The sequence below is a fragment of the Tenrec ecaudatus genome, chromosome 14 (genome assembly GCF_050624435.1).
Source record: "Tenrec ecaudatus isolate mTenEca1 chromosome 14, mTenEca1.hap1, whole genome shotgun sequence".
In the NCBI taxonomy this organism is placed as follows: Eukaryota; Metazoa; Chordata; class Mammalia; order Afrosoricida; family Tenrecidae; genus Tenrec; species Tenrec ecaudatus.
The window spans coordinates 17,273,660-17,345,748 of NC_134543.1; positions in this window are offsets into that span (position 1 = coordinate 17,273,660).

Consider the following 72,089-nt stretch of genomic DNA (forward strand, 5'->3'; position numbering starts at 1 on the left):
CGAGGCTTGAGGCAGGAATATCGTCCTCAGTGGTTTGTGAGCCAGGATATGTTCCACTCTTTCTCCTTCCCCTTTTGTTTGTCCCCGTGTTCTCTAATCAGACATGCCCCTCTAGTCAACAAATGCTAGCTTCATTGTTCTAGGGAGCCCTGGTGGAGCAGTGGTTAAAGCAGTGGGCTGTGAACAACAGTTCAAACCTCTGTGCAAAATAAATATATTTCACTCTGCTTCCATAGAGATTTACAGCCCTGGAAACCACGCAGGTTTGTTATTCTCTGTCACTAGGTCACCATGATTTTTAATCCACTATACCTCCAAGGGCTTTGTGTAATTTTTATTGTTGCTATTGTTTCAGAAGTAGGCTGTACAAAGTGTTCAGCAGTTGAAGATGATATAGCTATTATGTCTTTGTGAGGAAATAGTAAACAATGTGAAGTGTAGTTAAAGTTGGTACACAATCCATCTTCTTACTAGAATTTTGCAACTGCAGAATACATAGTTTAAGGAGTTATTATTTTAAAATCAACTCCTTACTGGCTTTTGCATAATGGATTTCAGCAAAGGGAGTGATCCTCTTTAGTTAAGGCAAGGCTTCACTTAATTGTGGTATAAAATCACCATTAGGTGCAATTTCATTTATTTCTAACAAATTGAAATCCGATGTTAACTAATTTAGTATACTTATGTTACAAGAAAAGTACCTTACATATTTAATGTCTAAGAAATTAACAATAGAAATCCATGCACCAAATAAACACATTACCTGCACAGAATCTACCATGCACAGAATCAGCACATCCCCCCGTGCATCACTTTGCTGGCATTTCCCTGCAATTTAAGTTTGTATGCAGATCGGTCAAGTTGAAATGGGGCTCTCTCAGCCCAAAGTAGAGTGAGGAGGTATCCTAAACTATCAATACTCCAATCCCCAAAACTTCATCATGACAATTAGGATATGTCTAGTTCTTGTGTCTTTGTAATAATAATCCGTAACACTGTTTATGACTATGACAAACTCATTTCTTGAGAATCACTGTATTAATTCTCATTCCTTAATAAGAATTTTGGCTATCATTTTTATATTTAAGAATGGTGAAGGATAGAAAATTCTGCTGTAAGACTTTGAAGTCCTTCTTACAGACTATAAAATAAAATAATTAATGGAGCTATAGGATGTTGTAAGGGGGAATCAAGTCAATTCCAATCCATAACTACCTATGCACAACAAATCAAAACATCGTACAGCCCTGCTCCAACTTCATAATTGTACCTAAGCTTGAGCTCATGGTTACATGTCAATCCATGTCCTTGAAGGCCTTTCTATTTTTTCACTGTCCTTCTTCAGGAACAGATCTCTCCAGTCAACATGTCCACACAATATAAGACAAAGTCTCTGTCATTGCCTCTAAGGAGCACTCCACTGATACTTCTTCCAATACAGATAGGTTCATCATTCTGACCCTCTACAATAGTTCCAATATTCTTCTCAAGCACCCCGAGTCAAGTGCATTGGTTCTTTAGTCTTCTTTAAGCAACGGCCAACTTTCACATGCAAATGAGGCAATTGAAAACATCACTGCTAGTCCTCAAAGCAGTACCCTTGCTTTTCAACCCTCTAAAGAGGTCATGTGCAGTAGATTTACCCAATACAACTCTTGACTGCTGCTTCCATGAGCATTGCTTGTGGCTGCAAACAAGACAAAATCTATGACAAACTTCGACCTTTTCTCTATTTATCTGATGTTGCCTATTGGTCCACTTGTGAGAATTTTGATCTTATTTACATTAGGATGCAATTTACATGGAAGGTTACAATCCTTGGTCTTCATCAGCAAGGGTGTCAATTCCTCCTCACTTTCAGCCAGCAAGGTGTGACATTTGCATACCATTCGATTGCTACTAAGCTTTCTCCAAGACGGATGTATCACTCTTCTTCATATAGGTGAGCTTTTCTGATGATCAGCTCAGCATCTGGATGGAACAAGTAGAAGAGGATACACACTTTCTTGATTAGACCATGCAATATTCCCTTGTTATGTTCACACAGCTCTCCTTCGTGAGGAGATCCACATCTGCTCAATTCTGAAATGAATTCTGTGCAATATTCATGACACAAAATGCATACATCCTGCTTGAATCACAAAGTACAGATCAATAACTTGCACTTCACTGGCTGTAGAAAAGTTTGTCTCCACTCTAGTGTCTTTGAAACCCTGACTCTATTTGAGATATATTCATTCAATATGACTTTTTCTATATTCATAACTAGTCAATTTTTACTCTATGCTATCTGTAGGCCACCTATTAGTATTTAGATGATTTGGTTGGAGGGAATATCAATTCTCCATTTGTACTTTATTATGAATTTGGGTCCCTAAATTTTTGCATGACCGTGAGTGCCATGATATTTACTGAACACCACCACCAAACAACTCCTCTGCAGCCGAACCCTAGAAAGCCTCATAGTTTAAACATGCTATGGCGTATAGTGGAAGGTTGCCCTTAGTTTTACAATTGTGTCACACCCTTGAAACCCTTATATTTTACTTAGAGTAATAAATTCCCAATCAACTCACTAATGCAGGGAGTCCGGTGGTAATACTTTGCAAACACCCACACTTAAAGTTGGGTAAGTTTTGGAATACTGGCGGTAAGTTGGGCAGTTCCATCTCATTGGCTGGAGAAAGTTGAAGCTACCTTTTCCATAAGGCATTGAACCCTGTATAGGATCACGATGTGTTAGAATTGACCTGGTGGTCATGGGATTTAAAGTAATAAAACAGTAGATTGTTCTGGATTTTTGAGGAATAAGGAAAACCCCAGAAACCCTCTCTTAAAGATGCAAACCCAAACATTAGTTATATGGCATGTTCCCCCCTCATGCCCCAAAACAAGGATTCAGATTATTTCCTATCCAAATTTTATATAATTGCAAAAGGGATTTGACAGATAATCCAATGATTGGGTAAATGAATATTAAATTGGAAACCACAATCTCAAATCCTGGCTCATACAATTGGAGATGATACTATATATCATTCACCTTTTCTGAAGAGAACCAATTCCTTTCCCTTGCTGGACTGCTAGCGACAAATGTGGTGGTTCAAACACAGCAGCTACTCAAAGACAGAAAGATGAGGCTGTCTGCCTGGAACAAATCGATACTGGGTTGCAGTGAGTCAGAATTGACTCGATGACAGTGGGTGTTGAGTTTTATTTCTTCAACAGACTATCCAGGAATTTTCCATAAGGCCTGCCTTTGATAAACTCTGAATGACTAGAATTACCTTCTTGTAGACTGATTCCTAATCATGTGTTCTTGTTTTATTATAATTATCATTATTGCACTGGCTAGAGGGGTCTGCTTAGTTTCTCAGTTACAATCCCCCCTTGACTATGATTAAACTGCCTTTGGATTCATAGGCCTAAAAAATGCATGCTGTCCAACTTAATGAAAAGCAATCTTTGTAGCCATCTGGCAACGTTATGGATATTTCTAAAAAAATTAACTTTTTGCATATTAAACTTCTAAGAGAAATAATTAAATCAGCTTTTATAATAGCCCACGTGGAGTCTGCTCTGTACTTTCCTGCCAGCCCACTGATTTGTGTGTTTGTTGTACTTCCTCAGTAGTTTTGGAAAGAAACAGATCATTTATATAAATTATAATTGATGGGGGTATGAGTGTTTAGCATTTTGAAATAGCCTCTTGGGTAAGTTAGGTAGTTAGAGACTAAGAAATTAATCTTATCTGCTTGGATTCTTTCATCAAGGCAAAATTTAAATCAATTAATTATAATTTAGAAAAATTTCAAAGCTAGAAAACTGTGTTTGGGTAATTACAAAGTTCTTGTGATTTAAAAAGATAGCCTCAAAAAAATGCCACTGTGCAGGTTCACTAAGCATTTATCAACTTTCCCACTTTGCATTTAATTCCAGTCTCAAAAAATAGTACCACAGATTTTAAAGAAATTAACCACTTATTGATTGGAGCCTTTCAACGTTCTCAGAGTCATAACTCAATATCCTATCTGAGCAGAGTAGATAAACTGAGTATTGGGTTGACCCCTTCAGGGCGGAATATGGCTTAGACAGCTATTAAATACAGTGCGCACTTTCCTGGAGAAATTTGGAGAATAAACTAGAACATGCAGCTTATATTAAGCACAGAATGTGATTTTGATTTAAACTATTATGGGTGGTAGATGACAACTTCTGTTCCTTATATATTGATTGAACTTTCTAAAAAAGCCAGGACAAATAAAAATTCTCAACTACAATGACCCAAATGTTTTTGTTGGCCATCCATATTCAGAAAAGATGGCCAGGGAACAATGATATCTGTTTCATTGTCTAAACTTGATCTTATCTCCCCTTAGCTCTGCTGTTTGGAGTAGAATACTATATGTCATACCAGGCCTACTGTCACCACTTTCTTTTTAAGTAAAGTTTCCTAATAGGAATAAGAAAGATTTGTGGTCCAAGTAATATAATTACGTTTTATGTGGAAATAAAGATACAGATATGTGGTATTTCCTGTTGTGAATATCTTTCCATGAATTTAAGGCACTGATAGATATTTGATTCAAAAGAATATAGGGATTATGCAAACAAAAATATGTGCTTTATCATCCAATTCATGATAACTTTGGTGACTATAAGTATGTCATATGATGGTCAAATTTATTTTTCCACTGGCCAAAACTCAAAGATGTTTGCAAAACTAAATATTCACAGGTAGCCAATATCCACCATAATACTCATAAATCTAATTCAAAAGGCACATTTAGAATATTAATTTAAAGCAATAACCAAACAAAATGGTTTGCAGTTAGCTAAATGCAGTCTCAACAATCCTGTAGGACAGAGTTGAGCTCCCCCCCCCCTCCAGAGAGGTTTATGAGGCAGAAAATCTTCAGGGAAGCCCATTGCCACACGTGTCGCTGGTGGAGCAGCTGGTGTGTTCACACCAGTGAACTTCTGGTTTGCACGGAGCACTTTTAATGTCATCCTGGCTCATAGTCCTCAGCCTAATAAATTATTTGATTAAATTGACAAAACATTCACTGTAACAGTAAATAGATAAGTTATAATAATTAATATAAAATTAAAAACTCAAATGTCTCTCAAAAAAGGAAAAAAACCTACCAGTTTTATCTTATGTTACAATGTTCTAAAAGTGATTTTTTGTTTGTTACCAAACTAATAATCTTTGGGTGGAGACAGAGAGGGAGAAGAGAGAGTACAGGGGAGAGAGGGAGGGAGGGAGAGAGAGAGACTGTGTTCTATCCCTGCTGTTTATCATTCCCCCCAAATCATAATCCTCTCTTGTAAGTATAATTATCTCTGCAGGAATTAATTGTGATGTCACAGATGATTATGACATTAAGTGGGAAACAGGCAGCAGGAGCCTGAGATCTATTAAGAGCAAAGAGCTACGCTTTTATGAAAATATATGTTGCATGCATATCGTGCCTCTGTTTAATACTGGTGTAGTATTAAATAAGTGCATGCATAATAGAGACTCATATCTTCTTATGTCTAATGAAATGAATTTGATAATAAAAGCTTTCATGAATCCTTAGTTAACGTTGGATTGTTTATTAGGGGATGGAATCAGAAGGTTCAGCGATGTTTTCTTTGTTCTATAGTGTAGCGTTTAACTATCACATGTTAGCACCCAACATGGTCTATTCCTCAGTGATCCCAAACTGAGCTGCTTATTGGCATGATCTTGTTGTTGTTATTGTTATTTCATCATTTCCACTCATAACTGTCCTGTGTACAGCCGAATGAACCACCACCTGCTCCTTCTCTATCCCTATAATAGTATGTTCTAGCTCATTGTTGCAGCTGCTGTATCAATCCTTTTCATTGAGGGAATTGCTTAGGAAACTCTACAAAAGAGAAACATTGATGTCCTTATAAAATACACACCTCGAAAGATGCATTTTATTGACCTGAGCTGTGATTTGGGTGCTGAGAATTTGAAAACCCCCCAGGTGAGTCTCCTCTGTCATCAGGGTTGAGACCACTGTTCTGTGTTGCACTCACAGCAGATGGGCATCAAGGGAAATATTTATATTATCTGGCATAGGATTTTCGGACAGAATAGTAAAAAAATGGCATTTCCAAGTATAGCTTTATCATCTGAGCATATCTGGAGATTGTATCTCAGAATATCATTTAAAATTATCATTTGATGGAGAATGTAGTGTAAGAAGAAACTAATGTCTGTGACTCTGGTCCTGAAGAGTAAAAGCGTCTTAAGTCCCCCAGAAGAGTGTCACAGCAACAAAATGTAACGTGCTATGATACTCCTGAGCAGGAGGGCTTGCCCACTGCGTGGTTTTTAACTCAGAGCCGGTGACACCTGGCCAGCTTGTTTGCAAGCAGCTTTGTCACACTCTTCAGGAACTTCCAAGAATGTGTGGGATGCTGGAGGTTTCAGAGGAAGGGACTTATTAGGTGACAGCTAGGTTGATCCTTTGAGTCATTGCAGTTAGTGAAATCGTCTTTATTGTAAAAGGTATTAGAAAAATAAGGGACTGGGTAGAAGTAGACGGAATCTGTCTAATTTGTGTCATCCCTCAATTGGAAATTAATAGACATTAGAATTCCACACTATACATGTAGGCGCATCACAGAGAGTTCTTTCAGAGCTGACGATGAGCTGCACATCAGCTTAACTGATTAAAACAGAGCCTCCTTTAGTGCGTACAGGGCTCGTTGTCTGATGAATCTGGACATACTTTAGCCTAATGCACCTTAGCCAAGGATCCTTATGCAGTTCAGATACTGGATCACAAAGATGCAATCACCAACTGATGAGAAGAATGCATGATGGAATAAGATTGTATTGCCTTGTACAAAGGGTTGCCATAAGGAATGGACTCTGTGTCAAACTAGAATGAGACATTATGCAATAATTTCCACCCTTTCGGCCTACCACATAAGAACAATTGAAAAAATGGCTCATGATGGGAAGTGTATCATTCTGTTGTTCATAGGGTCACTCTAAATCACACCTGACTTGGTGGACCCTAAGCCAAACAACATCTGGCTTACAATTTCAAAACCACTAGTTCTGGAGTTCTGTGGGTCATTCTGTGGGGTGACCCAACAGAGCGCTCAAACTATACAATGATATCATGGATATTATACACAAGTGAACTTTTACGTGAGATCATCCAACAATGGTTGCAGTAGCATATTGACACGGAACTGCCTGAAGTACAAGGCAGATTTAGAAGAGGATTTAGAACAACGGACATCAATGAGAATGTCAGATGGATCTCGGCTCAAATCAGAGAATACCAGAAAGACATTTACTTGTGTTTCATTGATGATACAACGACCTTGGTCTGTGTGGACCATAATCAACCATGAATGACCTTCAGAAGCATGGGAATTCTGCAACATTTCATTGTGCTCATCCGTAAATTGTGCGTGGACCAATGGGCAGCTATGCAAACGGAGCAATGGAATACCTACCCCATGGTTTACATTCAGGAAAGGTATATGTCAGGGTTGCACCTTCTCACCATAATTTTTGAATCAATATTCTGAGCAAATCTCCAGAGAACCGGGATCATATGAATGAGTGTAACATCAGGATTGAAAGAAAAGTTATTAACCCTGAGGCATGCAGATGACACAACCTGCTTGCTGTGAATGAGGAGAAATTGAAGATCTTGGTGAAGATCAATGTTTGTAGCTTTCAGTATGGATTACAAGTCAATGTAAGGAAGACCAAAATTCTCATGAATGGACCAATGAAGATCATGATGAATGGGGGAAAAGATTTAGGTTGTCAATGATTTTGTCTTGTATCTACAATCAATGCTCATGGAAGCACAGTTAAAAGATCAAAGGATGTATTGCATTTGGGTAAATCAGCTGCACAAGATTTCTTTGGAATGTCGAAGACCATGGATGTTTATCTGAGTAGTAAGGAACACCTGATCCATGGTATTCTCCCTTGCATTGTATTCATGTGAATATTTGACTACGAATAAGGGACACGATAGGAGAATAGCTGCATTGTGGTGCTGGGGAAGAATATTGAGAGTATCATAGACTGCTAAAAGGACAAACCAATCTCTATTGAAGGAACTTAGCCAAGAGTGCTCCTTGAGGGCAAGAATGACTAGGCTTGGTCTTACATATTTTGGATATATTGTTAGGAGAAACCAGTCCCTGAAGTACTTCATGTTTGGTAAAGTGGAGGGGTGACAAAAAGGAGGAATGCCCTCAACAAGATGAATGGGCACATTTGCTGCATAAATAGGCACAGGCCGAGGAACAATTGTAAGGTTGGAGCAAGACCATGTAGTTTTTCATTTTATTCTGCATCATGTCCCTAGTGGTCGGGGCCAACAGGAAGGCACTGACAGCAACCTAACACGGGAAGGAGTTTCAGACCATGCCAGTGTCTACAACAAGTGAGTCAATTCTATCCACATTGATCATTCTATTATTGATTTACTTAGCTGTCTATGTATCTATACTCTTAGGCAATGTCTTTGGAACACCCAAATGACAGTGTTAACTTATTTCAACTTTACCCTCTTTACGTACACAGGGATGGAGATCAACCTGTCACTCAGGTCTTAGCCTGATGATGCCTCCTTGGGGCTGTGGCCATTTTATAGAGGAGAAACTGGAAACATCCCTCTTTCTGTTTCTTCACCTTCCTACTTCCTGAGCCTCTGCCTGCCCCCAGGGGTGGCCCCGTTGCTGCCTGACTCAGTGCTGGGAGTGCCCTGCCATATTTCCACTGACCTTGGATCCTGGGGATTCTGTACCCACTGGCCTGTGATTTCTTTACTTTCCACTTAACCTTTCAGCATCAGAGGCCTGAAGCTACTTGATTCTGAAAAGAGCCCCAGCTTGCATCACAGCTATAGACTGCAGTTGGACTGGGCTGCGTTTCTTTCTAGATATAAAATTACTTGGTGATATAAAGCTCTTGTATATATATGAGTGTCATGGGCTTTGTTTCTCCAGACAGCCCAGCCTAACACAACCCCTGATTAAAATGCCAAGAAACAATGGAGATAGAAGCAATTAAGCACACTCAGATATGGTAAAATACTTTGCAGTCCTTAGGAATTTGACACAAGTCTGTACCATTACCAGATAGACACGGATGTTAGAACAGCAAACCTGACTATTGCTCTCCTAGTCCATATTTACTGTTGATAGAGCTTTCTCAAGGGGATCAACTCTGTTAGGCTATTTACATGGAACTAGATTTCGTTTGCAACTGTTACTAACCAAGCTTCTTTTATCACTGCGTACTAGAATCATAATTAAGTGATTTATTTTGATTTTAATATATTTAGTTGTATTTGAATTTCTTAAAGGATATCAGTATATTTAAGAAAATAATGCCTAATATGGCAGGCCAGAGATACATGTATCTATAGACTGATAAAGACAGAGAACTGTTTGTTTGCATAAAATTATAAGGTTGTTAGTAGTTATGGACATACATCAAAATCAACAATACAAGAGTAGCTGAAATTCGACTGTGTAGAGATAATCAAAATGAAAAAAATATCAAGGAATCAAAACTATGAATCAATTTTGCTCAAAAAATATGATTGAGCAAAATTGGCTGAGAGGCATGTAAAAATGGAACTATTTAAAATTACATGTACAAAATTTACTGTAATGTATCTCTGATTTGCAATATAATCTCCATTATTATCTTCAAAATAAAAATAGCAGTTGATTGGAAATCGGTGCCTTTGTAAATAGAGTTCTGAGAAAACCAAAGAGGGGTGGGAAGTAGGTGCTATTGGAGCACTTGGATGATGGGAACAGATCAGAACAACACCCAAAATGAGGCAAACCATAAAATTGGAGCTGGCAGTGACCATAATAAAAGCTACATTATGTTTGAGACCATAGAAAAGCATCTCGCACTGTACTTTGCAATATAAAAAGTATGAGATAAATGATGACTATTATCATAATTCCTTCCACCTCTCTGCCAGTTTGTCTCAACTGTTATTTACTGTGATGTGAGAAACTATGCCTTATTAAGTTCAAAAACCACAGGATTACCCACGGTGGTCAGGTTTTGACTGAGCTTCCAGACTAAAACACACACACTAGAAAGACATAATCATTGACTTCATCGGCCAGGGGAAAGCTTATGCTACCTGACTCACTTGCTTTGGAAATGGGATCCGAGGGCTGGGTACCTGAGGAACACAACACTGTTAGTGGAGCAGAGGATCAACAGGGTGAGGGAACCCCGAGATAACATGCACAAGAACAAGAGCCACAAAAATGGACCACGTGGCCGAAACAATTGACTCAGCACAGCACCTGGTGACATTTTGTTCTTTCCCGCGTATGGTTGCAATGCGTTGGAACTCACTCAAGGACATTTACCTCCCAACCTGTCACCACTGCTATTCTAGTCGCTGGAGGACCAACAGTGTAGAGGCCTGGTTGGGCAGGACTGAAAGCACTTGACTGCTGACTGAAAGGTGGGAAGATGAAAACCGCCAGCTGCTTTGGTAATCTGCTTCCATACAGATTTCCGGCTGTGGGAAGGCTATGAATAGGGGCTACTCTGTTTTGTAGGCTCACTGTGAGCCGAAACCCACTGAACACCACGGGTTTGTCTTTGGGCTTTTCTTAACGATAAAGGCTGATTATTATTTTATAGTATAGAGAATTATTTTAAGTGACATGTTACATGATTTTATAAAGAATACATTTTGATGCTGAGCAAGTAATCAGGGAAGCTCAATTACATGAAGAGGAATGCAATATCAGGATTGAGGGAAGGTTTATTAACAACCTGTGATATGCAGATGAGGCAACTCTTCTTGAAAAGTGAGGAGGACGAGGCGCACTAGCTGATGAAAATCAAAGATTGATTCAGTAGGGGTTATTACTCAGTGTAAAGAAAACCAATTTCTCATCAATGGACCAATAGGAAAATCATAATAAACAAAGAAAAGATTGATGTTGTCAAAGAATTTAAATTGCTTGGATCCTCAATGAATGGTCACAGCAGCAACAGTCAAGAGATCAAAAGATAAATTGCATTAGGTAAATCTGCTACATAAGACCGCTGTAAAATACAGTAGAACTCTGGACCTCGATACTAATCTGTTCTAGAAGGAGCTTGACATGTGACACTGTCAACTTCCGTATCAATTTTTCCCATAAGGAATAACTGAAAACGGATCCATCTATTCTCAACTACCAAGTTTTTACCCTAACCTTGTATTTTTATACAAAACATTACACAGAAAATTCAAAGAAAATAAGTTCAGAGTTAAACAATATAATTTAAATAAGAAACACAACATTAAAAAAAAGTTTTTAACAACTACAGTATGACCTGTACCTTGAGATTGATGAGGACCTGGATCTGTGGACAATGATGTGGAGAGGAGGGATATGGAGAGAGAGAGAGAGAGAGAGAGAGAGAGAGAGAGAGAGAGAGAGAGAGAGAGAGAGAGAGAATCATTGTTTGGAAGGGGATATCAATTTCCATAAAATCAACTGGTAGCTGCTTTTCAGCAGTTTTATCCCCTTCTTTGCCTTTTTTCCTAGGACCAATCTGGCTTTCTCTAAAAAAAAAAAAAATCTGTCTAATGAGGTCTGTTGTTGGTGTTTCCTTAACTGTTTTCTAAAATGGTTTACTATACAGCCTCACAAGTTTTAAACAACACGTACTAACAATGCCAACTAACACCAAATGACCGACACACGCACTGCTTTGTTTCACAAGAATCACACGTGTTGGGTCAGATTCGGATGCTTCGTTTGAGCTCAGATGCAACGTTTTCTCATTGTTTCACGTTGAAATCCGATTATGTCGAGTAAAATGCGTGGAGTACCAGGGTCCTACTGTACTGACAAGCAAGAGGTGCCTGCCCCAGCTTTGCTATTTTCAACTGTCTCATGCACATGTGAAAGTAGCACATTAAATAAGGACAATCGCAGAAGACGCGATGCATTGGAATTGTGGTTCTGGAGAACATTTAAAGTGCCCTGGACTGCTAAAAGAAGTAAGGCTAGAGAGCTCCTTAGAGGCAAGGATGGCATATTGTCAGGAGAGAAAAGTCCTTGAAAAGGGACAGCACACTTGGCACAGTAGAGGGGCAGATAAATAGAGGAAGCCCCACAGCCGGATGGATTAAGACAACAACTACAAAAATAGACTCAGGCATAGGAACAATTGTGAGAATGGCACAGGACCGTGCAGGGTCTCACTCTGCTGTACTTGGGGAAGTTATGCTTTGGAACCAATTGGATGTACCGAACAATGCAACCGCCACATAACTGGAGCCACCTTCTGGATAGAAAGTTCTTTTAGCACTGATTTTGCTTCTCAAGAGAACCCAGCCCATCACACTCATGCTTTCTGATTTCAATATATGTGCTTTTAAGAAATGAAAGGACAGAGCGAGAAAGAGGGAGGGTGAAATTTGGGGGCATCGGTTGAGTTAGATGAATTATTCTGTTTCATTCTGCCCTGGGATTCCCACAGTATGCTTGCTCTTTTTGTACTTTTCACATATTTTTTACTTAAGCAACTTCCAAAATATCTACTCTTCATATGTATTAAAACAAAAACAAAAAAAAGAGGACCTGATGCAAAGGGCTTAAGTGGAGAGCAAATGCTTTGAGAATGATTGGGGCGGGGAATGTGTGGATGTGCTTTATACAATTGATGTATGTATATGTGTGGATTGTGATAAGAGTTGTATGAGTCCCTAATAAAATATAAAAAAAGAAAAGAGGAGAAAAAAAAGAAAATGATTAGCGCAAATAAAGTACAGATGTGCTTTATACAATTGATGTATGTATATGTGTGGACTGTGATAGGAGTTGTATGAGCCCCTAATAAACTGTTAAAAATATAAAAAAACAGTAGAAGTAAATCTATGGGTACTACAAAATTACATTACCACAAAATCTAATCGGTAGGAAATGCATCATCTCCTTCCTGAAAGTGTGCAAAAAAAAAAAACAAACACCCCCGCTAGGGATCAGATTTCCTGGGAATGACAAAAAGAAGCATTTTCATTACCTTCTCTTCATCTCTCAGGTTGAGTTAGCCTGTGGGCCACGCACAGGTTCTTGCTCTGTAAAGTTATATAAGTTTGCCCTCATTTTGAAAAATTGAATCAACCCGACTCACAACAACCCTAATATTCTCATATACAGCTTTCCAATTACTCAAAAAATAAAATAGAATTAAAAACTTAAAGCATTCCCTTGTACTCAAGGTAGATTAAATAAACTAAGCACCCTATATGTACTTGTTCTAACTCACCTACAAATGTGACATGTGACACACTTTGGAAATGAACTTCTTCACCCAGGGATTGCCTGTTTTAGAAATGGCAGCTTCCATGAGACTTAGCTTCATATTGTAAAATATAGTCATATAAATCCAAATACATTAACGGAGCATAAATTACATATAGCCTTTGAATTACTTTTACATGTAAATACAGCTTCTTAAAATATAGTTAAATATTTTCTTTGATGATCTTGCCAAATTTTTATAATATTAGGTAATAAAATCTCTCCATCTCTCAGACCTATTTAAGGCATACTGCAATAAACAAAATCCATCCTTTTAGCAAAAATAATTTCAAAGAAAAATTTTATAATATTGAATTTCTTAAGCTAGTACCTTAGGACAATATACAAGTAACCAATAATTATTTAGTTTATATGATCATTTGTTTCCTCTATTTTAAAATAAAACTATATTCATATATTCTTGATATTCATATTTTTAAAGCTATATTGATATATGTGTGAACTTGAGTTCTGTATTGAAACATTAAATTACATACTGTTTAACAATGCCAATTAAGTTAAATTTGATAACATTTGAAATATAAAAGAAATCAGATAATAGTTATTAATAATCTGGATGGTATCTAAATCTTTTGTCCTAACTATTATGGTAATATTTTATCATAGTACTTACAAATATTTTAGTTCTAATATCAGTATTACTCTAAAAATTACTACAATATATGTATATGTATTATAACATGTTATAATCATGATATTTAATTGTCCTAAAATTAGATCTCGAGTATGCATAGGTATAATAAAATAGTAACACATTTATTAATAGCATAAAGAATTACTAATCAAAATATTTTATCACCTAGAAGTTCTCATTAAGAAAGCATATTTAGATAATTGAAGTCTTTAAATCAGATTTCCTTGATGTTGACCAGCAATCTCAAGCATTCCACAAGGTATATTTTATTTTGTACATAATACATTTCTATAATAATTATAGTTATCAGTGATGTTCTCAATTGATAAAATAACCGCTCATTGTCAAATTAAAGATATACTGAACCAGACACAGAACAATGCAGGTGCATAAAGACATGTACTTTTTCATGGCTGCATGTTACACTACTCAACTGGTGGGAAATTGTGTCACCTAAATCTCATGCTGACTCAATGACACTGATCAGCCACATGGGCTTACACTAGCTATGGAAAGTCAAATTGATTTCTATTAAGCTTTTTCACAAATATGTTGGCTCAAATGTTTCTTAGAATTCTGTAGTTTGTCTTCTAAACTTTAATCTTTCCCATTTAATGGCTTTTACAAATATTTTGCTACAGTTAGTATGTTTTTATCTCATTTTCTCTGCATGTACAGATACATAAAGACACATAAAGTTAGAGTTCCTTTGGATTTGATGATCTGATGCAAACGTTAAATGGCAATATTGTATGGATAAACACATTAACAATTAGTATATTCCAAATAGTTACTAAGTGAACTTTTAAATTGTAAAATTATAAGTAGCATAAATTCCCGTACTTCCTCTTAGGAATGCCTGGTGTCAGAAATGGTGAAATGTTCAGCTAACTGAAAAGTTGGCAGTTGGTTTCCACTAAGATGCTTTATGGGAGAACGACCATGAGATCTCCATGAGTGGGCCCCATGACACACAAGAACAATAACGAGGCCCAATTAACCAATGTGGTGTGCTGAGTCTCGTGCATATGAATTTGTAGGGTTGCATAACTTTTCCCTAACTTCATTTGTGATTCTACCCATAGAACATTGTATGTAAGATCTTTATTTTTTCCTAACAAAAACATCAATTTTGAAACCATGTATTGGGTGATTCAAAGATATGTTTATTCAACTATAATTTTATTCATATGTAAATGTATTATTTTTTAAAAGTGAAAACAGAGAGCAATAAGAGTGGCATTAATTCTACATTTCCTAAGAGATAGAGAAGACAAAATGAGTGCTATAAACTGAAATGAAAAATCATTGACTACATCATTTATTTTCCATTGATTTGATAACCTCCAGGGATTACTAGTCTCAATTAATATCCTTTCAATTATAAACAAAATATAATGTTTGTGAGTCTTAGATGCTTACTCTGTAAAACTTATGTCTTACAGGTAGTCGGTCCATTGCAGCTCCCAACTCCTACGAGTTGGCAATGGAACCAAGTTTGGGAAATCCTAGGATTATATCATTTCTACCTTGCCATCAAATTTTTCAATTCTAGGGGTCACAATACTTTGCAATTTTGCAAAGTCTATTAGTTTTATGAGTGTATTGCTTGAAACGGTAGAATGTTCTGCCTTTGGCGTACTAGGAAGAGTGGGAAATTGGTTTTAGCTTTAAAGAATTCCATCTCTGAGTCGCTAAGAAACCATAGCTCACATTAAAGGCAAAATGGGTATTTAATTTAGAGCATAATATAGTCTTAAACTCTCTGTGATGCTTTTCATTTTCATTTTTTTCCCCTCGGATGAACTGACATAAGTTTCATTTCTACAATGTATTCAGTTTAGACTGTTACAGCATAGAGGCAAAAATATAACTCAGAGTCATGTTCTTTTAAAATAAGCCTTGGAATTGACAGTGCAGTGTTGTATGCTTCATAATACAAGCTTTTATGTATGATACTAATATGCTATCTTAAAACCTCGACAGTTTACACCGACATTTGCTTTAACATTGCGATGATCTATTTGAAAATATCATGCTCCCAGAATAACAGACCATTTTAGGGACTAGTTTCTCTATTGCAGTGTTAAGGAAAGAAGTGATAGCTTTCTCCAATGATCATTATTACATAGCAGGACCTCTGACTACACACCCTCATGCATGATTTTTTAAGGGTCGAACAAGTGCTACTATTATAGATTCAAGCTCCTCAGTCTCTGCTGCCCCCCCTTTTATAATTCAAAAGGCAACAGGATATTATTTCTTAATCAAATATTTAAGAGTTCTGGGGAAATCATTATCTGTATTTGTCAAAGTTTTAAGATTTTCTGATGTTTATCTTGAATCAAAAGCTTGCTTCTAATTCGCATATCAAGAATAAAATTGTATATTAAATTTACTGGTATGAGTATAAATTTGCATTACACTTACAGGCTATACTGCTAAAAGAAATTGCAGGTATATCAGCCAGTAGTTCTGGGCGCTCATCTTTGACACGAACTTTGAGAAAGTCCATATGCTAATACTATCCCCAAACAACAAATACACACACCGCATATTCAAACATATCAGCCTTTTTTGTTTCAGACATGGTATAATAAAACAACCATGCCTTAATAATGCACAGGTTCTGTCTTTAAAATAAAAGCTCTCTAACACCGTAGTTATATATTTGGCTGCTGACAAATAAAGTCAGGAGCTGCTCTGCAAAAAGAGAGGAGTTTTCTAGTTCTGTAAAGAGTGATGGTCTTGGGAACCCACAAGGTCACATGAGTCAAAATTGACTCAATGGCAGTGACTGAGTTTAACTTGCTTTGAATACCACACAGATTATGTCACATTCCTATTTCCCCACTTAAAATAAAAAGTTAATCCCACTACTATATGAGAGGGTAAACTCACACAAAGAATTACCAGTTTTTACTTTAAAACAACACTTCTAATTTATTGGTCCAGGCAGTTATGGTTCAAAATAGATAATTTTATCATTGTTATAGACATGTTTTATTTTTAATAAATCCAACCTACTCTATAACAAAGAGTGTTGATGTGTTTTATTTTTGAGTATAGTTTAAGAATTCATACTTCAGAATGTGAGTGGGAAGCCTAGTCATTCCCCCTGATGGGAAATAATGGACAGTAACTCTTTCTGTTAGAAATCTAATTTTGAAGTAATATGAGGATATAAACATTCCATTATGAGACAAATCTCACTCATATTGCAGGCCTACTGGGAGAAATTCTCTAGAGAATGTCCAAAGGAAAAGTGAGAGAAAATACAAGGCAAGGCTCAGTCTCTTTTATTTCAAGAATCGTGAGTAGTTTCAATTGTGATAGGCTGGGTTTTCTAGAGAAGCAAAACCAGGACACACACACACACACACACACACACACACGCGTGCGCGCATTCATGTATATATGAAAGAACTTCATACTAAGAAATAAATTTATATCAAGGAAGTAGTCCATCCTAGTCCAACTGAAGTTATGGATCATATGCTAGATGGATTATACTCCAGACTCAGACACACAGTGATGAAGCATGAAGGTGCAGTTGGAAGTGTGCAGAGCCATATAGATAAAGGTCTTCCGGGCTATGGTTTGGAGCCTCTAGCTCCATTTTAAAACCGATAAATTCCAGGTTAAATTAATATTTAAGAACACTGTTCACAAGACATTTTATCAGCTGAGCAAAAAGATGCAAGCTGAGGTACAATACAGAAGCAATACTTTTAGCTGTTTCTGGAATTTGTGATAATTTCTGCATGTGGTATTAGTTACATTAAAATATATATCTTTCAACTCACTGTCTCCAAGGTTATCTTCAATTACCAATTTTCCTGTGTTCCCACTTCGTGTTTTAAGATTGCCCATATAGGGATTGAGCACCTGTCTTCAAAAGGCTTAACTCTTATGCTCTTCACGTTTATAAATATGTCATCATAATTTGGGAAGTACATTTTGGTTAATAAGAGATCAAATATAAAATATTTTAAGATTAAATCAAAATATATGATAATTAGACTGAACATTTCATATTTGCATGAAATGAATTTTAAATACCCATTCTTTTAAAATGTTATATAAATACCTCTGTGTTTGGGATTTGCTTAATATAAAGGAAATATTAGTCAGTCTAGAAAAAATAGTCTCAATAGTATATGAAAAATAACTTCAGTCGTGTTTGATCCCCTCCATGCAGGAATCATCTTAAAATTTAAATTTAAGTACAATCCAAAATTTTGCACATTTATTTAGAAAAGTCATGGAAAAGTAGTAAGATCAGTGAACTTCAGACATCTTCATTAACCATTAAAGGAGGGTTTGCAAAGCCAAAATGTCGATCTCTGTGTCTAGGAAGAAATGTTAGGTCTATCGCTTTCCACCGTGAAGTGAGGGAATGAATGGAATTATGACTACGGGAAGACTAAGGAGCTAGAAACGTATTGTTTAATACTATTTCGCTTGGAATCATGACAAGCGCCAGAATGGAATGGATTCTCACTACCACTACCAACCATACTAACTAAGGGCACATGTGGCAGAAAACTCCAGAACAAAACTCAAACACTTGAAACAAGCTAGACTTATTTGGCTGGTAAACAGTGAAACTAGGAAAGAGTAAAAGAAATCCTGTGACAATTGCCCTAAGACATCTTTGAAGCATTGAATTGAAACTATTCCCAAAATTCACCTTTCGGAAGGACAGAACAACACATAACCAACAACCACAGCAAAAACAATACGACCAGAGTATAATGAATAACAACAATAACATATATGACACAAAGCAGTAGCTTATTTTAAGTTCAGGCAAAAATGAAAAGGCAAGTGGTGTCTTGATTAATGGAAGCAGGATCAATACAATGAAAATAATGGGAATGTTAGCACAACGTGGAAAATGTCACTGATGGCTCTCATCAATAGGTACAGATTTTGCTTAACTGGCAGCCCACTTTACTGTGTATACTTTCATGAAAATGTAAAATTATACTCAAAAGGAAATGAAAACCAAGGATCTATGAACTCATTCTCAAACGAACAAAACACTCTTGCTGTTGGCACCATTTGAAAAGTCAGTAAGTACCTATCAGCTCCCTCAGATGACAACGGATGATCTTAATATAAACTCAAGGTCACTGGCTTGGCGCATGGGGTTTTCTTTCACTGTAGTGTCTGTCTAACTTTTTAGAATCTTCATGATCCTTTGTTCGCTCAGAAACCAAGTGTTTGATATTCTTTACATGTCACACTATTAAACAAAGTAATTTATTTAATCACACTCTTCACTTGCTATACACATCTGTGTATCAGACTAACATTAATATGTAAGTCTAATACATACAAAAGACAAATCCAATTCATTATATAATTAATAAAACAGCATACCTTGTGGGGATAGCTTCATATTTGCCTTTTTAATAAGCCATCTAGCTGTTTTTTATATTTTAATCAGTTTCTAATTTCTTTCCTTTTTTCCTCAGGTTTTAATTTCTACGATATTTGGCCATCCCAAGCTATTAGATGGCAGCATGGCAAGGACTTGAGTCTACCAAGTGCTGAATCATCTCACTTTCTAACACTACTTGGAGTTCATACTCAGAGTGAAAAAAATTCTGACACTTCTGCCTCTCTTCTGCTAAAAACAAACAAATACAAAGAAAGATAGTTGCTGGCGGGGAAGTTGATTTCTGCCCATAACAAAACACTCTGTTTCACAGTAGAACTTCATGAGCTCCACAGTTTTCAATGACTGTTTTGTTGTTTTTCTTCTGGGGAACCTCTGGGTAGACGTGAACTATCAGCCTTATAGGTAGTTGCCAAGGTTTAACCACAGAGATGTAAATGGTGGATCATGAAGAAGAAAGGCAAAATAAAAATGTATTTAAATTATGGTGCTGGGAGGATTATTGAAAGTACTCCAGACTGCATGAAGAACAAACATTCTGTCATGGAAGAAGTACAACCGAAAAGCTCCTTTGAAGTGAACCTAGTGAGATTTTGCTTCATGTTCTCTGAACTTGTTATCAAGAGAGAACAGTCCCTGGAAAGAGACATCATGTTTGGTAAAGTCAGGGAAAAAGAGGAAGATCATCAAGGAGATATATCCATACAGTTGACTGCCTGATTGGGCTCAAACATTCCAAGCACAAGGAATGTTCAGTAGTTTTTTTCTGTTATGCACAGGGCCACTGTGAAGTGGAGTCAATTTGATGGCATTTACCAACAATAACATAAACATTTGTGAATATTGTTATTGCTGTTAGTTGTCATCAGTCAGCTCTGATTAGTGATCTTATGTATTACAAGGAAGCATTGTTTAATACCGCACTATCCTAAAAATCTCAAGTATGTATATCCATTATTACAACTACAATATAAGTTCATCTGATGGATATTTTAGAAAACATGATGTTCTGAATATGAAAGTAGCTATTAAAAAACAAAGTGCTGATTTACAGAACACCATGATAGTTAAGGTTTTGTGTCCACTTGGCTGGCCCAGGAGTCTCTGTGTTTGTGCAGTTAACATCTATTAATTTCCAGGGTCTGACCAACCACAGTCAATTAGTTTTAACTCTTCATAATGAGATCAGATTAGTGCCTAATGCAATATCCTTATTCAGGTCATGGCCCTGATGAAATTAGTTGCCTCAGGAGTGTGTCCTGCTCTCAACCTAAGTGGACACCGTAGAAAGGTTTACTTATTTTTTTCAGAGTCTGTATCCCGTGTCTGGCCCATGAAACTCTGGTTCTGTGGACTTAAGCCAATAGCCTTCTACATTGCCTCCCCATTCTGGAAGCTGTTAAAGGACTGTTCTCTGACTTACTGACCTTGGAGTCTTCTGTCTCTACACTTATCAGCCTGTGACTTTCTTGTCATCAGCACCTGAAGCTACATAAGTCAGGAGAAGCTTCCAGGTTAACATCTGACCCACGACTTTGATTCTTACCTGAACTTGAATTTCCCTCTTTCTTTCTTTTTGAACCTCCCTGTTTCTACAAGGTGTTCGCCATTTTCTTGATATTAATTTATATAACGCCACTTTTACTTCTCTAAAGAACCCAGTCTGAGACTATTGTTGTCATTTTTTCTTTTATTTTACTTTCCTAATTCCTGTGAAATCTCTTCCACACCTAGTTTTTGAATAAAATTACTAGTCTTAGTACAGGATAAAAACACAAGCCCATCTAAATGATCAGCAACATAAAGTTTGATATTTTTAACGAACTTACATTGAACAAGATAGTATTAAAATTAATCTGTTCTTCTGAGATTCGTAGCTATTTTAATTCCTCTTCTGAGAATAATGTGCTCATGCTTAGTATTCAAGTGTCTGTTTGAAAGCTTTTATTTGTTGTTTTTAAGATTTACCTTTCATATTCTAGAGAGTAATTTTAGAATTATTTATGTTATTAAGGTATTCTATTCTCTGGCTTGCTCTTTCTCTAGTTAATTTGTCCTTTTTCTTATGGAAGTTTTAAAATTTCAATAAGGTGTATTTATTAGTCCTCTAATTTATGGTGTCTATGTGTTTTGTTTACTAGGGCCTCTTCTGCTGAAAGTCATGAATATTTCCCATATTTTCTTTAATATTTTATATTTTTATCTATGCTTACCTTTTATTCTGTTTGGAATGTGAATAAAAGGGAATTAGAATCTAATTTCATTGCTTATATATGAATGTTGCATCATTTTGCAATATTCACTGAACATCCTTCTCTTTCTCACTAATTTTAATTTCCAATTATCCATTTCCTGGTACACACACACACACACATACACAAAGGGTTTCTAAAAGTTCATGGTAAATGGAATAAAAGATAATAGGATTTTTACACGAGCATTTTGAAGGTTTTCATATACACATATATTTTCTATATGTATGCATATAAAATTAAGTTACCATTAACTCTGCTTGCAGAAAGTCACACTCTTGAAAGATTATGTAGCACTTATACTCTACAACATATAAGAAACCATGAGTTGGAGCTTGTTGGACAATACCTAAAACAGTAATCCCTTAGTTCAGTGGTTCTCAACCTTCCAAATGCCGCGACCCTTTAATACAGTTCCACATGTTGTGGTCACCCCCCAAACCATAAAATTACTTTATTTTGCTACTTCATAACTCTAATTTTGCTATGTTATGAATCAGGTGAGGCCTGTGAAAGGGTCATTCAACCCCCAGTGGGGTTGCAACCCACAGGTTGAGAACCACTACCCAAGCTGATCGTTACAAATGGAAATCCCTAGCTTCCAATAGTCCCCCTCATAGCAACTCAATCTTTTGCAAGTACTTCACTCCCCTGGATGACCTCCCCCAAATTTCAGGCTTTCTGGGCCTTGGTTATCTTTCCTGGTTTCATTTAGCCAATAGAGAAAACCATGAATTCCCAAGTCACTGATTTCTAGAAACCAAGCACCAATCTTCCAACTTCTCCAATCAGCAGTCTTTCAACTTTTGGTTATGGAAAGGGGGCTGACAGCACAAGAGCACCTCTTTCAAAAGTGTTCTCACCGGTGAAAGCATCTGATCACCTACACACCAGCGCTTTCAAGGCTTGAAGTTGAATGGAGCTAACCTTTTCATGAGCGTTCACTACACCTCAGTGGGTTCTGCAGAGTAGCGTGGAAGCCAGTGTTTTATCTCTGCCAAAAGTCCCAAAATAATGGAAGATCTGTCTCTATACTTTAAAAAATGATGTGGAAAGTTCTATACCTTTGTTCTATGATCTAATTTTTTTTTATCAAGTAGAATTTGTTTGTTCCTTGAGAGTTTGATATAACCTGATTTTGAGATATCTGTATCTCTTTTTTTTTAAGTTAGGAAGTGCCCCTTGTTTTAAGTCTATCCTTGTACAGATGTTACTGTGCATAGGTTTTCTATTTTCTATGGAGACATTTTAGAAATGTACATATTTGAAAATATTTATTTTGATGGATTAGTAAAATTTTGCCTATAGTTATATGCATTTTATTGGTCATGATTAAATTGGCATATTCTCTTTTGAGAATAATATTTGGTAAATATATTTCCTTTTTTACTTAATTAAAAAATCATTGGGGGGCTGTACAAATCTTTTTTCTCTTTGTTTTTCTTATTAAAACCATTTCATTGGGGGCTCATACAACTCTTATCACAATCCATATATCCATCCAATCTGTCAAGCACATTTCTACATTTGTTGCCATCATCATTCTCAAAACATTTTCTTTCTACTTGAGCCCTTGGTATCAGCTCCTCATTTCCCTACTCCCTTCCCCACACTTCCTCCATCATAAACCCTTGATAATTTATAAATTATTATTATTATTTCATATATTACACTGCCCGATGACTTCCTTCACTCACTTTTCTGGTGTCTGCCCCCAGGGAGGGGGTTATATGTAGATCATTATGATCCATTCTCCTTTTCTCCCCCACCTTCCCCTTGCCCTCGTGGTATTGCTACTCTCCTTATTGGTCATGAGGGGTTTATATGTCCTGGATTCCCTGTGTTTCTAGCTCTTATCTGGAACAGCGTACAACCTCTGGTCTAGCCAAATTTGTAAGGTAGAATTCGGATCATGATAGTGGGAGGGAGGGGGAAGGAAGCCTTAAAGAACTAGAGGAAAGTTCTATGTTTCATTGGTGCTACACTGCACCCTGTCTGGCTAGTCTCCTCCCCACCACCCTTCTGTAAGGGTATGTCCAGTTGCCTACAGATGGCCTTTGTGTCTCCACTCTGCACTCCCATGCATTCACAATGAAATTTTTTTATTGTTCTTTGATGACTGATACCTGATCCTATCTACACCTCGCGATCACACAGGCTGGTGTGCTTCTTCCATGTGGACTTTGTTGCTTCTCAGCTGTGTGGCTGCTTGTTTATCTTTTAGCATTTAAGACACTAGATGCTATATATTTTGAGAACCGAGCAACATCAGCTTTCTTCACCACATTTTCTTATGTACCCACTTTGTCTTCAATGGTCATGTTGGGAAGGTGAAGATCATGGAATACCATTTTAATAGAACAAAGTGTTCTTGCATTTAGGTAGTTCTTGCATATAGGTCCAATGTCCATCTGCTACCTTAATACTAAACCTATAAATATATGCACATAGATATATGTCTCTATCATCATATATAAATATATGCACATATGTACATGCATGTATTTAAACTTCTATAAATGTCTTTTGCCTCCTAGTTCTTTCCTCTATTTCCTTTTACTTTCCCCTTGTTCCATTATCATGTTCAGCTTTCATTTGGGTTTCAGTAATTCCCCTTGGGTTTCAGCAATTCCACTGCCTTTGATTAAGCCATACCATGCCTCCTGTGCCTTCCTCGCCATTGATTTTAGATCACTTGTTGTTCCCTTGTCCTTGGATTTGTTAACACTCACTTCAATTCTTCCTCCTCCCCCACTCCCATGTCCCTCTGGAACAGTCAGTCCTGTTAGTTTATCCTCCAGATTGTTTATCCTGCATATTTTATCTAGATAGACCTGCAGAGATAGTAATATGCACAAAAAATAAGACAGAGCAAAGAAAAGTAACAAAATAATAGCAGTAAAAAGAACAACAAAAAAGAGAAGCCTGTAAATAGTTGAATGTCTGTTTGTTGACATTTGGGAGTGTTTTCAGGTTTAGTCTGATAGGGTGCCATGCCCTGGCCCCAAACTCTATTTTTGGTATTCCCTAAAGACTTCGTTGCTCTGTTCCCCTTGCTGTTCAGTTGCATGCCCTCAGTTTGGTGGGGTCAGATCGAGTGCAATTTCCGCACTATGTCTCCAGTGTTGTCTCCCATAGTGCTATGGGTCAGTGAGGGGCATCTCTGGGCATTAGGTGCTCTGAGCAGAAATATTGTCCTCAGGGCTTGGTGGGTCAGCATGTGTTCCATGCTCTCTTCCTCTTCCTTCATTTGATCCTGTGTGAGTTCATCAGACATGTCCTTCACCCAGGGCAGTAGCTTCCGTGCTGTCCTCTGAAGTGAATTATTCTGTAGGAAGGGGGGATGTCCATGTAGTTAGGATATGGGCCGGCCCCTCAAACATCTCTATTGGTTCCCTGCTTATGTCTGTATGTTGCACTCAACTCTTGGACCCCTGGGTTGAATTCTGGCCCAGCTGTCCCTGTAGAGATGTAACCATACCCTCCTCTTGGGCGGGTTAGTGCCCTGTGACCCCACTACCCATGACCGGTAAAGATTTTTCCACTTCTATTTATAAGGAAGCACGTTTTGCTTCTGGTGATGAATTCCACTGAGATTTATTTTTAAATTTCATTTAATTTTTATGTGCTATTGTTGTTAGCTGTGAGTAGTTTCAGTGTCCGGTACTGGGTTATATTCATTATTGTTGTACGAGACCATTTTTACCAGTGTGCTATTCCAACTTACATAGACCCTTTCTTCTGTTGTTGTTGACCCTCTATTTGACCAATCATGATGTCTTTCTTTGTGGGCAGGTCCCTCCTGATAGCATGTCCAAAGTACATAAAATGAAGTCTTGCCTTCTAGGTTCTAAGGAACATTCTCTCTGTCTCTCTTTCAAGACGGATTTGTTCATTCTTAAAGCAGTCCATCGTATGTTTAATATTCACCAACAACACAATAAGGAATTATTTGTAATTTTGATTAGTATTTTATTCCTTCTTTCTATTAGTGTTATGTATATGTTATATTTTCTAGTTTATTGGAGATGAAAGTTTATTTTGCACATGTTCAGTATTCTTTTTCTGAGAATATGCTTATTTTACAAAAGAAAGCATACATTATTTTTTCTTGTGTGTAAACATGTACTTTGCTAATTAAATGTCATCTTCAGATAAAAAATCATTTTTGTAATGTAAATATATACACAGATATAGAGTTTTACTTACTCGAATATTAATCTCTAAAATCATTGAATTATGGTTATTAAACATGGCCAACACAATCTCAACAATGAAATACTGTTTTGTTTTCTTTAGCATTTCAGTGAACTATAATCTTTGTGTTACGTGTGCTTGAATAAAATCATCTACTGTGTGATAAGGCTTGTTTAACTTTTTCATCCAGTTTCTGATTTATTATATCTAAGCACTACACGTCTTCATTTGTGATGTATCGATCATATTCTGACAGAGTAATGTTTAAGTAGCCTGTGAGAATTACTTGCATTTGCTTCTTTCATCCTCCTTTTACTCTGAGGGTCATATTTGGGAACTGTGAGAACGAATCCTCTAATAACATTTTCAGATAGGATCCATGGGATATAGTCTTTTTATTTAAATTTCCTGGTGTGGTATTTCTCAAGTATCAGGTAATACTTGATCATATGATTAACTTTGTAGCTGATCTTCACTGAAAAATCAATTCTAGATCTCTTTGCCCCATGTGTTAGAAGGGAGAGTATATATAGGTCTCTTTATAATATGGTGCCTTCTGTCTTTACAAAAAGATGGACGGTAATAATGTGACTCTGGGAGGCCAACTGATGTGGTACTCTGAGGATATGAGTACATCTCTTCTTATTTGAAGTAGTAGCATCTCAGGGTACTGTTCTCCTCTTGTGTGTTGCTTATAGTAGTTGACACTCTCAATGGTCATGGTAAAGTGTCCCATAACTGCATTGGTACGAGTTTTCCATGGTGTGAATTCTTCTTTCCAAATTCTATCAACTTCTGGTAGTCTGGAATTGGTAGTCTACCAATTTATTGGTAGTCTGAAATTGATCAAATATGCAACCAAGAAACATCAATAAGTATTGGAAAATTGAATGGAAAGTTGGAAACAAAGAAAAAGGAAGAGTAGTTGGAAAATAGGGATGTGGTGATAGAAATGAAGCTGGAGATTGCTTGATTGAATTGTTAAGTCCGATGACTTTTTCATTGTGAAGACCTTTTTCTCAACAACATAAATGACAGTTACACATGTGGACATCACCAGATGGGTTACGTGGAACTCAAACTAGTTGCTTCTATGGGATGGGAACCCTGGTGATGTAGGGGCTGCCATTTGGTCTGTGGTCTGCTTTGTCGGCAGTTGGAAACCACCAGCAGTTCTGCAGTAGAAAGGTGGGTCTTTCTATTCAGGTAGATTTACATATGGGAAACCCTCACAAAGTCGCTCTGATTCAATGGTGGTGAATTTGGTTAATAGGAGGAGATGATGAAAAATGTTCATTAGCAGCCAGAAGTAGGCCCGGGGCTCACTATGGAATATAATATCTATTGCTCATACATAAGTTGAAGTTGAAGAAATTGAAAACAAATGCATGAAAACCTAAATACCACCTTGACTGTATCCCATCAAATACAACCTTGAGTCGATTCTACCTCAAACCTCTGAACATTTCAAGGAGAGATTTGACTCCTGGAACTCTAGGTACAGAATACCCGATGAACTGTGAGATGACATCAATGATATCAGCTGTGAAGAAAGAAAAATGTCTTTACAAAGAAAGACTAAAACAGTTGTCAGAAGAAACCCTGAAACCTGTTTATTTAGCATTTTTAAAGAAATATTTTTTAACGCACTACATTGAGTCAATTTTGACTCAGAAGAGACCTGGTGGCATACTACATTAAAAGTCGGGCTTCTAACCACAGAGGCGTATTCAAAATGAACAGCCACTTAACATGGCAAAGATGTCACTTTCTACTCCTATAAAAAGTTCGTCTCAGAAGCGCACAGTGGTAGTTCTACTGTTTTGAACAGGGGGCTACAAGTCAGCTCACCTCAAGTGGATCGAAATGATGAAGTAAAAGAACTGAAGAAAAAAATTAAAGGACATCTAAAGGAGACCAAGAAAAGAATTCCATAATCAATTTGAAAAAAGAAATTTGGAAATAAAATTCAAGCTTCAATTTCCAGTATGAAAGATTCTATGGGTAAAATAGTAAACGATTCAGAAGCATCACTAGAAGATGGAAGGTATGCAGAAGAGTCACTGAACCCAGGAGAACTAGTCAACTTGCAACCATTTCGAGGGGTGGAATATGGTCAGGAACTAATAGTGCTGATAGAAGAAATCCAAGCTGCACTGAAAGCATTAGCACAAAGCAAGACTCAGGAATGAATGGAATGCCAAATGAAATGTTTAATTACACTAAGGAAGCCTGGGAAGCTCAATTGGAAACTCACCAGTGCAGGGTTTCTAAGTATTAAGCATGTGCCACCGCATTGAGTCCTTTCACGAGACATGAGCAAAATTTATGCAGCATAAAGAGTCTGAGAAACTCATTAACAATCTTAAATAGCAAAGGACAAAGCTGGCTTTTCAAATTGGAAAAGTACTTGAAGCAGTTGCTAATAAAGATCAAGGCATGCAGCCTTCAATGTGGATTGCAACTCACTGTACAGAAAACCAAAATCTTCACAACTGGATCACTAGCTAATGCTATGATTCACACGAATTTTTTTTACATTTTATTAGGGGCTCATAGAACTCTTATCACAATCCATACATATACATACATCAATTGTATAAAGCACATCCGTACATTCTCTGCCCTAATCATTTTCAAAGCATTTGCTCCCCACTTAAGCCCTTTGCATGAGGTCCTCTTGTTTCCCCCTCCCTCCCCGCTCCCCCCTCCGTCATGAGCCCTTAATAATTTATAGATTGTTATTTTGTCATATCATGCCCTATCCGGAGTCTCCCTTCCCCCCCTTCTCTGCTGTCCGTCTCCCAGGGAGGAGGTCACATGTGGATCCTTGTAATCAGTTTCCCATTTCCAAACCACTCACCCTCCACTCTCCCAGCATCGCCCCTCACACCCCTGGTCCTGAAGGTATCGTCCACCCTGGATTCCCTGTGCCTCCAGCTCCCATATGCACCAGTGTACAACCTCTGCCCTATCCAGCCCTGCAAGGTAGAATTCAGATCATGGTAGTTGGCGGGAAGAAGCATCCAGGATCTGGGGGAAAGCTGTGTTCTTCATCGGTACTACAGAAGATTTACATTGTCAAGCATTTCCACAATCAATACTTATAGAAACAGTAATCAAGATATCAAATGATGTATTGAAATGGGTAAATAAATTGGACGAGAACTCCTTAAAGTATTATAAAGCAAGAATGTTACCATGAAGACTAAGTTGTGCATGGTACAACACATGGCACTTTGAATCTCCTCTTATGAGTGTGAAAGTTGAGCATTGCATAAGGGACACTGAAGGATGGATGCATTTGACGCACGGTGCTGGCAAAGGCTATTGAAGGCACCCTGGATGGCCAATGGAACAAAAATATCCATCTTGAGCAAGGACATCTAGAATGTGCCTTAGAAGAAAGCAATGAAAGATTCATCTCATTTATTTTAGACATGTTATTAGGAGAAATTAGTTCCTGAAAAATAACATCATATTTGGCAAATCAGAAGACTTCAAAAAATGAGGAAGCCCCTCAGGGACAGATACTGAAACAGTGGCTCTAACAATGAGCTCAACAGAGGAAGACTGCTTGTGAGGATGATGCAGGACCAGGCACTATTTTTTATTATTATTTGAAATAGGGTTGCTATGAATCAGAACTGATTTAATGGCATCTAACAATAACTACAACAGACCAACATCCCAAAGGAATACACTGATACTTGATAATAGATCTGTATTTGAAACTGGTGATCCCTGTTCATCCTAGATCTCTCCTTACGCTGCTTCTCTTTTTATCACTTTATTTTTCATGTACATTCGAGTTGAACCTTCCCTATTAAGTCATGAATTTCCCTATCTTCTGCCTCACAGAGTTTCTAATATTTTCTCTTCCTCATGAGTTCTCCTTTCATGTATATTCCTCATATGTATATGTATGTGAGGAAATGGAGAATACAGTCAATCATATGAGGCAGTGCCTATGATAACGGCACTCATAGGAGGCAGCGGAGAATACAATGGTGTAAACATCTCTTTAAAGTATTGAAGAGCAAGGAGAACTATGGCATGGCTAACCAAAATAGCTTGTGTTATTTGTTTTTCTGTTTTTCAGTAAATAAAACCCAGGTTTGATGAGCCCATAGGGACAGCAAATAGAATGAGTTTTTTGTTGTTGCTGCTTTGTTTTGGGTGGGTGGGGGGCAAAAGGGGACGGCAAAAGGGAGGCAATATAAAGGAATTCAGGAAGAAAAACATGTTTGGAAACTGATTACAGAAACAATTGTGCAATTCTTCTTGACCTAATTGAAGTATGAAATAATGTGCCACACATGTAGTAACTCCCTAGTAATAGCAAATTGGAAGGAAACAAAACAAAAGAATCGTAGATCCAGGAATGGGTTTCGGGCTTACACTAAAGCCAAGCTCCAATTTAAGAACAATTCGTTCTTATATCATGGCCCTGCTCGATATTCACCTTCAGGAAGGAGACACTGAATTAATGGGTGCTATAGCAAAATGTGGCAAAGAATTTAGATGACACCTGGCTATCAGATAAATAATATCTGGGGTCTTAAAGGATTGTCTCCAAACATAGAGCCATTTATATGCAATGTCAATTAAATCCACATGGAAGTACACCATCATCAGTTACTGATAGATTGTAATTCACATGATCAAAGGAGGGATTCGTTTCAGAGCCTAATTATCATAATCTGTTGTGCAGAAGACTATGGATGACTGTGAGAGCCACATTCATTTTTGAAACTACAAAGGAAGTCAGCCTCTGAGAGCTCCTTCTACCTACACTTAAGGAATAGGAGGAAAGTGGCTACTGAAAACTGCTTTGGAGAGAGGAGAATAGAAGGTCAGAGGACTACATCTGACTGGAACAGTTAAGATTTTGTGAGTAGATGCCCCCCTTTGATGAAGACTAGACCTGATCTGGTTTCCAAAATTTTGAGTGTTTTTTGTTTGTGTTGTTTGTTTACATTCAGGTGCATGTCAGATTTGTATGTCGTTGGAGGTCACCCTCTTGAAGTTGTGTTATATGTTTTCTGGATCAATGGACTTATAGGGACACAAGTAGAATTGGGTTTCTGGCACAAGGAGGGTAGAGTGGTGGCGGTGGGGTGCAGTGAGAAGCTGTCAAGGAGTCCATACAGCAAAAGAATGTTTGGAAATTGATTTGGTAGTAATTGTACAATTCTATTTGATGTATTTGAATTATGGAATGATACATGTATATATATTCGATCCCAATCAATATTTTTTAAAAAGACAATCCCAATTAATAATATATATTTTTTAGAAAAACAGAAGTACCATGTGACTGCTAAAAAGACAAACCAATCTGTGTTGGAATACGTAAGACCAGGGTGCTCTTTGGAGGAGAGGATGGCGAAACCTTCTCTTACATTCTTTGGCCAGGTTGTCAGGAGAGACCAGTCCCTGCAGAAGGACAGAATGTTTGGTAAAGTGGAAGGGCAGCAAACAAAGAGGAAGGCCCTCACTGAGTTGGGTTGACACCATGGCTGCATCAATGAGCATAGGCATTGTTAGGATGGCACCCCACCATGCAGGGTTTCTTCATGTTGTGTATCGGATCATGCTGTGGGTTGAAGCTGACTCTATGGTACCTACTAAAAACAGTGTTGAAAAACTAAGGTAAATATACATGGGGATATTTTACAACATATAATTTTGTTTCTTAATCAATACCACAACCTATTATTGACATCCCCGCATCTATTTATTTATTTATTTATTTATTTATTTGTTTCTGGCTTAACATTACAATCTGATTGCATAGACTACAATGGAATATGGAGTTAAATTTTGGGTAGTAGAAAACAAATGGGATAAATATATAGTGATATGAAATTGTTTTATTTGAACAAAGAAAATCATAATGGGATAAAGGACTAGTTATCATTTTTATAAGTTAGAGATAACACATGATAAAAATTCAAAAGGAAGAAAATGGAAAAGAAAAAATGGCATGGTAGGAAAAATAATTTGTAGTATGTTGGATACAAAAGATAAACTGAAAAATATGTTGAAAATCAGATATTAAAAAAGATCAGTATGATTTTGGGAGGGAGGTGAAGTGTTTTAATAGTTGTGGCCTCTAATGAAATATTTTCATTGTCAACAACACAAGCACAAGACTCATCTTTGTTGCATCAAAACCTAATAAAATAGTATGACTGATAGGACAAAGCCCATGAAATTATTATTTTCCTGTTGACACTCCAGGTGTTTATTAAGGAGACTGGGGATCAGAAAAATAATACTGAAGGCACAAAGATGGAAACTTCAAAGAGACACATAGACTTGTGCTTGATTTTTTCCTTGATTTTTTCCTGCATATGTGTAAAAAACTGTAGGGAGCGATTTTGAGTGGATTTTAGTTCCTAGAACAATTGGATGGGATATTTGTTGTGGTCATATGTCATGGACCTGGGTGTGACCCCCAGTGACCCTATGCACAGCAAAACGATAAACTGCATGGTCCTGTTCCGTCCTCACAATTATTCCACCTCCTCAGGCGATCGGTGCAGATTTGGGGTCATTCCATCTCCTTCAGGAGCTGTGTCTTCACTTTATAAGACATGATGGCCTTCTCAAGGGACTGCTGCCTCCCGATCATATGTTCAAGTATCCAAAGTATGTACGAGATGAAGTCTTGTCATTCTTAAATCTCAAGAGAACTCTGGCCGTACTTCCTAAACAGATTTGTTCGTCCCTTTAGCAGCTCATGGGACTTTCAAGATTCTTCTGCAGCACCACAATTCAAGCAAATTCCAATGGGACTGTAGGATCAGTGAGGTAATAAAGTCCAGTGTGACAAGCTTGCTACAGAAAGAAGATCTGAAAGGATGAAATCAGTGGTGAGGCAAAGAGATCTCTAATGAGATCATCTCATCCAAACAGATTCAGGACCTTGGTCCCCAACAGCTCCAATAGAAAACCAAGCACATCAATTCAGTGCGTACACATCGCCTAGCATTGGGCCAGGGTAAGAGCTCCTCTGAGTCGCTGGACCGTTGCTCTGTGCAGGAGTAGAAAGCCCATCTGCATCGCCCAGAACAGCTCGTGGTTTCAAATCCTGCCTTTACAGTTAGCAGACCTATGATAACCACTGTGGATCCTTCAAGGGATTGGCAAGAAACGAGAAAGAGAGATAGAAGAGAGAGAGACAAGAAGAGAGAGAGAGAGAAAGAAGCGGAGGGAGGGAGGGAAAAAAGTAAGGAAGAAAGATAGATCTGGAAAAAACACATCTGTCTTTTAAACTATATTTTAAAATAAAGATGACAACAATGAGGGAAATTGATAATATTATATCCCTTGTGAAGTAAATACTGAAAGATAACAACCCACCACTTAGGTTTATTTGTGGGGAAAATGAGTTTGGTAGAAATACAACCAGTGTAAAAAAAAATCAAATAAAAGGAAATTGGAAATTTTGTTCTGTAAAACAGCACTAACTGTTCATTGCACTGTCATAAAAGAAAAGAAAAATAAGCAAAAAAGATATCAGTAAAAAAATTCACCCTCACACTAACAATAAAGCTATAAAAACTGAATGTAACACCATTTTTCAACTTGCCTTTGTTTTAAAATCTTATAATGAATAAAGGATGAAGATAATTGGAAAATTTAGTGATAGGAGGTAAAGAACATATTAACATTAAGTTTTCTAAGTTTGATATTGTGTGTATATACAAGATTATGTTTTGTGCTTTTTCTAGGAGACACTTGACAAAATAATTAGGCATAAAGGTTCGTGATATTTCTGTATACTTTGTATCAGCATAAAATGTATGTATGTCTGGTATAACATAGATATGGCAAAATGTTAAGAATGGATTAATCTGGATGACAATTATGTAATTTTCACTTTATACATCTTAACCCTTTGTGTGGATTCAGCATTTATCAAAATAAAATGTTGGTGAGGAAAAATTGGGATTATCAAATATTTTTAAAATCTCATGTGGGTTATTTTAACTACTCTCATAACAAGTTACACAATTTTCCCTAAAGGTAATGCTTATCAAAACAAAATACTTTTATTTTGGGTGTTTTACATTTCATGTTAAATTTCAGAGGTGCCATATTTGTGGGACTATCGAGTCATCCAATTAGGGAAGTATAGGGACAACTCTGTGCCCTGAGCATTGAACACAGACATGCTAAAAGGAGAACGTTTTCTCTGATGCCAAAATAAGTGCGTCATGCACTTTTCATTGTCCTAAAAATGTAGGGCATCCTTTTGTAATTAAAAAGTATCTGCTGCTAAATTAAAAACATCCCTCATTATTAAATCCAACTAATTTGCATTAAACAAAATATTTATGTGAAACAAAGATATAAGATGAATTCAATGCTATCTTGAATTATATAAAAGTATATAAAATCAGAAACTTAAGGGAGATAATCATCCCCAAACTTTACCACTAGGGAGACTTAATGTTTTCTGCATTTATTACATAGCTTCCCTTTCTATTTAAAACTAAAATCCCCTTTTATATAAGGACTATTATTAAATTCAGAAATAATTTAATGAGGAGTTTTATCTTTTTTGATATTAATAAATTCAACCAGAAAAAATAGAAAAATGTGCCATGCCCTGCCATGTCCTTAGTAAATATGGACATATGTCCTATGTTAACACAAACACTGTAACTTCAAATTCATCTACAACAAGTAAACGGAAATAGTTACTTCCAGTGATTAACAGTAGATGCTAAAATCTTAAGACCTGTGCAACCCACAATTTATAGGGGGAAAAATGTACTGTTCCACATTTGATTTTCTTCTAGTTAAAACTTCTCGATTTTCAAACAATGTTTGACACATAGACGTCAAAAAATCATTCTGTAAGACTTGAGAAAAATTCATTAAATTAACATAGATTATATACACATATTTAATATATGCAAATCAGATATCTTTAATTTGGCTATACATTTACATAAGCTTGGAGAACACTGGAAGCACTCATTTACCCAGCCCAAATTTTTTCATGAGAGCTACATGGAAAATTAACTGGAAAAGATCCACTATGCCAAATAAATGTAGAAATTATTGAAGTAATACCATTATTATCATATGCAAGCGATATTTAGTAGAATATAAATCAAGAAAAGGTATATTTGCATATGGACAAGGAGCTTCCAGAAATTCAAGCATGAGGACATGCAGAAGAGGACACAGCAAGAGATATATCATTGCTGACATTAGCTGGATTTGGTGGGAAGCAAAAACTTCCTGGAAGATGTTTGCTTGTGTTTCATTCAGTAAAGTCATTCCACTGTGTATCACCATAACCCAAGGATACCATTGAGAAAATGGGAATTTGAAGACCCTTCATTATGCTCAGGGGGAAACTGTACATTGTCAAGGAGGCAATCTTTTGGCCCCAACAAAGAACACTAAATGGCTTAAAACAAAGAAATGTGTTCATCAGAATTGGAAATTGTTCTTAAGTACTATCCAGTTGGTCCTGATCCATAGTCACATAGGCACAGCACAAGGAAACACTGCTCCGCCCTGCCCCATCCTCACAATGGTTCCTGTCCTTGGATCCATTGTTCCAAAAACAGCAACAACCCATCTTTTTAGGACTTCCATTGCCCTTTCAAGTGACCAAGCAGGGACTGGAACCTCCTGACAATATGCACAAAGTATGTAAGACAAAGTCTGAGCATCTTTACCACTAAGAAGCACTCTGGCTAGACTTCTTCCAATGCAGATAGCTTTGTTCTTCTAGCAGATCATGTCACTTTCAATATCCTTCCCCAGCACCAAATTCAAAGTCATCTATTCTTCAATCTCTCCCTTGTTCAATGCCTAATTTACGCATGCATATGAGACAACTGAAAATATTATGGCTTGGATCAGGTGCACCTTCATCTTTAATTCTCTGGGGATGTTTTGTGAAGATTTACTTAATGCGATGTATCTTTTGATCTCTTGACTGCTGCTCCTTAAGAATTGTTTTGGAACCAAGACACAACCCTTAACAACGTCAACCTTTGCTCCGTTAATCAAGCTATGGCCTATCAGTGGTCCATTTGTGAGGGCTTTCGTTTTCTCTCCATTGAGTTTGAACCCATATTGAAGGTTGCGACACTTGGTCTTCATCAGCATGTGCTTCAAGTCCTCCTCACTTTTGGCGAGAAGGTGAAGTCATCTTCATATGGAAGATTGCTAAGAAGCCATCCTCTCATCCCGATCTTGCATTCTTTTCCGCATAATCCAGCTTCTCTGACCATCCACTCACCGTACCGATGGAGTAAGTCTGGAGAGATGACATAACTCTGGTGCACATCTTTCCTGGTTTTAAACCAAGCAGTTAAGACTGTAGAAGAATTGATTAATTACAGTGTGGTGGAGAATATTAAAAGTACCATGGACTGCCATAAGGTCTTGGGAGGAATACACTGTGAGAGAAGTACAACCAGAATGCTTCTTGGCAGCTAGGATGGCAAGACTTTGGCCCACACATTTTGGCATGTTAGTAGTAGCTATCATGTCCTGGAAAAGGGCATGATGTTTGGTAAAGTGGAGGGTCACCATGAAAGAGCAAGGAGCTGATGAGATAGAATAACATAGTGACTATGACAATAGGTTCAAAGAAAACCACAATCATGAGCATGGTGTAACTATGAGTGCTTTATTTTGTCGGACATAAGGTGACTGTGAGTCAGAATTGACAATGTCGCCTAACAACAAGGGCAACAACACACATGCATACGTAGTGACCACAGTGGTGTTGAACAACTAAAGAGAGATAATAAAGAGAGTCAGAGAGAAGGAACATGATGGTGTCTACCAACGCTATAGTCAGGGAGAGGCTTCCTCATTCAGAGGACTTTAAGTCCTCCAGGCCCAATGTGCACAGTTCCTTGTGGTTGCTATTGTTGTTAGGTGCCATTGAGTTGGTTCCAACTCAAAGCGACCCTCTGAACAGCAGAATGATCACTACCCAGTCCTCTGCCAACTGCATAATTGTGACTATATCTGAGCCCTTGGTGCAGCCGCTGTGTCAGCCCATTCGGTTGAGGGCTTTCTCCTAACAATATGCCAAAAGTATGGAATATGGAATCTTCATTCACATTTTGAGCACCCTCTGATTGGAGAGGCTCATCCTCCTGCCCTATCTCGGACATTGTTCGGCTTCCCTTCATTAGGCCTTTAGTGTCTGACAGTTTTTCCAAAATGTGCACAAGGTTTTCAGGAGCCATTTCCTCTGAAGGGAGAAGCCAGTTTCTTCTTTGTTGTCTGTTCTTAATCTGGAAACTCCTCTGGCAGCTGTCCACTTTCAGTGACCCTGCTGGCCTTTGAAATATCAGTGACATAGCTTCCAGCGACACAGCTACACGCGAGCCACTACAGAGCAACGAACTGACAGACAAGTGGTGGCGAGTTCCCTATAAGTGGTATAAGTAATCATCTTGTTTGACTCATGTAACTGATTCTCCTTATTTCCCGCTGGGTTCAACAACATGAATAGGTTTCTCATTGCTTATGAGGAAGGCTTGCTAATTTTAATGTTCCGTTTAATAATAAGGTACTGAATTATAAGAGGCAAATCTGTATGATAAGGAGATATTGATTGACAATATATTGGTGGGTTGTAATAGTGGATGAGAGTGTCTAGAAGGCATATTTGATTTCTAGTAATATTTTTTGATGATAATATCCCTATTAGAAGGATTCCTGGTGGCACAGAGGTGAAAGTGTTCAGTTGCTAACTCTAAAGTTCGCAGCTTAAAGCAGTCACTCTATCAGAGGACAGTGTGATGATCTGTGTCTATGAAAGGTACAGACATAGAAACGCTGTTAGTCAGTTCTGCTCCTTGGGTTCAGAATTGATGCAGCAGCAGTATGTTTGGTAAAATTTAGAATTCCAGAGAGTTCTGGCAATTTAACTTGACAATAATAGAATTCAGAACAATATTTTTCTAGATACACAGGGTTGGGTAGAAAAAAATTGGTGCCTTATGTGTGTTTCTTAATTTTGTATGCATTACGGATTATCCGCCATTTTACTAGGTTATGAGAATTTGAGATCACTAGCAAATCAAAAGGAGCCTGGGTGGCACAAGAATCAATCCTTGATTTTTAACTCAATGTTTGGCGGTTCCCAAACTACCTCTACACTCTCCAGGAGATCGATGGAGAGATAAGCTCTCAGATAGATTAGAACATAGAAAACTAGATAAGTGAGTTATATTTTGTCTTAAGTGGTCACAGTGAGTAAGACGCTACTCAAGCACCAGTGACTAAAAGTGTTTTCTAACTTCATTTAGAAGACTCTGTTTTCATAGATATCTCTATCAGCCAGGGAGAAAGGGGCTCCTGGCACCGATGTGCCTAAAATTAAGCAAAGTCTGCTTTCCTACTCAGGCCACTAATTTAGCTAATTAAGCGAACTACACATAGGCTGTCAATAAATACAACTACCAGCAACCTCATCTCCATGACTAGGATCAATTCACAAAGATCAGAAAAGCAGATATTGAAGAACATTCAGACACATAAATAAAACTAAACATTCATTTGTCCACACTTCATGAAGGGCAATCTACTTATGAGATCCATTAGGTTTATATTCAGCAAAAAAAGTAGTTACCATAGAAACATATTATGATGATATATATTCTTATTTTCTGTGGAAATGTCAATTAAAGTCACCTTGAAAAGTTGAGCTCAGGCTTTTGTACATTTTCCATAATAGAAACAACATTAAATAAAAATAAATGATATATTTTCCTTCTGTTCCACAGTTTCAATAAAATGATCAAATAGGAATAGTATCAGTGAGCTTATTGAAGGGCAAGGGCGTGTTATCAGAGAGGAGGTTCTGTGTATCTTAAGCTTTTAAGGTTGGAAGATTTTACAAATCTCTTTGGGTATGTTAACTATCAGGAAACACACCTTTTCTCATATTTTATCACCCTCAGAACTTCTTAAATACAGTTATTTCATGTTTGCATATCTAAATTTTATACTATTATAATTTCCTTTGTTCTTAACTATGACCAAAATTGTTATTTACAGGCAGCATTACTCTTTCATTTTTCAAGATAATTACCTCTATATACCCTGAATTATAAAATAATATTGTTGCATATTAGAAAGTAGAGGTCATACATAATAACTAATACATATTTACATTTTTCAGTTTTACTGGAATATGGAAACTATACTTTTCCAGGTCTTATTTTTCAATATACCTTATTTTGTAAAAACTTTCATAGACTACAAGCAGATTGAAATAAAGTGGAGAACTTAGTTTTGAAAACGGGGGACACATTTGAAAACCAGAAAACAAACACAGAACACTTTCCTGACATCACTGTTGATTGCAGTTGCATTGATTCCTGATCCATGGCAAATCCCTGGAGAATGAAATGACTCACTGCCTACTCCGGATCTGTTCCTGTGATTAGATGCAAGTCTTTCCTTTTTGACCCTGGGGGATACAATAGACAAATTGTTGGGAGGAGTTTGAAAGTCTTTCATTACTAGAAGGACCAATGAAATCTGGTCAGCCAGATAGAAACAGGTAAGCTCCTGCTGACAGAGGTATTGGGGGTGCATAGAAGGTGCCTTGGCTAGAAAGTGCCACATGGAAGGTGATAATTCTTTTACTGAACCTCCAATATTCTCTTTCCTGGGATGGATTATATATGAAGGTTACCTACATAACTCATTCTTGGAAAGTTTCTAGTCAGTCCTTTGAAAAAGTGAATCATGTCAATAAATCTAGCAGAAAAAAAGTTCCATATTCCTTAAAGATGCATAATGTGGAGTTTTAGAATAAAACCCAAGTGCTAAAAATTGAATCAAGTCGACCGCCAGTGCCAAAAAGTTACCGGTAAGTAGGAACAGACTACACACCTCACTGGCCAATCTAACCTTACAATGGTATTCAGGAAGTCAGACCTGACAAATTCAATCATCATACAAAAAGCTTTATTTTGCTTAATTTGGGACCCTTCTCAGCTAAGGTAAAAATTACTGAATTCTATTCTTCTGTACAAGGAGTCCTGGTAGTGTATTGGGTTACAAGTTGGGCTGCTAACTACAAGGTTATTGGTTCCAACCTCACAGATGTTCCATGGGAGAGATAGGAGAGAATGGAATGGTCCTAGTACCTAAATTCAAAATCTCTAGTTTGCAAAATACTATGGAAGACAGGATGTTACACTGAGGACTAAGGGGTGCCTGATCCAGTCCACGATATTCCCCATTGCATCATATTCACATGAAAGTTGAATATTAAACCAAACACAGAAATCAAACTGAAGATAATTAAAAGATTGTTACAGCAATTTATTAAGAGAACTATGAGACATTCAAGCTGAAATCAGCAGAAAAGAGGTGAAAGTGATATCATTGTTAATGTCAGACAAATTCTGTCTGGAAAAAAAAAGAAAAACAGACAGGTGGTTACTTGTATTTAATGAATAACGAATCACCTCAAATTATGAATGATACTTCAAATAATGGAAATTCAAGAGTGCTTAATCGTGTTCTTGTAGAATCTGTTCGTGGGCCAAGATATAGTCATTAAAAGAGGACAAGGAGATAAAATGGATTTAAAATCAGAGAGGTATGAGTCCTTTTTGTGTCCTAGTTGTGTCCTTTCACGATACTTAGTCAATCTGCATGCTGAGCAAAGTATCTGAGAAGCTGAGTGATCTGAAGAAAATGTGGCATCAGATTAGGAGAAGATGAACTAACATACTGTAATATGCATTGGACATTTTGTCACAGAAACAAGTACGTGGACAGGACATTATGCTGAGTAGAGGAAGGCCCTCAAGGAGACGCGTGGACACTGGCTGCAGCAATGGGCTCGGGCATTAACACAATTGTGAGCGTGCTGTAGGACTGTGCAGTGTTTCGTTCTGTATGTGCAAGGGTGCTGTGCATCAGAAACAACTCTTTGGCACCTAGCAACAACAATTCCTAAATGGTTGCAAGAGTAAATAAAGAGGGAACTTCTGGAAAATCAAGCCAGATTCAGAAAACATGAAATAAAGGAGTATAATTGCCGATGTTGATGTGTCTCTGCTGAAAGTAGAAATGTGAGAAATACGCATTGCCAGTGTTTTATTAACTAGGTAAAGGTATTTGTGTTGCCCATATCAAACTATGGATGACGTTGAAAAGAATGGGAAGGCAGGAATACTTAATTGTGCTTTTTCAGGATCTGTACACAGATAGGGCAAAAGGCATGTGTTGTAACAGAGCGAAAGAATACTGCTTGGTTTAATACCAGATATGGGTGCATCTGAGTGTAACCTTTCACTATATTATTTAATCTCTACGCTGAGCAAATGATCTGAGAAGCTGAACAATATGAAGAAGAATGTGGCATCAGGATTGGAGGAAGGCCTAATAACCTGTGACATGTAGATGACTTTTCCTTCTGAAAGTGAGGAGGACTTAAACATTAGCCGGTGAAGATCAGTGTCTGCAGATTCAGTATCGATAGCAAATCAATGTAAACAATTCTAGCAACTGAAGCAATTGAAAACTTCATGAAAACTAAGAATATACTGAAATTACCATGATACAATTTTACACTGTGTTCTAGAATCAATGCCCATGAGATAAGAGTCAAGAAATCAAATGCTGTATTACACTGGGCAACTCTGCTTTACAAGATAATATTGAAAGTGATGAGAAAAACAAAGACAACACTTTGGAGACTAACATATGCCTTATCAAAATCATTATTTCAGTTGCCTCATATGCATGTAAATATTGACTATGATTAGAAAAACCAACAAAACGATGCTGTGTTGAAGAATATACCATAGATGACAATACATATATAAAAAATTGTCCTATAAAAATATAACAAGAATGCTATTTAGAAATGAGAATAGCTACACTTCACCTTGTATCGTTTGGACATGTAATGGGGAGGGCCTAGTCCCAGAGAAGGATAACAGGCTCATCTGAGCAGAGGATCAATGGAAAAGAGGAAACCCATCAATGCGATGGGTTGAGATCGTGACTACAGCAAGGACTCAAACCTAGAAAAAATTGTAAGAATGTTACAAGAGGGAACAGTGCTTTGTTCTTGGTACTTCGTGGCATGAGATTCAAGAGCCTTAACAATAACAGTCTTCTCTCTAGATATAACCTACCAACAGCACATTATTCTTTTGATGAAAGTGTTCTTTTTTGGAGAAGCTACGAATTATGCTTGAATGAATGTAACTATTTGTCGCTGCATCTTGTTCAGTAAGGCTTACCTTGCTGAGGACCACTTCCTTTCTGATGGATACATTCTTTCTCTGCATATATTAATGCATTGGATAAAAGTGTGTTACGTTTGTTGTTGTTAGGTGCCAACAAGTCTATTCTGACGCATAGGGACTTAGTCTTTCGCCATCCTCCCAATTGCTCTTACGTTGGAACCCCTTGGTGCACCCACTGTATTTCTGATATTTATCATCTTGCCAGGGGCCCTCCTCCTTTTGATTAAGAGTCATGTTATCCTTCCCCAGGGACTGGTCTCTCCTGACAACATGTCTGAAGTCTATGAGACAATCCTGCTATCCTTGCCTCTAAGGAGCTTTCTCATGGTCCTTTCAAGACACGTGTGTTTGTTATTATGTCTTTTAGCAGTCCATGCCATTTTCAATATTAATTCACTGGCGCCATAATTCAAATGCATTAATTCTGTTTCTGTCTTCCTTATTCCATATCCAACATCTATAAGCATATGGGAAAATTGAAAACACCGTGGCTTGGATCAGGCACGCCTTAATATTCAAAATAAGCTCCTTGCTTTTCAACACTTTAAAGAGGTCTCGTGCAGCAAATTTACACAATGAGATACATTTATTTACTATTAATTGAGAATGATTACATACACATATCCTTCCATAGTTCAATCACATCCGGAAGAATTGCCCATTTGCCACCACAAGCAGTTTCCAACCATTCATTTCCTACGTGGACTCCTTGACAGCTCCTGTCAGAGTCTGTGGTAATCGATCTATTAACTAAACTCTTAGCAATGTTATGTGGCTTTTAAAAAGTTCTTGAAAGAACATACAGATTCCTTATGAAATCATGAATCATTCAGACAGTAGTATGAACTTGAGTACACGTATTGAAAAAGTAATAAAAATGAAAGTTTTACTTTTCAGTACTAATGAAAGAAAAGTGTGTTCATTCCAACTTGTTATCATTACTAAATTCAATTAACCATATTTTCTCTGACTCCAAAGCGTCAGTGCAGTATCATGGTCTGCGGTAGTTTATTTCCTCAATAGGAAAACTCAGATGCAATGATTGAAAAGTTTATCTCTTCTCTTTTTAGAGCATGGATGAAATTGTGTAAAAATAACTTCAAGTCATCTAACAGTTTACAAATTACAAATAATTTTTCTGTCGATCTCAAAAGCTCAAAGCATTCTGCTGTGTGGGACATTCCTGATTGGCAAATATTACACTAAATTGCATAAATTCTCATCTGCCAACACTCACTCTTGTAGAAGATGATAACCAAGAGTTCCTTGGTCTCTTATATGAATTAAGCATTTTCTAAGTATAAGGAGTATCTCATTTAATTGCTACACAAATATTCGAGACAAATGAATCTTTCCCCCACTGTATAGCAAAATAAATCGAGGAAGATAGAGATCAAGTAATATGCCTAAGTTCACAGGCTAATGGAGGGAAAGCAAGGTTTTGCTCAAGAGGAGTCTGAATTCAGAGTTCACAGCTCCTAAACCATGGGGATCAATTATGTATATGAGAAAATTCCAAAATTTCTTAGTTTACATGGCACTTCTGAAACATGACCATTTAGCCAAGTTTTTTTCCCTCTTTAACTCTTTGGACAATTGAGCAATCTTATTAGTTGTTCTGGAATTGTATCTGTTATCATGAGAAAGGAGACTAATATGGATAATAGCTAATCAGTCAACTTTACAAATGAGGTTTGATAAACATTCCTGAAATAATTCTCAGGTTTACATGATATTGTCCAAAAGCACAGTATCCAAACATTGATTAAGGGTCAGATTTTAGATTTATTTTTTTCATTATTGCTCCTATTACTATGGTTACCTATGGACTTAAACACTCTAAATATTTCTTTTCCTGGATATCTATTTTTTATAATCATTATCAATTGGAAGTTGATAATATCATTTCATTGTTCAATCACATCAAGCAGAATTGTACAATTGCTACCACAATCAGTTTTCCAAACATTCTTTTCCTACCAGGAATCCTTGATATTTTCTCCCTTTTATTCTGCCCCCACCGCTATCACCCCCTGTTTAGTCCATTCAATGTCTTTGTTCCTCACACCCCAAACTCCATTCCCCCTTATCTGTAGTTGAACACCATTCTACATTCCTCAGTTTGTCAAAAGATGAGCAGGGGGACAGGGATTATAGGAACCCTAAGCATAAAGAAAGATCGTGAGGTGCTGTGGGGTAAGAACACAACTACTAACTAAAAAAAGGTCTTAAATTCCCGTAACTACAATGATACATAGATGGTAGTCTTCCTTCACAATGACTGCTACCTTGGAAATCCCATGCATCCATTCTACACTGGCCTATAGGGTCTTCATGGGACTGAATCAAGTTGATAGCAATACTTTAAGGATTAAAGATAAAGATAAAGAAATATGTTCTAATATAAGGCTGACCTCTGAAAATAATAACTAAAAGTTATAGTAAAATAAGCATAGTTGGCTTGAATTAATATTTAAAATCCACATAAATATCTTATATACCCAATTATGCTAAGACTAGTCACGCATTAAATAGTGGAACTCTCCTTTATTTGCCTTTCCTTTCCCCTGTGTCTCTAATCTATGGCCTAGAAATGATGAAAGTAAGAAGAAAAATTCATTTTAGTCTATATTTTAAAAAGTAAGTGTAAAATATTTCAACTGGAATGCTGTACACTTTAGATCTGTAGATTCTTTGCTCAGTTGCTTAGAATATGCTGTGCACCAGAATCCAGAAAACAAAACAAAGCATACAGGAGCTCTCAGCCTTAATCCACCTTCATTCTCCTGCTTTTATAAAAACAAACAAACAAACAAAAAACAAACATACATCCTTCTTCCAGTGACCTTGTAGCATTATCTTCTAATGCAAAAAATAGCCAAATAGACACTACAACTATACCTACAGTGATTGTTTCCATACGCATAATAATAAATGGCATCTAATCCTTTGCTATATCATATAAAGCTATTAGCATTTCATTTACAGAGGAAAGAACTTCGTTAATTCCTATATAGCCTTTGTTCAACCAGAATATGCCCTCAATATGCTACATAACTGACCTCAGAAGGCTGTATGATAAATTATCTCAGGTGTTTGCCTGAGATGAGTAGAAACACTGCAGGCATTAGCCCTCGAGGTTAATTGCTGATGCTTTGTCCACAATACTCTATCTTGAACCTAATATGCTGGAAGCAGCTTCCACTAGCTGTCACCATCATTATGGATTCAGGGTCTATTGTATTAAATATTAACGTGGCATTTTGTAGTTGTCTATGGTTTTGTCTGAATTACATAGTGCTGTTATCACAGAAACAACACAATTCTTTGGCTTTAAAGAACTGAAATTTCATTTCACACAGGAACCCAGAGCTCCGAAGTCAGGGTTCTGGCCCTAGCGGAAGGCTCTGCCTGTGTATTCACTCTAGGATGGTCCTTGTCTCCTTCAACTTCTGTGTTAGGGCTTTCTTAGAGATCCTCAGATTCATATCATCTATCTTCTCCCCTACAGGCTTTCTTTCAAGTATACTTAATCTGTTCTTTTATATATCAAACATTTAATTTAAAGTGTACTCCATATTGACATCACTGTTTTATCAAAACAAAAGAAACTCTATGCCAAAATTGGATTATGCCCTGCAGTACAAAGTTTAGAAATATACCATACAAGATTTAGAGAAAGGCATTTTAATCCATAATCGTCTCTCTTTCTCTCTCTCTCTCTCTTTCCCTCCATCCCTTCACTGTTGCTCTTCAAAGAAACTTGAGGACGATTTCATGAAATAAGATCGGAATCTTTCTTTGAGATATTACTATGTGCTTTTGGAAGTTATTTGTTTCCCTCTGCTACATATAGAATGCTTTATTAACCAAGATGCCTCCTTCTGAATGTTGGTGACATCATCTGTGCTAGACTGGAATGTCTAGATAAGCAAAACCAGTGACAGTCATTGATCTCACATCAAAAAGGCATCTTAACTCAGGTCCATGGGTCTGATGCTAGCTGGAGCCCTCTTCAGACCCTGGATACTGCATGTCTTTGACATGGACCAGTAAAATGGGATACAGAAAGAACACAGACATGGATCTGAGGTGAGTAGACAGATGGCAGCACACTGACAATTCTCAGGGTCAGGCTGATTACTTGAGGTCATGCCTGGAGGCAGATACAGTGTCCCAGCAAGCAGGAAGGTGAAGGGACAGAAAGAGAGAGGAGAGGGCATCATATGGCTCTGACCTGATTAACAGACTGAATTTACTCCTATGCAAGTGCAAGTTGACCTAAAATTGAACGGCTACATTTTCTATCACAAATCTCAACCCAACTATCTTCAAGACCTGCTCTTCTATCTGCAAATGTTTAACTTAGCCGTCTTTTTGCATAGCAGAAAAAAATCTTGACTCAATAATTAAGAGTTAGAAAGGAAACTAGATATCATCCCCTGCATGCATGTCAGAGATGACTCTATATGTTCACCAATTCCTGTTTCTGAATGTCATACTTCCTCAATCCTGCTGATTGTACCAAATATCACCACAATAGGGAGAGCTCTTTCTAGTAGATCTAATAGATATAGGAATATCATTGCTGATGCTAGATGGATTTTAGCTAAAAGAAGAGCATACCAGAAATGTGTTTAGTTTTGCTTTATTGAATCTACCAAGGCAGTCGACTGTGTGGATCATAACAAACTATGGGTAAGTTTGAAAGAATGGAAAATGGATACTTGATTGTGTTAATATGAAGCATATACATGCATCAAGAGGTTGTTGTAATAAAAGAATACTTCATGGTCTGAAATCAGAAAAGGTGTGTGTCCAGGTTGTATCCTCTAAACCGGTATCTTCAATCTGTATGAGGAGAACATCATCAAAGAAGCTGGGTTAGATGAAGATGAATGCAGCATCAGTATTGGAGGGAGACTTATTAACAACCTGCAGTATGCAGATGACACACTGTGCTTGCTTAAAAGTAGGAGGACTTGAAGCTCTTGCTGATGAAGATCAAGGATTTCAGCTATCGGTATGTATTACAAGTCAATGCAAACAAGACCAAAATCTCACAACTGGATCAAGAAGTAACATTATGATAAATGGAAATATGTTTGAAGTTGTTAAGGCTTTTTTTTGTCTTGCTTGCATCCAGTGTCAATGCTCATGGAAACAGCGTCCAAGAGATCAAAAGATGCATGTCATTGGGTCAGTCAGCTGCATAAACCCTCTTTAAAGTGTTGGAAAGCAATGCTGTTTCTTTGAGAATCAAGGTGCCTGACCCAAGCCTTTTTATTTTCAATTGCTTCCTCTTCATGTGAAAGTTAGCCAGACCAAAGAACAAACAAACAAACTGGATGCATTTGAATTGTGGCACTGGAGAAGAATATAAAAGCAGCATTGCCTGCTAAAAGGACAAACAAAGCAATTTTAAGAGACGTGTGGCCAGCGTGCTCCTTGGAGGTCACAAGGACCAGCCCCTGGAGAAGGACATTGTGGTAGTTATATAATCTGGTATCAATTTGAGGATTAAGAAAGTAGGGCTGAAGTATACCCTGTCAATCATTATATAGCCAATGAGGCCTCTGTGTAGGCATGGCCATTTCCTGAGGACTCTGGGAACTCCTGTATTTCCTCCTTGGAGGTGGGAGACACTTTCTCCCTCTGCTCACTCTCTGTGAGACATCCCTGAGGAGAAGCCTCAAGGAACTACCCTGATGAAGCCAGAGCCTGAGAGCTGGAGAAGCTAGGGGGAGACCCCTGCCAGTGCTGAGATGCTTACAACATCACTGGATTCACAAGACTTCCCACCCATTGGCGTGTTGTCTTCCTGCATTAGGTGTCATTGCGTGCATTTTGTGAGTCTGAAGAGGACTTTACAGATTGGTATTAGACATATGGGCTAATATCAGACTTACAGACCTGATCTGGACTAGTTTGGGATACATTTTCAATATTCAACTGTTCTGTGTACACATTATACACATATGAGTGTGTCTATGAATTTGTTTCTCTAGTCCACCCAGACTAACACAGACCTCATGTTTGGAAAGTGAGGGACAGTTAAAAAGAAGAAGGTCCACCGTGGACTGACAAAGTTGTTTCAACAATGGGCTCAAGTTCAGCAACCATCTTGAGAATGGCGCCGAAATGGGAAGTGTTTCATTCTGTGGCACATAGTGTCACTATGCATCAAACTGGCACAAAGGTCCCTAACAACACCAACATCGAGTACCAAGGCCTGGAAAAACATCTTCAGGTAACTCCCCACAGAACATAGAAAGTGCCAGAGAAGAACACGTTGGTAGTAGTTTAAAGTTGTAGCATCAACTCCTTCATTAAATGAGTGTGTGAGCTTTCTATCATCTATAAAAATAGGAAGCTGAATCATGTGCTGCCAAATGTCCCTCGTTTGAGTTTCCTTGAGTCTATTTTTAACATACTTACTTATTTGGCTTAGGTTTTCTTCTCCAGAAAAATATTTCTTTAGCCTGAAAGAACTCCTCTATCTGTGGCCATGCCATGTAGTATACACACCCATCATATTTATTACTACAGAATTGACAGGAAACTGCAGGAAGTCCAGGCCAGATTCAGAAGAGGACATGGAATTATGGATATCATTGCTGATGTCAGAAGAATCTTGGCTCAAACCTGAGGAAACCAGAAAAATGTTTACTTATGTTTCATTGACTATGCAAAGGCATGCAACTATGTGGACCATCATACATTGTGGATAATCGGGAAAAGAATGGAAATTCCAGAGAACTTCATTGTACTCTTAGGAACTTGTGCATGAATCAAGAGGCTGTTGCGTGACGAGAACAATGGAAGACTACTTGGATTAAATCAGGAAAGGTGGATGTTAGGGTTGTGTCCTGTCACTATACTTGCCAATCTGTATGCTGAGAAAATCATCAGAGAAGCTGGATTATATGAAGAAGAGTGTGGCATCATGATTGGAGAATCCCTTATTAACAATCTGCTTTATGCAGATGATGCAATCTTGCTTGATTAAAGTGAGGAAGAATTGAAGCACTTGCTGATGAAAATTAAGGATTGTTTCTTTCAGTATAGATTACACTATATGTAAGGAAGACCAAAATCCTCATAACTGGACCAATAGATAACATCATGATAAATGGAGGAAAGGTTGAAGTTATCAAAGACTTTGCCTTATTGTATCCGCAGTCAATGCTCATGGAAGCTGCACTTAAGAGACAAAACCCCCACCCCCACCATATTGTATTATGTATATCGGGTGCAAAATAACTTTTTAAGAGTATTGAAGAGCAAGGTTTGTATTTTGAGGGTTAAGAATGGCCTGACTCAACCCCTGGTATTCTCCATTGTACCATAAGTATATGAAAGTTGGTCACTGAATAAAGAAGACCATAAAAGAATCCATGCATTTGAATTGTGGGGCTGTAAAATATTGACAGTGCCATGGACTGCCAATAGGACAAACCAATCTGTATTGGTAGAAGTAAGACCAGAGCACTGCTTAGAGCAAAGGTTCTCAACCTGTGGGTTGCGACCCCTTTGGGGTTGAACAACCCTTTCCCAGAGGTCGCTCCATTCATAAAAGTACCAACATTACAGTTATGAAGTAACAACGAAAATAAATTTATGGTTGGGGGTTCACCACAACATGAGGAATTGTATTAAAAGGACACAGCATTAGGAAGGTTGAGAACCAATGCTTTAGAGGAAAGAGTGACAACATTGTCTTACATATTTTGGACATTTTGTCAGGAGAGACCAGTTCCTGGAGAAGGGCATGATGTTTGGTAAAGTTGAAACATAGTAGAAAAGAAGCCCCTCAAATAAATGAATTGAAACAGTGGCTATATCAATGGAAGTATTATGAGGTGGGCGCAAGACCCTGGCGTGTGGCACTCAATTGTGCACAGGACAGCTCTGGGTCGGAGCGGACTCGGTGCAGAACGACATTATGTTTATCTGATACTTGGGAAATACCTCTCTTAAGCTATGAGATCCAAACACATTGGAGGCTATCCTATACTGAAACATTATTGCCCAGATAATGAATAATTTACTGATTGCATATGCAAAAGAATAGGCTCCTTAAACATGATTTGCATAAAAATTATAGATAATTGTGTTTTGACCCGAATTCTCTTTTGTCTCTGAAATATCTGCTCCAAGAATACAAGATTTTTACAGAAAGCAGATGTGGTGCAGTTGAATGAAGCCATCATTCAGACTGTGGATTGCCCAAAACTCGCTGTCACATTTTGGCAGCAGGGAATACATGTCTATTCTGATATCTAGATTCAGAGACATAAATGATTGTCTACAGGGATATTACATATAACTGATTTAAATCTAAAAATTGTAGAAAATATTCAACATGGCCAAGATGGCTAACTACCAGTTTTATTTTTCTATTTTTAGATCTCTTCAAATTGGCAAAATAGAGTGTATTGGATCACATTGGGCTTTATTTATATTCTTAAACCTCCATCTTATAAGTTTCACATGATCATTGTATACTTTGGATAGTAAATTAAATTTTGTTATATTTTATTGGTACTTTCAAGTTATATATGAAGCTGTACTTTTATTATTATTTTAACTCTTGCCAAAGGAGACTAGTTTATAAGCATTATATGTAAAAACTACCTTTAATTCATGATTAAGCCTCTTAAAACAAAATGTAGCCAAACAAATATTTAGTATTTACATTTGAGTAAATATCATATTTTGACATAATTTTCTCAGTTTTGACCAGATTCATAGATCAAAATAAACATTTGATCACAAAAACTATTCTATCACAACAAACTTTATGAATGCACAAGTAACATAAGCTACTAAAATATATTAAAACCCATTGCCATCAGGTCAATTTTAACTCACAAGGTAGGTTTTCCAAGTATGTGAATATTTGTGAGAGCAGGCAGCCTCATTTTTCTCCCATGGAGAAGCTGGTAGTCTTGAACTACTGTCCTTGTGTTTAGTACCCCAAAGCTTATCCCATGAATAATCTGACATAAATAAATGTAATTTCTAACTATGGAAAAGAAAGGTAGCAAATCCATCCAGATAAAGGTAACTAGAACAGTGATCATTCATTAACATGTCCTACAACCAAAAAAATAAACTGAAATGAGATCTCAAAGGCTTGTGAGCGACCCATGGGCACATCTCCACAACAAACAAATATTAGAACATTTTAGAGCATTGTAGGAAGACTTAGAAATATGATAAACTCAGTAATAAGGGATTAAAAGTGGTTCTTGATAAAATGATCATTAACTAGTCTTTTTTTTTGTTAACTTTTACTGAAGAATACTCACTTTTAACTATTTTGTTCATACCCACATATACATCTTTGATATTAAGTCTATTTATAAATTAAGTGAAAGGAAATTATAAAAGTTATCTTCTCAGCTCTTTGATTGAGCAAATTGAGCCATCCTCTGAATCCTAAACTACTAAAATATAAAGATATATTAAAGAGAGAAGTTTAAATTTTAAGGATTTCATTTTACTTCAATTCAAAATTAATGCTCATGGAAACAGTACTCAAGAAATAATGCAACATTTCATTGGGCAAATCGCTGCAAAAGACCACTTTAAAGTGTTGAAGGGCAAATAATATCACTTTGCAAATCAAGGTGCTCTGGGACTGACCTAAATTATGATATTTTCTTTTGCCACATATGCATGTGAAATCTGGAAAATGAACCAAGATGAGAGAATAATTGATATATTCTGTTTATTGTGCTGGTAAAGATAATTGAAAATACCAAAAGAACCAATAATCTGCCTTGAAAGAAGTACAAACATAATGCTCCTTAGAATCAATGAAGGAGAGATTTCCATGTACTTTGTACATGCTCTTAAGAGAGACCAGTGCCTGCAAAATGGACATTATGCTTGCTAAAATAGATCAGCTGGAAAACTCTTAAGGAGATGATTAGTTTTGTGATTTCCACCATGGTCTCTAACACAACAATTACGATGCTCCCACGGAACTCTGTAGTGCTCTTTGTTGTAGTAGGACTGCTATATGTCAGAGCTGACACACTGGCAATATAGATGAGCAGATACCGATGATAAACTATCCCTAGTACAAGCCGAGGTACCTAATTATTACCTGAGAAACTAGAAATGACTCAATTGAATGACTCAAGGATAAGCCTAGGGTGGAAAATGCAGAAGCTATTGGTGAGTTTCAATAATCAAATCAAATGAAAATAAAATTACTAAAAATTGAGACATCAGTGGGGTAATATATTTAAATATTTATTTTAAATTAAAAAAACATAAATAAAAGGACAACACGTCTTTTAACATTAGTAAACCAGCACAGTAAGTGGAAAATAGGTTCAACAAAACAATAAGGTATCAACAACGATACCTTAAGAGTACTATTCCCTGAGCTCAATCAGCAACCAAGCTAAAATTTAGAGTTAAAATCCTTCAACACTGGATTCCTCATCATCATCCATATCCCAATGCAGAGCTTTAGCTGGTGTGAGGTCATCACAGACGCTGTCCTCACTGAGATCGCCGTCATCACATCACTGCTGTCATTTTCATACAAAGCGCAGTCTTCACTGCTATCCGTAGCATTATTAATACTACATTTCTGGAAGACACATCACACCATGTCTTCTGGAATGTCTTTCCAGGCATCTCGAACCCACTTTGCTGTTAACTCTATGTCAGGCTTCATGAGATTTCCTCCTTTTTTTAGTTGGGTTTGACCAGATGACATCCATTCATGCCACGCCCTTCGCACATGGTCTTCAAAAGGCTTATTCAAAGATACATCCAGAGGCTGCAGTACAGATGTAAGCCCACCTGGAATAACGGCTAAAGTAACTTTACTAGATTTTGTCAGTTTTTTTATGTCATCTGATAGGTGGTCTCTGAACATATCCCAAATAAGTAATGGTGGCTTTTTCGTTAAGGCTGCTCCTGGTCATCAGTTCCAAATTTCTCCCAGCTATTTTTTTGTCCATCTTCATCCATCCAGCCTTTAACATGTGCGCACACAGTAATTCTTGGTGGGAAATTGATCTTTTTAGGCAAGGTCTTTCTTTTAAAAATAATGACAGGATGCTGCTTAGTTCCATTAGCCAAACATGATAGAACAACTGTAAAGTGTTGGCTTCTTTTTTTCATTTCATGTGGTTTTGAGAAAAATGTTTTTTTCTCCTAAACTTGCCACAGTTCTGTTGCTTGGAAGATCAAAAGTCATGGCAGTTTCATACATATTCCCAATATCTGTCAGGTCATGATTATAAATCCTTTGTTTTGTAAAAAATGACTGGAATGATATAATTTTTAATTCAAGGTCTTCTGGCAATTTCTAGGAAATCTTTGTTCTTTGTCTCAAACATAGTAGGCCAAACCTATTCATGAAGCAGGTACACCATCCTGCTAATGCAGCAAATTTTTCAATGCTTGGTACTTTATTTTTGTCATCCTTAGCCATTTGTAGAGCACACATGCGGGTTCCCATGTGTGTTATGCAGTAACCTTTTTGACAACACTCAATTCCATTTATGCCATTCACTCTCTAGAGTCCCATAAAAAGATGTTAAGCCACAATGAGCTTTTTTAGCTTTTGGAATCTGTTCCAAGTCAGCCTTCATTTCCCACCACTCCCTCACTTGGTTTTTGTCAACACAGAATTCCCTACTTGCAATACTGATATTGTTCTCTTCTGCTCTTGACACAACCTTCATTTTGGTTCAAGAGTATCCATTTCTAATAGGATAAAAAAGCAAGACCTTGAAAAAGAACTTTTATGGTAATGCCCTCCCCCCCACCCTCGGCAACATGTCAGCCAAGAGGAGGAGGGAGTCTGTGCAGGTGAGGGATGCAGGATGTGAATTAACACAGAGACCACAGGGGAGAGATGGAGCACAGCCACAGACACATCCTTACCACTTCAGCTGTTGGCATAAGTGAATCACTACTGGTGCTTCTGTGAATTTGAGCCATCCATGTCATAGGACGGCTCTGATTGGTTAGATGTGAGTAAACAAACATTCAAATCCCTGCAATATTATTGGGGCTTTGAATGAACAGCGGAGAAATGACAATCAACCGCAAGTTAACGGGCGCTCATCCCTTTACCTGGGGTGGGGGGCAGTGAGATGTTACACCTCACTGGGGTACCACTGACCCATGTATAAGCTGAACCCCAGTTTTTCAGCACAGTTTTTTTGTGCTGAAAAACTCGTCTTATACACAAGTATATATAGTAGTTTATACCTAGTGTAGGTGCACATATAAATAGAGATTATCAATGTAGATATAGTCTAAGTGTAGCATAGATGCAAATATAGATATTTAGTATCTTCAAAATGTTCCTGAAATTTTTCATTATTCTTTAATTCAGTTTCCCTTGATTTTTTGAAGCCTCCTTATGTGTGTGTGTATATGTGTGGATGTAACAATAAATTGTAGTCCTATGAGTTGGAATTGACTTGCTGTCAATGGTTTCAAGTTTTTTTTTTAATGTAAGCACTTGAATAGCCCAATATTTCTCCTCCAGCTAAAATCCAATGACTATCTACACAATGTGTTTTAAATGGAAATCTTGTAATGGTGATACTCTATAATCTCTATCCATTTTTCTTTCATACAAATATCTTGCTCATATTGAATGATCGTGACTTAAATGACCATAAGAATGTAAGCTAATAGCATAAATACAGCACTCAACAATACACAGTTGAACTATGTTGGCCTTACAGGAAAAGCAAATTAAAACAACTATGAGATACCACCTAACACCCTCAAAGGTAGCCAAATTAAAATAAAATGTAGCCAAATTAAAAAATCAGAAACCAATAAGTGTTGGGGGGTTGTGGTGAGATAGGAACTCTCATCCACCACTGGTGGGCTTGTAGATATGTACAGCCATTATGGAAATAGATTTGTGATACATAAAACAAATAGAAATTGTGCAACAATATGACCCAGCAATCCCCATACTGGACAACTTACCCAATAAGATAAAGACCATGACCAAACACCTGTGCTCCAATATTCATCATGTTGCAGTTCATAATCACAGAGTTGAAAACAACCCACATTTCTATCAATGGACAAATTGATTTAAAAACTCTGGCATATACATACAATGGAGTACTACATATCCCTAAAATAACAGTTATGAATACACGAAGCACATCATCGCAGGGGAAGAGTTGGAGGAAATTATGCTAAGCAAAGTAAGCCAAGCACAAAAGGACAAGTACAATGTAAGTCCACTGAGGTAAGCTTCAAAAGCACAATGGACTTATGATAAAAGCTACTAAATGCATAAATTCCCAGGGTGAGGTCCAGGTACCCTGGCAGGGGTCAGACCCAAAACAGAGATGCATATAGCAGTCAACTAAAAAGGAGGGGGAAAGAAAAAAAAAAAGATGAGGGTAGTTGGGAAACAGGGCACTAACCCACCCATGGGGAGGATATTGTATATATCTCCATAGGGAGGTGAGAGAGGGACCAGGCCTTAGTCTGGTGCACCAAACCTTGAGGGAAACATACAAACATTGAGCAACAAACTAACAGAGGACTGCAGGGCAAGCCCCAATCCCAGCCACTTGACTCCCTCCCCAGAAGAATGCGCTACAAAGGACAACCCTGAAGATATAGTCTGGGGCGAGTGGTGGGTCTGCCCAGATGATAAGATATCCCAAACTAAGAGGGAGAGGGAGAGGAGGAGGGGGAGAGGGAAGAGGAGGAGAAGGAGATGGAGACGGAGGGGAGATGAGGGAGGGGATGATGAGGAAGGGGGAGAGGGAGGGAGAGAGAGAAATGCATGCATACTAGCCCACCAAGCCTCAAGGACATTATTGCTCAGAGCAGCCAATGCACAGAGAGGACCTTAGGGCCAGCCCCACCATAAGACAGGCCATCTCCTCACTGACCCACAGCACTATGGAGGACAGCACTAGAAACACAGTGCAGGAATTGAGCTAGTCTGACCCCTTCAGACCAGGGCTAAACATGAAGGGAATGCAACAGAGCAGTAAGGGGAGCAAAGCAAGGAAATCCTGGAGGAATCCACAAAACAGGCTTCTGCTTGGGTGGCAGGGCTGGACACCTCATCAGACCCAATCAGAAAAAATTCAAAATGTTCAGGGGACAGTCCTGGAACTATCTATAGGCTTCCCCCAACCCCCATGTCTATCTATAGAAGACAAGCAGAATTGTTTACAATCCTGAGGAGAAAATAATGAGACCAACAGTTCCTTGGGGACATGGGAGAGGAGGAGATGGGGGAAAATGAGGAGGGAGCCAGCAGACCTAGGAACAAGGGAACATTAAGAGATTGACAATTGATGGCAAGGAAGACGTAGAATGCCTGGTAGGGGTTGATCAAGTGCAATGTAGCCTACAGGAATTATGAGAGCTGCATAAAGGTCAAATGTAATAGTGCAACAGGACGAAAGTAAAGGGATATAGAAAGAAATCGGAGGCAAAAAACATTTACAGATGTGTAAATATAGGCATATATAAATATTAGTATTTAAAGATATAAGTCTATGCACATATATTTATAGGTTAAGTATTAGGGTAGCAGACAGACATTGAGGCTCTACTCAAGTCTTCCCTCAATGCAAGAACATTTTGCCTAATAACCTGGTATTCTGTGATGCTCACATTCCTGACAAGATCTGTGAAGACAAAATGGGTGCATAAGCAGATGTGGGGAAGAAAGTAGATGGTGCCTGGCTATTGCAAGAAATAGTGTCTTGGGTCTTAAAGGATTGAAGTTAAACAAGACACCACCTAGCAGGGAAGCAACAAAGCCCACATGGAAGAAGCTCACTAACCTGTGTGATCATGAGGGATCCATAGAATCAGGTATTAGATATCAGAGGACACAAAACAATCATATCAAAATGAATGATGGGGGAAGGAGTGGAGAAACAAAGCCCATCTGTAGACATTTGGACATCCCCCTCACAGAAGTAACTAGGAAGGAACATGTCAGCCAAGGTGCAGTATAGCACCAAAGAAACAGTCAACATTCCTCTGCTTCTTTAATGCTTCCCAGTTCTACCTTACAAATCTGACTAGACCAGAGCATGTACACTGGTACAGATTAAAGTTCTTGACACCCAGAATCCATGATAGATAAGCCCCTCAGGAACAGTAATTGGGTATCAATATCATGAGGGTGAGGGAAAGGTGGGGGGAGAAGGGGAAGAAAAGGGGGACATATCACAGTAATTGATACATGCATAACCACTCCTAATCTTCCCCCAAAGAGAAACGTGGGTGAAAAGAGAGAGAGGGGACAATGTAAGTTATGAAAATAATAATACTTTATAATTTATCAAGGGTTCACCAGCGGAGGAGGGTGGAAGAGGGAGGGGAAATGGAGGTGCTGACACCAAGGTCTCAAGTAGAAAGTGTTTTGAAAATGATGATGGCAAAATACATGCAAATATGCTTGATGCAATTGATGTATCTATTGTTTTAAGAGTTGTAAGAGTCCCCAATAAAATGATTTATAAAAAACACACGCTGGACTTTTCTACAAAAGAGGAACTCTAGCAACATAGTGGTTACATATCGGGCTACTAATTGTCAGATCAGCAGAGCAAAAGCACCAGCCAATCTAAGGGAGAAAGAAGGTTTTGTACTCTGCATTAGTATGGGTACTGTAGAGAAACAAATCCACAGAAAATCATGTATAACAGAGAGTTTTATATAAAGATTAAGTGTGCAACAAGAAAACATTCCAACCAGTGCTGCCCAAGCCCACAAGTTCAACATTAACCCATTAACCCATATGTCCAACACCAATCCACCAAGTCCTCCTTCATCTCACAAAACACACAAAAAACGATGTCGACTGCAGGAGGAAAGCTGAGTCAGTGAGCGTGCAAACACCTCAGCACTGGCAGGAGCTCCACTTGGTTGCTCCAGCACCAAGGGCTGTAACGGGGTAGGTTCATGTGGCTTCTCCTCAGGGATGAGTTGAAGGAAGTGAGACTTGCCAGCAGAAGCAAGGAACTGGCTAAGGCAGCTGCACCTGGTGCAACCATCAAAATGCAAGAGACGAGAACTAGAAATGTGAGACTCACTGAGCTATTTATCCCTCTGCCCTTCAATTAACCCTACATGTGTTTATCAGCCAGGTTGGCACAATAACCTAACTACCTCATACCCCCATAAAGAGTTAACCTTTCAGAAGAAGCCCACAGGGTAGCTTTACTTTGTCCTACAGGGTCAAAATGAGTTGGTTTCAACTCAAAGGCAATGAGTTGTTTTTCTTTTTTTTAATTATAACCAAAGGAAACAATAATATATTGTTTTCCAAAAGCATACCTATTCAATTTTTTTCTTCTACATTAATATCCTTTATTTGGCTCCACCATGATGCTGAGAATATAGTCTATACCTCTAAAAGGTTGCCTATATTGTCATCCCCAGTGACTTTCCCAGCCACATCCTTTTGCTCCTTTTTTTAAAGCAAGATACTCCTTAAAGAGAGGTGCACCCAATGAATATTTTAGCCGAATGTTAAATATGAGTGTTAATGTCATTTTTCAGCAAAAAACAAGATAAAGCAAAATATCATCATCATATGTAGAATGAGTTTCTGGTCTACAAAAGGACAAGCCAATGAAACAAAAAATAACCTGAAATATTATTAGTATTAACTATAGCAACTTTATCAAAATGTGAGTAGATAAATTTTAGAAAATGCAGATGACCACTAATCTCTGAGAACTCTCAGCTACCAGACTATTTCTGCAATTATTATTCTAAAATCTTGCAATATTACTTTTCTCTGAGATCAGGATCAAAGGAAATTATTTTCCCTCTCCACTGCTAATGGGTTTTGGTCAAATTATGATGTGGGTTTCTCTCTGAAGTGGTTAGCTGAGATATAGTCATATCACCCAGTCAACTTCTGAACTGGATGGACTCCAAGACTAGTGAGCAGGCTTTTAATTGATATGATCCCAAACATTAAAATAAACCACTGCTCTCGAGTTGAATCCTATGCAGAATGAGCATCTATAGCAGTGATTCTAAACATGTGGGTCGTGACCCCTTTGGGGGTTGAACGACCCTTTAACAGGGTCACCCAATTCATAACAATAGCAAATTACAGTGATGAAGTAGCAATGAAAATAATTTTATGGTTGTGGGGTCACCACAACATGAGGAAGTCTATTCAAGAGTTGTGGCACTAGGACGGTGGAGAACCACTGCTCTACAGGGTTTCCAATGCTGTAAATATTTATTTATTTTTCCTAAGTGGGGCTTGTGGGTTGGAATCACCTGCCCGCCCATTAGAAGTGTAAGGCTGACTCAACAGTGTCTCTGGGATTCTTCTAAAAGGTAATAAAACAGCGCATGGTTTCTCACTTGTCTCCCAGCATTCACATCCTGTGCACCGATTATAATATATTTCTAGCAAATGGAAATTAGCACCCTTAAAGCAGAAACAAATGAATAAATGTTCCTTCTGTGTCGTGTGCATTGTTTCTTTCTTTAGCAAAGTCCACAAAAATTGTTTTAATTAACCATTAATAGTAAACAACACCAATAACAAAAAATAAACCCCTCACAGTACAGAATTCTTTCTTTTGTTCAAGTAGCTTCTTCAGTGAATAGTACTTGTTCTTCATTTCTCAGCAATCTTAGATAGACTAGAAAAAGCATGAATTAGACTCTATGAATGTCATGCAGATTGGTTTCTGTTCCTAGATCAAATACATACTGAACGTTGCTATACCAGTTTTTCTATTTATGGTCATCATTTATATTATATTTAGCTATTCTATAACTATTTTGAATATTCAACTGAAAAATACATATAATAATTCTACGCTAAGCATCATTAAATCACTAATAGCCAATAACAATTACATGGCATTTTTACATTGATTTTCCAGTCTATGAATACTGCTTCCAACTGGTTCACTCTGCTATTATCTCTGAGAAATCCAGTAGTTATCTCTCTTTTCACCAATTAAGTAAGTCAGGAGAAAAACTTGAATTCATCATTAGACTACTATGTTTCCAAGATAATATAGATATTTAAAATATATAAAATATCTATGTACAAGATAATGATATCATAAATTAAAATGTCACTATTTTATACACTGCAGGAAACTATATCAGGAGTAATGTAAGTCCTTTACAAGCCAAGATGCTAAGAAATTAGTGCATTCTTGCCTCACCCCAACCTCCAAATATTTTCACTCCCCTTTCCCTGGCTGGCTGGAGCTAATGGCCTGTCTCTAAGGGTATGGGGAAGCCAAAATATGGAAAAGAGTCTGGGCAGCTGAATCACCAGATGGGACGCGTTCTGCTGCTAAGAAAAACCTTCTGTGACTCAGTAGTTGAGCAAGAAATAAACTTTAATTGCGCTCCACTGGTACTGCCCCTTCTGAGTTATTTTGTTGCACATTCCACGTATATACAAAGATATAAACCTATATCCATATATAATTTTCCTGACACTTCATAATGTCTATGGGTGGGTAAAATATGATTTACATTGTATAATATATATATTAAGTTCTTCTTATGATATATTAAGGTGAATTTATTTATGTAGTGTTAATATTTCCTATATAATGAAGAATTCTCAAATAGAATATTTTCTTCTTAAAAGCTCTCAGAATCTATACAATCGAAGACTAGCTGCTTAAAGTTTATGTCTAATGTAGCAGATGAAATAATAAATTCTTATGTAGGGAGTCAGATTTTAATAAAGAACAATTTCCAATCTTTATAACAATTTAAAACTCTAAACATTCTTAGCTCCAAAATGATGTTATTTTGTCCCAAATATTGATCTAATGCAACCTCTTGGTATTTACATTATTTACTTATCACTTACTATTTTGTGCATAAAAACAGTTTCACAATACTCAATTATCATAACATTTAACTTGAGATGATAAATAAGCATTTACAATACAACTGATATAATATACAACACAACTGATCTTTTTCAGGGAAAAAAGGTCCCACATAAGTTTTACGTTTAATTACACTGAGAATGTTAATCCATATTTGAAAGTGGCTGTTCAGATATTAACTCTGATACCAGATGGATTCCTTTGATTCTTTCACTGACATTGTTAGGCTAATTGACATTCACTGAAAAATCCCAAGAATTATTGACTCCGTACAAATTCAAGCATGCCCAAAATAATTTGGCATGAGAATTTGACAGTTCCTTGGTCCAAAGCCTAGAGCCAACATTCAACAGAAGACTTTTGCCAAATTCTAAAGATGAAGCTTAATGCTTTGGTATATTAATTCTACTTCTGTACAATTTTATTGCATTCCACACTTCACTTCCTTCGTATACATGGTTCCCCTGCCATTCATCTCACTTGTCCGATAAACTACTCTTTTTCCAAATTTACTTAAAGCATCCTTTTTTAAGAAATCTGCTTTGAACATTAGTGCACCCAATACATTCTCAGCTTTCAAACTTGATAATTCTATGTACCACACTGTACTTATATTAAGTTAGCAAATGTGTGGTGATGCATAGTGAACTGCATTCATGAATTTGTTGTTAGGTATCATGGAGTTGGATCCAACTCATAGTATCCTTACATAAAATAAAACGAAACACTCTCTGTTCCTGTCCCATCCTCAAAATTGCTATGTTTGAGCCCACTATTACAGCCACAGTCTCAACTCATCTCATCAAGGTCTTCTTCTTTTCTGCGATCCTGTGTTTTACCAGCGTGATAACCTTTAGACTACGTGAAATATCAGAAGGAAGAAATACTTTTTCTGTAGGTGTCTATTTTTTATTTATTTAAGGAATGGCTTTTATTAAATAAAAAAGTGGCGCTATGATTTTTATATACCATTGAAACAATCACTTCTGCCTGTCTACAAGTAGCAGTAGTTCCTATTTCTCTTTCTTAATGCTATCTGACTTTCGATTTGGAAAATAATGGGGTACAATTTTTCCCCATATTTTCTTACATCTATGTAGGGTAAAGGAATTTGGGAGCAGGAAGGGAAACCAAAGCAGAGATGAAAGAACATTTCAGAGATAGACAATAATCTTCGCTTGCAAGTCAGACTGCAGAGGTCTATGTAAGGAGGAAAGCAAGAGCCCACGTATTGTCTTCTCTCAATCAACACTTATGTTCAACATCTATTCCAGAACATGTACTAGTTTACAGTACCCGAGAGAAGAGCATGAGTGTGAGAATCCTTTGAGTGAGTCAATGGTTGATGAGTAGGTGAGAGTCATTTGTTGGGTTTCTGGAAAACTGAGAGGGAGGAAATTTGCATATAAAAGATAGTTGAGGAAAATTGTGGAGTTGGGAAGATCCCTTAGGTAAAGTTGGGAACCATGATTTCACACTGCCTCAAAGAGGCTGCAGCACCAAAGAGAAATGCAAAGAGTGGGAGCAGGTGTTTGAGCAAAAAACAGAGAAACTCCCTGAAGACCTGATTGTGGCTCAGTTCTCATTGAAGTCCACCATGTTGAATATCCTCATATTCCACCTTTGAAATTAATGATCATCTGACATTTAACATTGAGTCTGCATCAGTGACTGAACTATAACAAAATCAGCAATTCCTTTGCTATCTAGCAAGAATGGGGGTCTCTTCCGTTTTCTCCCTCCTTCTGACATTTGAAAGAAGCTCTAAGTTCTGTTCTGCCCCTAAACATCTAAAATTATGCTTGGCAGACAGGGAGTCTGAATTTACAGGCAGGCCTTCCATTAAATGGAGAGATGAACTAGGGACATGATGTAGAAGGAATAGTAGGAGAGGACGGCTAGCTTTATTTAACCAAAGCTTCTCAATATTAAGTGCAGAAAAATAAATAAAGATATCCAAGAAGAAACAACCATTTGAAGAAAATCCAAGGCACAAATGACAAAGACCAAGATTAACCAATAGGAAAACTGAACACAGAGGAAAGCAATGAAATCAAGCCAGAATATCAATATAAATTCTGAGTTTTCATCAGAGAAATACATTAAAGCAATAAAATATTGATTAATGGCAAAGAAAGAGGAGCAGAGGCTAGGGAATGATTCTAATTGGAAAAATGATAAGAAAAAGAGATGAACTAGAAATAAGATTAAGGAACTCCCCTATTCCTCATTTATTGACTATTGTTGAATACTCTATGGTCCAGCATTTTACATTTATGACAATAGTAAAAAGTCTACTATTAACTGATTAGCTACGTGTCTGATAGTAATGAACACTAAGGTAGAAGCGAGAATATTGCTAGTGCGATGATTAAGATTACATATCAATATGCCTATGTCATGATTTTCAGTGGTTTTGCAGTTATGTGATAATTCAATTTGATAATTATGTAATGATATAGTTATCTTCCATTTTGTGACAATTTATGGCCTCTTTTCTTTTTCTCAAAATGCCAGTTTCTCTGCATAACATCTGGTCTTTGGAACCTGTATTAGTCTGGGTACTTTAGAGAAACAAATCCACAGAAACTCATGTATACGATACTTATATAAAAGGTAAGTGCACATCAAGAAAACATCCCAACCCAGTGCTGCCCAAGCCCACAAGTCCAGCATTAACCCAAATTCCTGACACCAATCCACAAAATCCTCTTCCATCTCACACAACACACGTAATGACGCCGACTGCAAGAGGAAAGCCGAGTCAGTGTGCATGTAAGCATCTCAGCGCTGGCAGGGGTCTCCATATGGCTGCTACAGCACCCAGGGATGCATCCGGGAGGTCCCTGTGGTGTCTCAGAACCAAAGTGAGGAAAGGCTCTCTTAATAGCAGTTGGGCAGTTAACATCCCAATAACAGGAGCTCGAGCTGCACAGAAAGAAAAAATGAAGGAAAAATACTCAAGGAATTAATACAAATAAAAATAAAATATAGAACTGAAGTAACACACATTCTTCACACTAAATATCCCATTAAAGAGAAAATAGAATAATGAAGCGAGACGTACAGAAAGATAAGTTTTCCTTAAAAGAAACATAATTAATGATTCATAAGTTATGAAGATAAACACTAAGGCAATTCACCTGAAAAGTAAACGGACTCCATGAAACCATACGGCAGAACCACGGAATCTGAGGCTAATCTGTTCCAGAAGGAGCCTAGAGATGAGACGCAGTCAAGTTGCAAATCAACTTTCCCCCAAAGATATAACTGAAAACGGATTAATCCATTCTCGACCACCAAGTTTCTACCCTCACCTTGCCTTTTTTATACAAAACATTACACAACAATTTCAAAGTAAATAAGTTGAGTTAAATAATATAGTTTAAGGAAGAAACACGCATTAAATAAAATTTTAACAAGTACAGAATGTCCCATACCTTGGATGAGAATCTGGATCTGTGGACAAGGATGTGGAGAGGAGGGATGGAGAGACTCATTGTTTGGCAGGGGAATCCCCTTCCATCAAATCAACTGGTAGCTGCTTCTCAGGAGTTTTTTCCCTTCTTTGCCTTTTTTCACTAGGACCTGGCTGGCTGTCTTTAAAAAAAAAAAGAAAAAGAAAAGAAACCTCTATAATGTGGTCTCCTGTTGGCATTACCTTAACGGTTTTCTAAAAGGGTTACTAAATTATCCATCAACAATATCAATCACATGGTTAACTAGTTCCTTAGCATGATTCTTTTCAAAAACTCTTTCTTAGGACCCATGTTTTTTTATCTCAAAACAGTACAAAAAGCCACAAAAATGAAGAAAATTATAGCAAAATGCTTGGAACACGGCTGCAAAAGGTTTCATCAAGACATACTAACAACTTCAACTAACACCAAGTGACCGAAACACAAACTGCTTTTGTTTACAAAAATCATGTGCATCAGGTCAGATTCCAATGCTTTGTTTAAACTCCTATGCAAAACTTTCTCAACATTTGGAGTTGAAATCAGATTATATCAAGTACTGATGTGGTCGAGTAGTGGGGTTCTACTGTATTTGTGTCATTAACCTAAATACTAAGGAAAATGTTTAAAGGGAAACTGGTTTTAAACCAATAATTTGAAACCAAAGGATTTTAAGATAAAGTTGTTAAATGAAGATAGACCAATATTTTTTGTTTTTCAGAAAATAATTTTGAACTTAAAACTTGAGGGGAGTGGTGAAATCCTCCAGACTTTCAAGAATGGAAGGCATGTCATCAAATAAATTGAGAACCTAATTGTTGAGGGCTACACTAAAGGGTAAACCTTGAGACTAGCTTTATATCCCACCCTTTCCAAGATCTGATACAATCAAAGTGGTTTTGACTGTGGCTAGGTGCTTGGCTGTGAACCAAAGGGTCCGCGGTTTGAATCTACCACGTGCTTTGTAGGAGAAAGACGAGGTCTTCTGCCTCAAGATGTACGGCCTGAAAACTCTGGAGCAGTTCAGGCTCACAGGGCCTCTATGAATTGCTATGAGTTTATTATAATTTTGATGGCAGATATTTTCATGTAGGACAGAATAGTTTGTGGAATTTAATTATTTTTTTCCCATGTGTTAAAGTATTTTACACAGGTCTGTATTTAAAAGCTACCACTTATTTGAAATTGTTTCTCTATTAATGTTCACCATCTTTGCAACAATCGATCACCTATTCAATATTTTAGGCATAGAATTTAGGGGGCATGAAATAAAGTTCGGTTAGTTAATAAACTCCTGAATCAAGCTGGTTTTGTTATAAAAATAAAAAGCAACAGCAAACATACCAAACAACAACAAAAATGTAACTCCTAGCAAGGGTTGATAATATTGAAATTTAACTATACATTTCTGACAATTTTGTCAAGTTTTAGAGACTTTTTATTTTAATAAATAATTTTATTTTGGGACCCTTACACAATTGTATCGAGCATATTTGTATATGTGTTGCCATCATCATTTTCAAAATATTTTCTTTCCGTTTGAGCCCATGAAATCAGTTCTTTTTTCCCTCTCCCCCACCCTCCCACCCTCATGCACCCCTGATGAATTATAAATTATTGTTCTTTTCATATCTTACACTGTCCACTCTCTCTCTTTGCCCACATTACTGTTCATCCCCCTGGGGAGTTGGGGGGTGGGATTATACATTGGTCATTGTAGTTGGTCCCCCATTTCTCCCCCTTCTTCCTGCCACCTTCCTCCTACCCTCATAGTATCACTACTCCCATTGCTCCTCCTGAGAGGCTGATCTGCCATGGATCCCTTGTGTAGAGGGCTCTTCTCTGTACCAGTGTACATGCTCCATTCTAGCCAGATTTGTAAGGTGGAACTGGGGTCATGAGTTGGGGGAAGGAACTGTTAAAGAACAAGAGGAATGTTGTGTGTGACATTGGTGCTGTGCTATACCCCATCTGTCGCATTCTTTCCTTGTGAGCCTTCTGTGAGGAAATGTCCAATTGTCTACAGATGGGCTTTGCATCTCTACTCCAACCTCCATCATTTGCCTTGATATATTTGTTTGGAGTCTTCTGGTGTCTGATACCAGATCCTGTTGACACCTCCTGATCACCCAGACTGGTGTGCTTCTTCCATGTGAGCTTTGTTGCTTCCCTGCTAGATGGCCACGTGTTTAGCTGCAAGGATTTAAGACCCCAGACACTATACTTTGTAATAGCCAGGCACCATCAGCTTTTTCACCACAGTATCTTATGCACCCATTTTGACTTCAGAAATTTAGTCAGAAAGGTGAGCATCATAGAATGCCAGGCTATTAGAAGTATTTTTGCATTGAACAAGGATTCGAGTAGAGACCCAATGCCTATCTGCTACCTTAATACTTAACATTTATATATGTGTTCATAGATACACATCCCTCTATTTATTTAACAGATACACATCCCTCTATTTATATGTCTATAAATGTCATTTACCTCCTAGTTCTTTCATATATTTCCATTGGCTTTCCTCCTGTCCAACCATCCTGTTTGACTTTCATTCGACTCTCAGTTCTTCCTCTCAGCTACATTGCCCTTGATCAGACCCCATCAGGCATTCTGCATCCTCTTCACCTTTGTTTATAGGTCTCTTATGGTTTCCTTGTACTTGGGTTTGTTGGCTCCCTCCTCCCTTTCTCCCACCATGGTCCAGGGATTCTAAGTAACTTGTAGAATGCCACAGGATCGTTTTTGGTTTTGGTTTTGTGTGTGTGTGTGTGTGTGTGTGTTTTGCTATTTTTCAGTTTCCTGTATTCTCCATGCTGTTGTTTATAATTTTAAAATTTATAACTGGGATTTGAAACCCAAAGGCTTTATTTGCAAAGATCTCAGTCTTATTATAGATATCTGAGTATATGTATTTTTCCCACAATCTGGGCTAAATTAAACTGAAGGGCACACAACTTGTAACATGTGTTCTCTGTAGAACATATAAGAGACATGGAGAGAAATCCCAGCAACCCAACACACATTGGGGAAATAAATGGTGGTGCCACCCAGCCCCAGTCTACACATGTTATGCATCAGTCATGAATAGACATGACATCTTTAGGGATCTCAATTGAGGTTGCCAAGAGAGAAGTTTCATGTACCAGATTCTCAAAATTACTATATTGTTGTTATAGTTTATATTTTGTGTTTGAGGTTGTCTAAAATATTAAAACAGGGTTATTCTATTGGTATATACAAGGAATTTATTCAGAAAGCATCCAAATTAAAAATGCGCCTTCAAAATAGGATGGTTTTTGACATTAATTGATGCATGCAGATCTCTGTCCAAAGTAACTAAGAATTTCAAGGTGACAATAGTAGAGCATCAAACAAACTGAAGGACACTTCTAAGAATGAAACCCTGTGTAACTCAATCAGGCAAACCCGACCATCAGGTCCCATTGCCCAGGTAGACAGCCTGGTGTGGTGCACATGAGCAGAGCTTGTGCAGGTGAGTAGACAGGAAGTCTCTGTAGCATTGCGTTACTCTTTCACTGTGTTAGTCTGTAATCTAAAGTATCCAAGCACTCAGAGAGCAGCTTTGACTCAGGAATATCTATAGGTCAACTTTCTTTTTATTTAGAGGTGAGACTTTAAAATTACTTCCTTCTAGTGACTGGCAGTTTTTTTCTCAGGAATTGGAAAAGGAACAATCGCCAGCAGCGTGGACACAATAGTAAAAGTCGCATGGTTTGTGTGTAACTTCCATTAAAATTCACCCGTTATCTCATCTTTGAAGCGTGGGGACATTTGTAAAGGAGGATGGTGGGGAAGTGGACCATGACCTGTGTGATTATGAGCGGTTCATCGACATTTGCCTCATCAAGAACTCCCACATGACCTCTGAAACGCTACACCTGCATGCCATTCCTAAGGTGTACTCAGGGGAGATAGCTGGAGCATTTCCCTCAGCCTTGGATATAATCAAGGAGGGGATTGGGAGATGAAGATGAAGATGGTCTGAAACCTCAAGTGTGTCTTATTGAGCACAGTGAAACAGTTCGGGGGACAGGCATCAAGCCCCTTATTGAGGCTTTCCAACAGTTCCAACCCAAGGTTAAAAGAGAGAAATTTTGTAATACTCATGGCAGTCTAGGATCTCAGACAAGTTCAACAGGGGGACATAAGACTCAATTGAAAAAACAAGAGAAGTGTGAAGGAACTTAGAAAACTTTGCATTTCTTCAGGTATCATTGTATGTTAGTGCTCAGATCCTCTTGATATGTCAGTGAAAAAGAAAGTGGCATGCTCTGTCATTATTTAACCTGAGTAAGTTACCTGGGTCCATGATGCATCTGTCATATATCTACTGAGTGCCCAAGCTGTTAGAAGAAGAATGGATTCTAAATGATTTCTTTTTTTTGAGACTCAATCTCAAAATTGAAAGGCTGTCAGAAACAATTCTGATGAGGTCGAAAGAGTTGGCTGACAGATAATGACCACTTACAAGACACATGTATCATTGTTCTTGTCAAAAAATACAGCAACTCCCTAGTCATGTGTGCCTCTGTTGTGCAACCTCTGGAGCACTCAAACAGGCCATGGACCATAGGTCGGCCATCCAAGTACATAGATTCTCCAGAACTAGAGCTGAGCACCTTACAAGAATCATGCCTTACCATACCATGGAGCACAACCAAAAAATCTATGTTTCTGAAGCTTATTCCAAGATTTGATGTTTGAGGAACAGAAGGGAAAAATCCAAGTTAGATTGGAAATCTTGGCTGGAAAACAAAACAAAAGCCTCTTTTAGGTGTGTGTTCAGAAATGAAGTTGGCAGTGATTGAATAATGGAGAAATATACTGGGATGTAAAGATGACAATTCACAGAGTATGACCTAAGATCAATCACCTTGTGGGCAAAGACATGCCAGATCACCACATCAAACATATGCGGGAAATTATGAGGTTGGAAAAAAGGAGAGCCCTGTTCCAGACCAAGCATTCCACAGAGATCTGGAATTCATGGAGATATCAGAGGCACTGCCACTGAGCTGAGGAAAATCCAGACACAGCTAAGCCTTTGGAAGAGCAATGTTTATTGACTAAGGTGTCAAAGAAGAATGAAAATTCTGGAGTTTAACACTCTTTATTGGAATTCACTACCCACCTGAACCCCTGCCCAGACCTATGAAGACTCCCCTGCCCTTCGGAGACTCCCTTAGGGCCTCTGTCATGAGGTTCGAATGGCCAAGAGCATTACTGGCTTTTGCCCAGGAAAGACTCTAGTTCCAGAAGTGGAAGTTGCTCCCTTATGAAGCCATTAATTGAAATTCCCATCAGCAAATCATTTCTCAACCTGATAGCAAGCGATTCTTCAAGAAAGCCTTCAAACTGGACCAGCCTCGATGTCCTTCTTCAAGTCCTCATTCTTCCTGGTATGGTATCTACAGAGTAAGATAACGTATTTGAACAACTTTTACTCACATGTTCATATTGACTCTCGTGCACTTTCCTGCTGCGTGTCAACACTCTGTTGAATGGCTTTGGAGTTTCTGAGTGAAGAAGCATGGAGGTGATGATGGATGAGGCCTGGTAGAATGCCCCCTCGTTTACTTTTCTCCAGCACCCTGGTGTCACTGTGGATTTGAGTGCGTTTCCTGTTGCTCCTTCCTTGGATATTCCTGCCATTATACAAAGTGTGCTGCATGGGCTTAGTAAAATGCAGAAAGGCATTCTTAGCTAATATGTAGAACACTTTCTTATGTTTGTGAGCGTATGGCTAGGTGAAGTTGAATTGGTTCCTACCCTAGGTGCAACACAATGAAACACTGTTCTGGATGCTGTACCATCTCCACTATTGTTACGTTTGAGTCCATTGTTGCAGCTATGCTGTCATTCATCTATTTTAGGGTCTTCCTCTTTGTTGACCATGCTCTATTATACCAAGCATGATGCCATTCTTCAAGGACTCTGCTTCCTGATGAGATTCCTAAAGCATAACAGACAATGGCTCACCATCACTGTTTCCAAGGAACAATCTGACTGTATTTCTTTGAAGATAGGTTTGTTAGCTCCCCAGCAGGTATATTCAATATTCTTCCTAAACACCATAAGTCAAGTGTATAAATTATTCTCCTGTCTTCCACAATCACTGTATAACAGGTCTCATATGTATAACAGGCACACCTTAGGTCATAAGTGATACTTTGCTCTGAACATTTAAAAGAAATATTATGTGGTAGATTTTCTTACTGTCAGATCGTGTTTGTTTGCTGGCTTGTTTATTTTATTTTATACCATTCCTAAATAATGGATACATTAAAAGAATGACAAGTGAATCAGGATTCAGGCAAGTGAAGTATTCGAATTCTTTGAAATAAATAGTTTTATTTATTTCACTGTTGCTTTATCTATTTACAATAATATTTTAGTTCCATGCTGGCCTCATTGATGTAGAAATTAAAGAGGCCCCAAATGGTTTTCCAAAACACTATAACCTGCATTTTCCGTAATATCCATCACCACTCTTGCCCTCAGTATTTCCCCCTCAGACCCCCAACTCAATGACCAAATTCATTGTCATTGGGTTGATTTGACTCATAGCAGCCCTACAGGGCAGAGTAGAATCGCTCATGTGGGTTTCTGAGAGTGCAGACCCGTATGTGAGCAGAAAGCCTCATCTTTCTTCTACAAGTGATTGATGGGTTTAATTTGCTGACCTTGTGGTTAAGCAGCCCAGCACATAGGCTACAACTCCAGTAGGGATTCTCATATCTTAGAGCAATTCCCTGCAACTCAATAGAACTCCTGATTCATCAAAGAAAATCTCCTGTGGTTGTGGAGGTTGCCATGTTCAGATGTCCTTCTGGAGGATTCTCTTTCACAACAAATTGAGCTACTGACTGACAAGGCTGTGGAATCAGGTAAGGTTATAGCCCACCAGCTCATGTGCCAAAAACAAGTGATCAGGCAGAGGAACACCAGAGCAAACTAGTGAACAGCTTCAAGAAAGCCCCTCTTTGATTTCTTAACAGTTACTTCTTGAGAGTTATGTGTTTCCAAGTAAAATGACAACGTTGTTCTTTTCTGCGTGTCATGAATTTGTCTATTGGTCCAGTTTGGAGGATTTCCGCTTTCTTTACACTGGGTCATAATCCTTACTTCAGGCTGCAGTCTTTGCTCTTCATCAGCAAGTGCCTCCCCTATCTCAGCAAGCAGGGTGGTGTCCTTAAAAAGAATCCCTCCAATCTGATGCCAGGTTCTTCTTGACAGATCCCAGCTTCTTATAGCATGAGCTCAGCACACAGAGTGAATGAATGTGGTGAAAGAATACAATTCTGACAAGCAACTTTCCTGATTTGAAACCAGACAGCATTCCCTCTTTCTCTTTGAACCACTGCCTCTTGATCTATGTACAGGTTCCTAATGAACACAAGTGGTCTGGAGTTCTTGCTCTTTGAAATGCTATTTATACTATTTTATCAACTACACAATAGAATGACTTTGAAGAGTCAATAAAACACAAGTAAACATTTTAAATGCCAAAGAAATCAGCCTTCAAACCATCACATGTCAATAATCTTTCTTCTTGCAAAATGAAATATCAGCAATA